Genomic DNA, 72,089 nt, shown 5'->3' with positions numbered 1-72,089 from the left:
GTATATTCTGAAGCAATCTGGCTCAGTAATTACTGGTCACGTCTCTTTCCAATTCATACTTCTTTGCGCAGAACAAACCATTACACTTAGAGCATTAATACGACCATCCTTGGCTCCTTGACTATTTCCCAGAGATGTTTCTTGAAAGAGCTTACTTTTGTTGGGGAAACTTCAGTCCATGAGCTAAAACTTCTTTAAAACTCCACCTGGTCTAATGGGAGGGTGCCACAGGTGAGCACTCCCTTCCTTTGGACTCTAGGCAGCAGGGGAAGGATGGGATGGTGTGTCCAGGGAGGGCTGCAGCTCTCAAGGATTGCACTGTGTCGCTGTGCTAAGGGGGATTTTATTTAAACATGATCTTATATCCTGTCTTGTGAAAACACCAGGTCATTCTCTTATTAATTATTAAATAATTAAACTCTGCTCTCGGTTTACTGGCCCCTTTGTAACAGGAGCCTCCTCTCTGCCCTTGGCCTTGGCGGAGCCCGACTTCTCATCTCTGAAGTCAGATGCCTCTGAGCCAGGCTGCGTCACGTGCAGTGTGCCCCTGCCAGGCTCGCCGGAGGGCTGGCAGTCCGTCATTTTCCTGCTCTTTGCTTTGCCAGGGTTCTTGGCATTTTCCCAGATGATGAAGACGTTTGAGGTAGACTGGGGACGGGTGGAAATGAGGAGCAGCAAAACACATGTCTAGGAAGGCCTCAAGTGCGAATCCACGGAGGCAACTGTTCCAGACAAAACTGCCTGAATGTCGCCAGGGAAAGCGAGACGGAGGCAGACGAGTAAACTGACCGCTAAACATGCCCTTCTTTAGACGGGTAGAATGTGCAATGAAGCCTCTTTCCAGTTAAATGCATTTGTTTTCCTAACGGAAGATATTTGACATTAGCACTGAATATGTACTTTTTAAGAACCTACGGTGTTGGTACCTGCTGCGCCTGCCGTGTCCTATCTGTTAAGCTTTGTGACACCACATTCGGGAGGAGACCGACGCCAGTGGCCACAGTGAGAGACGGATTCCCCGGCCTTCGCTGGCCCACCGCACCCATGACCGCCCCTGCTCATGCTCACGCAGCGAGGGCCTGAGATCCCAGAGTGAACGACACCCTCCTTCAAGTGGCTTTTCAACACACGTTGGATAATAACCACGTACAACACCTGAAAACAGAACAGAGCGCTTACTCCAAACAGAAACAGGACAGATGCTCAGCTCGTATCTTTTGAATCGCCCTTCAGTTACCTTTCTGGATCAACGTGCTTGTATTTGGGGGCTATTTTCTTATTTCTTTCGTTTCTTTCACTTGTGCCACCTTCTTTTTTTTCTTTTTCCATCTGAAATGTTTATGGTCTCAGAAGTAATTACTTCTTGAAGAGTCTTCACGGAGGCTAAACGCTACCTAATGGAAGCCATAAGCCGAGTCTGCTAGCGTTTAGAGCGGCAGGGTGCACGTGCCAGGCGCAGGCAAGGCGCAAGAGGGCTGCTCAGTCTGAGCTGGCAGGGTTGCTGGGGCGGATTCCTGTGCTCTCTGAATCCCTTGCGTGCTGTAAGCATCTTGATTACAAACACTGTGTTCGTGGTTTAGGTTTTGAATTAAAGGTGGTCAGCTGGGCCAACTCCCCTAACCTCTCTGGCCAAATTGGGTGATAGTTTTCTCATTTCAATACGCAGCGTGTGTTAGAGGGAGTGTTGGCAGTACTAGAAAATGGAAGAATCTCTCTGCTGCTGATGAATCGTAATTTTTTCCATTGTGAACCTAGTCCCTCCTCTCTGCAGTGCAGGGGCACCATGAACAGTGGAGCGAGTTTGTGCGCCTGGGGAACCTGGAGTGCTCTCGACCTGTCAGCTCCCTGGCACAGCAGGCTTTGTGCAGACACCAAAGAACAAAATGTGAAATTGGCACCACCAGCCTCCCCATTGCACAGGATGCCCCTGTTTAAATTTGACAACCAGAACATTGGACAACTTGAAATTCTTGTCATCTGGTTTTCTTTAGTTTCTTCTTTGGGAATGAAAGCTTTGAGAGGCTCGTTAAAAAATCTGGACTTCTGATGGTGAGACTGAACCAGATCTACGGAGTCATCAATCAGCAAATGTTGAGCCAAGCTTACCACTCCCCCAGGTGTGGTGCTACACATCACAGAGAGTGGCCCTGCTCATTCACTGTATTTATGTACTTTTTTTCCTAAATGTAAGCAGAGCTCAGGTAAAAACAAGACATGAATTTGAGTTTGCAGTAAACAAAGCTGATGGAGCTGATTCCTTCTCTTCCCAGAATTACTTTATCCCAAGTGAGAATTGTCCAGCCCCAATGGGACCATGTCCTGCCATCTTTCCATTCGTTTACTGTTTATTATGATAGTCCTTGCTCTTTGACTTCTAGTGAGGAAACTAGCATAAGACACTGGAACATGCCTGAGTTAAATGGGTATGTGCAGACAATGATATGAATACAATAGAAGATGAAGGCCAAAAAGTAGAAAAGGTAGTTCTGAAGAGATACAGGAGGGTAGAGGGTATTTGAAAAAAATCAGATGGAAAAGACCGAACCTGGTACAATCAGGCCTGGAGAGCTTTGGGGAATGTTCTGATAGGTGAGAGGTTGATTTTTTTTTTTTTAGAACATGTCCAGGAGTTGTGTACCAGGTAGAACTATAAGGGAAGCGACTGTATGCTTGAGGTCCAGTGAGAACACTAACTTTGGTGGACCGCTGATCATGTTTTGAGTGCACCCTCTATCGCACTAGAAATTAAGTTAGGAAAGAAAGAATAATCTGACTTAATTTTAAATGAAAGAGTCACAAAATAATTGGTTCTGGAAGGTGTCTTTAGTCACTTAGCCTACATTTGTTGAGCACCTACTGTGTGGCAAACACTGTGTTTATGGGCTAGAGATAAAAGAAAAATTAAAGCCCAGAGGGATTCAAAAGATAGTGTGAGAGACACATAAAGAACTCACTATAACTGAGCAGGGATATGCTAGTAAATAATCATAAAAATGTAACTTTACACAACAGACCTGGGAATGAATAACCCTGCTTGGGAATATTGAAGAGGTTGTCAACAATGAGGGGTCTCTGAATTGGGCTTTGAGTGTTAGGAATTTTCCAGGTGGGAAAATGTCAAGGGCATACAAGGCCGAAGGAACACCCTGGACGCGAGACAAAGACGGCATGTCTGAGGGATTGTAAAAGAGATTGTTTTGACTAGAGCATAGGATATAAGTTGCCAAGTGGTGGAAAATAAAGTGTAAAAGGTAGGTTGAAATAAAAGTATCAAGTGTCTTATATTTCCTATGAAAAAATATAGGCTTTTTCTTACAAAATGGCTTACTTATAATGTTTTAAAATAGAGACTGTTGTGTGAGGTTGAAAAACACAAAATCAGTGTTGTACTGAGTGGATGGCTGACTGGTGAAATTTTCTGATTTTTTCCCCCGTTTAGACACTGTTACAATTCTTTATTTTTTTCCTAAGTAAAGCCATCTGGTGAAAATGTGTGATCTACTTTATTCTCAATATTCTTGGCCTTCACTCTTTTTCTATTTAAAATGCAAAATCTAATCATTATGAACTTCGGACTCTTGAAGTACTTGCTTTGACATCATGGAGTTAATCAGAGTCTTGTCTAATTTTGAGAGCTAGAATGATTGCTCTCTCAGGTTGGTCATTCCCATCGATGGACCGACTTTAGGTTCATTGCACAAGAATCACCTGAGTGACTTGTTAAACTTAATCCTCACAGATTCTGATTCAGCAGGAATGATGAGATTCCCAAGAATATGAATATTAAATAGGACAGTCCAGCAATTCTGGTAAACAGCCAGAGGCAGAAGGCAGAGTTCATATTCTGCCAGGAACGCAGAGGGACCATGGATACCATTGATGGGGATTGGGAAGAGATTCCTGCTAAATCACATCCTATAAGTGGATAAAACTTTCTGGAATGCAAAGAGATTTCAGAGTTTCAATTAAAGTTATTTTCATTTATCCATCCATTCATTCAATGAATTATTCACCTCCCCATTTAATATTTCTGGAAAGTATAATATGTTTCAGACATAGTACTAAATTGTGATGACGGAGAAATAATTAAGACATTACCCCTGCCATTAGAGTTGACATCAAATATAAGTGAGAGGAAAGAAGAGAGTAATAATTGAGTGTGCTAAGTGCTGTGTAGAGATAAGCAATAGGAATTTGTAGTAAGCACAACATAGAGATCATTCCCAATCTTTCAGAAGATCTTATTTTCTCTCAAAGCATGGATTATTAGCTACATGCTATTACAAATCTATATCCAACTTTTTTCTTCTGCATTCTAGAGCCAAATATATAATTGCCTACTGAATACTTCCTTTTGGCCTCTCCCAGGTACCTCAAAAACAACATAAATCATAAATCAAGCTCATCACTTTCTCCCTCAAACCAATTATTTTCCCAGTGTTTCCTATTTTCATAAATGGCATCACTTTAACCCCAATTCACCAAACAAGAACCTGAGAGTTAATCTTCACTCTTCTCTTCTCCCTTAAACTCTGCATGCAGCCACGCCGAGGACCTGCCATAATTGTATCGTAGATGTATGTGTTTACTCTGCGTCCACTGTCATGCCGTCTACATTTCTTACTCAGATGGAAGGGCCCTGTTCACTTTGTCCTTGGCTCCAGCATTGTTTCTCTCTTATTCATTCTCTGCACTGCAACCTGAACCTCACTTTTCTACTTAGAGCTCTTGGATAGTTTCTCTCTAACTTGGGAAACAAGCCCTCGAGTACCCTGTTCTTGGCTACCGCTCCATGCTCACTTGGTTCCTCTAGCATAAGCATCTTCTGGGAGCTTTCCTTGTGTTGTAGCGAGGCCAAGGCAGTGCTCAAGGGTGGTGTCTCCCTGCTTACCTTCCTTGGAGGGAGCACCCCCACCGTCTCTAGCTGTGTGGGAAACCTGAAGCCTGGCCCTCAGGCTGACGCTCCAGGATAAGTAAATAGGTTGCTTTTTTTTTTTTTAATAGGAAGACTAGGACTGTGTTTCAGTTTGCTCTTTGTGCAGTGCCCCGAGGGTGGCATTCTGTCAATACCTGTCTTTGCAATTGTAAGAGCCCCGTGATGCCCAGCACAGACGCACACTCCCCAGTTTCAGCATCACAGTGGTACGGTGCCACAAGGGAGCAGGGGGAGACTCCTGCGAGCTCACCCACCTGTGCCTGCAGGGCATGCAGTGAGTGTAAAAAATGGCCCTTGCCAGAGCTTCCCTCTCTGAAGAGAATCCCAGCTGTCTTCTGCCCCTCCAGCAGATGCTTTCAGATTAACACCTGAATCTCCTTCATAGATAAGCTGTCCCAAGGCAGATGAGACCACACATGAGCCCTTTGAAAGGAAAATCTTAGTTCCCTAGAGCCTTTGGACCCCTTGGATGACAGCTCCATGGGTTTTCTCTCTTTTTTTAAAATATGTTTTTCTTGAGGAAGAGGGAGGAAGGGAGACCGAGAGAGAGAAACATCGATGAGAGAGAGAAAAATCCATTGGCTGCCTCCTGCACGCCTCTTACTGGATGGAGATTGAACAGGCAACCTGGGCCTGTGTGCTGACTAGGGAATCAAACCGCCAACCTCTGGGTGTGTGGGAAGATGCTCCACCAAGGAGCCCCACCAGGGCCGCCCGTGGGTCTCCTGAGCCAGCTGTCTCAGGGGCTTGTCCCTCCAGTGCAGATCCCAAGGGTTCGGGTGCTTGATGTGGGGCACAGACCCCTCACTCCTCTGGGAAGAGCAGTGACTAGTGTGATTCCTCCGTAGTGTGAGCTGCCCTGCAGGGGCGGGGCCCTGGGAGGTGGTCTTACTGTTTCTGTCGTGGTGGTTTTGTTTTTCCGGGTGTGACTTGCAGCTCCTACCGGCCTCCGTGTGATCCTGCTATCTTGTGTGTGGAGGAGCAGCTCGTGTGGTCTTCAGATCTTTTCCAGAGGAAAACTTCATAGGTAGCTGTAGTTTGGGAGGGGGCAGGGGCTCAGGGGCTCCTCAGGCTGCGTCCTGCACCCCTCCCTCTTCTCCCTTGACTTTGTAAAAACCGTGCTTCTATTTTGCTTCAATTTTTTGTACCAGAAAAGAGTCTCAGAATTACAGAAGGGCTTCGGTCTCTTACATTCCTAATAGTATGCACAAAGTGACTGGATAATTGGCACCAGTATTTCCACGTTCGGTTCACCTTGGATGATAATTAAAGAAACTCAACATTTTGGGGAACTTTATAGACTTATGCCACACTTGGCGGCCTAATCGGATCATCACACGTTCAATCGCACTTTATTCTGGGGAGAGAGCCTTTCCTTAAAGAAGCCTTCTTTCCTCAAAAGAAAGGGTTCTCTTTGCTGAGTATTTTTCCTACCAGAGGGCTTGGTGCCTGAGGGCTGAACCACCAAAGGTTCTCATTGTTAACATCTGTGCTCTGTCTACTGGGCTGGGTCTCCTTTCAGAGTTAGCAGGGGTGTCGTGCCGCTTTCATGTAGTTTCTCCCTTTTCCTCTCCATTTTAAGATCATCCTGCTCTGGGCTTTGCTTTCCCCGGCCTCCCTCCACCACGGGCTGCGCCCGGTAGGTCTGCACCGTGGAGCTGACGACACGGTAAAAGGTAGGGTACTTGTGGCAGCTGCGTCCTTTAGGGAATTTCTCTTTCCAAGTCAATACTCTTCTCCTTTGGAAAATATTCCTTCTTCCCTCTTTAGATCTTAAGAAGATATCCATAAGCCTGTCATTTAAACCTGCTCTTGGGACAGATTACAAACTACAAAAGCACTAGGAAGAAAATTTGAAATACAATGAAATGTGTAGAAGGACACAAAGCAAGTGACAGAAAAACTAACTCCAAGAGGTTGAACGCTCAGCGAAACACCCCGGAGATGGCCTCTTTTTAGCATGTCTCTTGATCTGAAAAGTCAAACTGTATCTCTCCCCTAATAACACATTTTGAAAAGAAACGACTGGTTTGGGCTAAGGTAGGAGTAGCCGTGGGAATGGGCCCCACCACAGTTTCCTCGTGAATTTGCTCCTGTATGAGACCCAGAAGGGGAGACAAAGCCGCAGCGGCACCCTCTGCACACTCAGGAGGCATGAGACCTGTTGCCAGCAAAGGCGCTGCAGGCTGCCATTTATGCTTGTATTTGAGGAAACTGTAAAAGTAATGTCCCTTTTCAGTGTTTTCCACCTCTGTTGTCTTTAGTAACTTTTAAAAGTGAAAAAGACAACTGAAGTTGAACAGAATAGAAAAAAAAATCTACATATTTTCAGAAGCAAAACAAAACAAACCTTTAGCATGAAAAACTATTGTTCAAGTGTCCTTTTGACTGTGGCCCAGGCTGAGATGCACAGTAGTTTGTGGCCTGGGATAATGAGAGGGCATCATAGGCTTTAGAAATGGAGAGATTTGGGTTGAATTTCTGGTTTAGCTATCACAGTTTTATATTCTAAATCTCCATTTCTTCATCTGAAAAGTGGGGATAATTGTAATATAGAACTCATGAAAATTACAGAAAATGATATACACAGTCTGGCTAATAAAGGAATAGATTATTATTTTTTTATTTACTGATTTTAGAGAGAGATAGGGAGGGACACACATGCACAGAGAGAGAGAGACAGAGAGAGAAACATCGATTTGTTCCATTGATTTATGCATTCATTGGTTGCTTCTTGTGTGTGCCCTGACTGGGGATCGAACCTGCAACCTTGGCCTGTGGGGGCCTATTCTAACCAACTGAGCTACCCGGCCAGGGCAGGCAATAGTTTCTTCAATATTTTTGAGGGCTATTATTATCTGGGAAATGTGGCAATGTTGCGTTATTAAAATCAGAAGTTAACTTTGGAATTTCAGAACAGTAGTCCTCTATACATGCAAAAAATGTTTTCCTAAGCAGAGGCAAGTCAGCACCTGTTAGAATATTTTAATTTTCTCTGGAAGAACGGGAAAAAGAATTACCACAAAAGGAGAGGTGAAGTCTCTTTTTAAATTTTTAATTATTTATCTTATTAACACCTTCTTATAGTTCAAGGTGTGGTTAAGGAGCTCGATTGGGAGGCCAACGGGAGGAGGAATACAACTGCAGGATGTAGGAAATGTTGTGACGTGCTACAGTGATGCTGCTGGTATTCTGAGCACTGAAAGGAATCCTTACATCTTTTAAGGCAAAAAGCAGCTAATTTAAAATTAGTTAGAAACGTGTGAATATATATGATTAATAAGTGGTTTGTGTGAAATGTGAAAACTGTGTTCATATTTTTAAGGAAATTATACTTTCAGTGATGAGGTTAGAACTGGCCCAAAGAATATTACTGAACTGGGAAAATTATTACCAAAGGAAAATAAGAAGTCCCAGTAAGAGTTAAAGTAATTTAAACCCTTATGATTTTTAAAAAAACCACACCAAATGAGACAAACTGTTTAAACATCAGAATAGTTAGCTTATATGGAGTCATATAAATGATATACAGGTTAAGTGTATTTCTCAGGATAACACAGAATGGATCCGCTTCAATGACAAAAACAAAATAAGCAACTGAAGTTACATGACTTTTAAACATAACAAGGAAAGGCACTATATATAGGGCAATTTGTAACTGAAAATGGCATAATATTCTTGAAGATAAAACTATGTAGATATATGTTATGTTTGGTGTGTGACTAGATTATGCAAATAACTTTCATAGCATTTTCTATTTGCTTAAAAGTTCACGAGGTAGGATATAAAATGACTGACTGCAGATTGAGAAGCAATCTCTTTTATACTTGTTCACCTGCAAAAAAATCTAGTGTGTGTTGGGTGTTGTGCAGAATTAGGGTTCCCAAAAGTTAGATTCTGTGCTTAACTAGCTACCCCTTTCAAAGGACAAAGCAGCACCAAGGGAGATCGGTACTCATGTATGAGTATGGCTCTGAAGGGAGCAAAATACAAATATGCCTCTTTGGCATGGTGATTATTTTGAGCTGGTTGTTATTATTTTTTAAAATATGTTTTTATTGATTTTTTTAGAGAGAGAGGAAAGGAGAGGGAGAGAGAAGGAGAAACATCGATGTGAGAGAGAAGCATTGATCAGCTGCGTCCCATACACACCCTGACAGGGGATCGGATTCTCAACTTGGCCATGTGCCCCGACCAGGAATTGAACTGGAGACCTTTTGGCGCATGGGGTGACGTTTAGCCAACTGAGACACACCAGCCAGGGCTCAGGTGGTTATTTTTAAGACATAGTAGACACAGGTAGTGCTCTGAAAACTGAGTGGAAGCTCCCCTTTTATCAGAATCATTTACATTTGTAGGGAAGTGTCCCTTGGTGTTTCCCTCTCTGTGCCAGAAAGAGAAGGTTGTCTCTGAATCTCTGGAAACTTAGGTCAGTGTAGAAAGCAACAACTTAAATCTTTGTAACAACCTTACTCCCTTTACTATGCTTTTCCTGGGAACCTCCCATAACTGGGTTCCTCCCCCAACCCCAGCATCTTTTGTCTTTAGCTGGAGATGTTATTGAAGGTGGTGACTTGATTTTCCCAGTTTTCCTGGGTGTTTCTCATGTATGCATGAGGTGTATAAGTTATCGAACTTCTGTTTGTTTATCTCCTGTTAATATGTTCTTTTATTATAGGGCTATCTCAGCCAAGAACCCAGACAGGTAGAGGGAAAATCACTTTTCTTCTCCCACAGATCAAAGTCCTAGGAAAGAATGACAGTTTTATGATTGTTTTGAAATTTCCTGTAGAAAGCGCTCGCCTTCTCGCCTGCATCCGTGGTGAGCTGCTCCCACGGACCACTCCCTCCCTTGCTGTGTCTCCATCCTGGGGAGTGTGCCCTGACTGTTCCCTTGATCTAAAAGTTGCTTTCTTCTGAGTCTCAGGTGGTTGTGTCCTCACTTCTGTCAGGAGTTTACTCAGATGTCACTTTCTCCTTAAGGCCTCTCTGACTACTGTGTTTAAAATTCCAGTCTTACTTCCATTCTCAGCGTGACTGAATAGAAAGGATTTCAAATTCAGAATAAAATGTTTTGTAAATATTTATGTTTTTTCTTTTAAGATTCAATTTAATTTTAAACTATTGCCCAATTTTATATTCACTTCTGAGAAATCATAAAAGACAATATTTTTCATAAAACATTTGTGTTAAATACAAATGGCTATTGGTTTAATTGCTTACATCTTTAAATACAAGGTAACCTTTAACTTTAGAAATAAAGCTGAAATGAGAATATCTGAGGACTAAAGTGTGCTCAAAGATTTTCGATGCCACTATCTATATTGAAGTACCCAGAATGTATTGACAATAATACTTATAAAGGTAAAGTTGATTTGGTTACCATAGACTAGAAATTTTCTATACTTTGTTATAATAATCCAGTGTGATTGGTATTACTATGTCTGTCTTACAAATGTAAAAAGTGAGACCAGAGTAGTTAAGTCATTTGGCCAAGGTCACCCAGCTGGTAATTGGCTGTCAGGGTTTTTGTTTAGGTTCATTGCCAGCAAAAGCCCTACTCGTCCTTAGAGCTCTATGCATTCCCTCTTGGAAGCAAACAGGCCATGAGACCAAATGGTGTGTGGCTATTAATTATGGTGTATAATATTATTATGGAATAAATGAGAACATATCTATATTCAGTTTAAGGTTAAAAAATGCAAAATCTTTTGTTCATAGATTTGGGACTAGCAGTGCAGGGGTCCATAAACCACAGTCTATTTATTGATGACATGACCTACAAATGTTAGCCGTTTGACAGGTAGAAATACAGCTCGCGATCCAATGTAAATGCAATAAATTTCAGTGCTATTAAAGATTACTTTGGTAACTGCAAACCAAAGGTGCAGTCATTTGCATGAAACATATAAATAAGGCTTGTGACTTGCATGTGGTCGCAGGCATAAATTTGGTTTACTTTTTCTAAAAGGCAGAACTTGGCTATGAGCATTAAAGATGACTCGTATGACCATGTTAATCTTTCTACCTCGTATTTCAATTTTTATGGGAACTTTATTACTAAATAATATATCTCTGTGCTCTCCTTTTGGAGCCCTGCTGCCCATTACTTGCCTAAACTACACTCTGTCATTACTTATATGCCTCATATACTGCACAGTCCATGATGGCTGTCTTCCTAATAAATTCTTCATCACTTTCCATATAATCATTTGCATTGCAGCTTCATTAATATCCTTTCATTCAAAGATCCAGGTAGGCAGCATCCTGCTGAGTAAAAGGCTTTAAAAAAATTAATTAGGCCACAGGAAACTGCTTCTGGGCTTTAGTCAATGTCACGAAATAATGCAGTTACTAATATAATACTGGTGGCTTTTGAATAACAGATTAATTAGGGACATCCTTATATGGAGGAATAAATGGAGTATTCATGACATGATTTTCACTGCAACAATAAAATGCAAAAGCTCGGTACTCAATCAAGTTTAAACCTGGCTCTGTTGCCTCGATGTGTGTAGGTTTCTGAGACTCAGAAACATTCACGTAGCGTGGTCCCCATCACATTCACGCCAGAACCTTTCCACTGAAAGTGAGCTCACCTCCCACAGCCCTATCTACTATAATAATTTAAGGTAATGCTTTCAAGAGTTTTGCCTTATATCCCAGATACCCTGCTCTCCTGTGGTCTTTGTTTGGGGCAGAATCCCTCCTATTCTAAATTGTGTTTGAGCTGACGGTCAACATTGCCTTTTCCTTTTCTTTCAGAGACTATCTTTATGTTGTTTGGAGAGGACGCCTAGGCTACTGTAATCTAGGGGGGAATATTCTGAATTTATAGACTATCCCATAGGTGGGAAGGGTGAGTGTATCTTCAGCTATAAATTAGAAAATGCATTGAGGAAAAGAGTTTCACAGGAAAGAAAAAATGTGAGTGGCAGACTAAATGTGATAACGTTTGAGGGTTAACTCAGATGGACTGAATGATAAAGGAAATTTTTCATTGAAAAAGTTGATGCATTTGATAGACACATACTGAACTGTAATGTCTAAGTTGTGACTAGGTAAGAAAAATTCCATTTAGATTTTTTAAGGCTTAACTAAGATTTAAATAAGCATTACATATGAATTTTACCCAATTAGGCTATTATGCTGTAATTTTAAAATGTGAATGTAACACAGAAGTCATTTTTGTAAGCAAATTGTGATGTAGTTTAGGGTTTCAGGTGTCTTAAGTCACACTGGTGGTCTGTTATCTTGCCTCGCTGCAAAGCAGAGGCAGTTGTCCTGGTTCAAGTTCCTGTTTCTTGGAGGGTTCAGACTGTGTGGGTCCACATCTGATGACCCAAGACTGTCCTTTGGGCTTTTTATGTCCAATTCCTTTGGTTTCAGAAACCAACAGTTCTGTTCCCGGGAAACACATAGTTAGGATTTCAGTCTGACATTTTGGTTTCTATTCTCTCTTCATTTTATATCCCCAAGAGGTTGACCTTATTTTTATTCCACTTTAGCAATACCTACTTACTTTTTTTATTTTTATTTTTCATTTAAATACTTTTATTATAAATGGAAGGTTATCTTTTTTTATTTGTAACATAAGAAAAATAATTCATTTAAAGGATGTTTGCTCCATTTCATTTTTGTTATAAAGAGGTCTTCTGACACATTTAGCTTGCTATATTAGAAAAAACACAATTATTGTGAAAATTTAAAAAACCCCAGAAACTTCACGTAACATGGAGTGGGGAGGCTGGAAGACAAGTCACACACCTGTCACTCCACTGACCTGACACACTACTGACCCCCAGGAAGTGAGGCCCGTGCAGTGGGCCGAAGGGAAGCCTCTTAGTGCCCAGCAGCGGCTCAGCCAGCGGGCAGCACTGCACCTCCAGCTTTGTTCAGGAGAAGAGCTCCTCCCAAACCCCGACAAGTGTCCCCTCCTTTGTTTCTCTGGACTTGCAGTGTTTCGCCCTTAGACCACATGTCCCAAATTGCAGTTCTTTGTTGTTCCCAAATAAACCCATTTTGCTGGAGAAATATCTGGCTGTCTGTTTTTTACAGGGTGACATCATACACATTATTTTAGGTGCTCAAGAGAGATCAAAAATATAATAAACACATTTTAAACATAAAAATTAAAGTAGAAAATAAAACCCAAAATACTTGGCATATAAAGGGCAAAACGGAAAATGAAGACTAAAGATATGTTTTTATTTGTGAATCCAAGGAAATGAAATATTTGTATCAATTCAAACAAAATGAAATATCAGAAGGATAAGAAGAAATATGCAATAACATATGGAATTAAATTTTACGTATTAGAACTTTGAAAAATACTCAATACCTTTCTAGTATAGAAAAGGCAACATTGTTACAAGATAGTTATATTAAAATAATTTTATCTCTAATGTACCTAACAATTCCTTCTAAATTTACAGTTTAAAGTGAGAATGCTGGGGTTACACTGCCTGAGTTTAAATACCTGCTCTATCATGTTTCTACCTGTGTGAACTTCAAAAAATACTTCATTATTCTGTGGCTCAGTCTCCTCATAGGAAAAATAATAATTGTAGTATCAACATCCTAATTTATTTAGGAACATGAATGAGAGACTATGTAGAAAGGAAACAGCCTAATTTGTGGCACATAGTTAATGCTGGCTTTTGGTTTTGTTATCAACTTAGAAAACGAGAAAGCAGTTAATACTGGCAGCAGCGTCCGGGCTTCACACTGCTGTGTGGAGTTAGACACACTTGTGGCAGGTCTGAGACAGGAGCCGATAACCAGCGGCCGGCTTTCTGCTCTAATCTCCCAGTTGAGCAGGTCCTGCTGGCAGATCCCGAGGGTAAGCAGAGGGGACGGGCGGCCCAATGGGAAGCTTCCGTGGTATCATCCGATCTTATCTTTAAATTCTGACAGGCCTGAAAGGCTTGAGAATGTTATAAAATCCTTTGTTCCTGTGTTTCCAGGCCTCGGTTGATCTTGTTTACTTCTCTGGAACAAAGCCAGTGGGATAAGGGGCATTTGCGGTTCTTCCTTGTGTTGAAATACTTGTTTACTCGAAGGAAAACTTCAGATATTCTTTGGCAAAGTATTCGAAAGGCACCCACTTTGCAATGACCTCTAGTTGAACTAATGCTACTCCTTGATGGGTCAGCTGCATTCGTTGGTTCCTCCATTCATTACCTAGGATAAGCAGTAAGCATTTCTGTGGTCATGCAAATGTGATGATAAACCCTAATTATTTTTCTTACGTTACAAATAAAAAAAGATATGTGCCTACAATTTAAGTGGCTCTTTCTTTCCAGTTAGTTATGCAAGTGAACATTGTGTCTTTGTTCTTTCTTCAGGTCTTAATTTAATACAGTCATTGATTCTCCCATTACTATCTCTTACCTTGTAGATTTCTAGCATTATTTGAAGATAGCCTTTGACCTCTGGTGGAGTTCTATTTTGCCCCACAAGCAATGATTTATTCTAGCTTACATTTCCACAGAATAGCAAGTTGACCCAATGAACAATGCTGTCAAAAAGAAAAAGGAAAAACACAACCAAAATAATAAGTCCATCTCTTTTAAGTTCACTTTATAATTTTCTTTCTGGTACCCCATGCTAATCTATGTGTTTAAATGCCGCTGCCACCCGCTGAGGAAACCTTTTCTCAATATAACTGTTAATGGAATAACCATTAAGAAATAAAATGGAATAACCATTAATAAGAAATAAAAGCAAAACTTTATTAAGAAATATAACATCATTATGAACTCAACGTCAACAATCTAGGCTCACAAAACTTTAAAATACACTAAGATGGAAAAACTAAAATTGCCTAAGCTACTCTGATTATAATACTAATTGTACATGAACCGCTTCAGTTTAAAATGGAGTCTATAAAGTATATTTTCAGGGAATATATATTTTAAAATAATATTCCTGTGAGAATTTGCTACAATGTAATTGTTAGTAGAGCTACTGAAAATGCAAATTCGATGCTTTTTATACACTGGGAGTTTCTCATTAAAAACATCGTCCTCTCGTTTCTCCCCGCAAAACACCCTCCTTTTTTCTCCCCGGCTGTCTCCCTAGATAGTCCTTGTTTTTCCCAATGAAGTGTATTAACAAGGTTGGCTAGCCTGTGGTTTTTCATTTGTTTCCTCAATTTCCACTTCTTGCTTTAACTCCTATCTGGTTTCTTTTCCTGTTAGTCCAGCAAAAGAGCTCTTGCTGAGATCACCACTGACCTCCAGATCACTGATTCCTTGGGCCATTTTTGCAGGTCTGATCTCAGCAGCACTCAACATTGTTGACCACCCCCTTCTTGAGAGACTGGCTTCCATGACCCCAAACTCCCTAGATTTTTCTCCTCTCTGATCATTCCCTTTGTCCCTATCTCATTTACAGATAGATGCACCTTCTAAGCCAGAAATGTGTGGAGTTCCATTGGTAGATGACTTTCCATTTGTCTTCTCAGCCCAGATCTCTTCTGGCCCACATTCCTTTTAGTGACAAAAGTTCAAAAACAAGAATTCATCTGTAACACCTTCCTCTCTCTCACACCCTTTCTTTAATCTATTTGCAAGTTCTTTTGATTTTACTTTGTAACAAACTCTCCAATCTGGTAACTTTTCTCCATCACAACCAATACCTCACTCATCCAAGCTGCCATCATTCTTTCTTAAATGGATACTGGTGCATCTGGAGAAGTGCCTCCCTTAAATGTCTCCAATTCCATATTTACTCAGAAGCGAAAACAAATTTTAAAAATGTAAATTTTATCGTAACAGCCCCTTATGTACCAAGTGGCAGTCCTTCAATAACTCCTCATTAATCTTGGTGCAAAGTTTTATAAAGTGTGGCCAAGGAGTACCTCCATCCTCTGGCTGAGTGATTCTTCTAGCCTCATCTTCCATTCGTTCCTCCAGGAACTCTCTCCGACTTCATACTCACAATCAAAACAAGACACTACTCAGTAGGAGAGACAAACAAAAAGCATAGTTTATTCTTTGCCAAGCAAGGGAGAGTTGTAATTTCAAAACATAGTGTCTCAACACAGAAAATGCTGATCTGATACAGGAAGCAAGGAGTTCTGCAAGTGGAGAGCTTTCAAAACAAGAATGTTCAGGGATTGGCTGACTGTGGGCTCCAAAGCATAGTTTCCCACTGGGGCTGCAGCTGATTGGCCTTCAGAAGTGTAGGCTGTTGCCAATTGGCTTGCAGAATAGAAACCCTGTAGCTGATTGGTTGGCATTCAGAGGCATTGTTACTGAAACAAAGGCATGGTCCCAGTTGGCCTGGGATAGATTTAAAGCAAATTCTGGTGGTTAATAGTTCACAGCTTGGTGTAATGTTCTGAGACAGTCCATCTTTTTTTGAATGCAGAGATTAGGAAGTTTTATTTTTATCACTGATCTGACTCACATCCATTGCACATGCTAATGTTTCCAGGTGGAATAGTCTTCCTACTTACCCTTCATTTCTCATCATATACAAACTTTCTGAGAAATAGGAAGGTTTTTCCTATATGGTTATAGAATTGCAATCCCTTCCACCCCATTGTTTCTCTCCCAAACCGTAGTAATGACAGGGACAAGACAGAACCAGAAGAGTTCTACTTACATCCCTGTGTGCTGAACCGCGCACATGGCTTATTCTCTCGGTGAAGGAAAAGCTGGTGATTTGAATTGTTGGCTTTTACATTCTCTGTAATGGAGGTAGACAAGGGAGAGGGGCTGGAAATGGAAGTCGATCAGCTAAACTACAGTGGCTGCCACACGAGGTAAAGCAGGTAATAGAACAACAGAGAGTTTTCCACAGGAAGCTGAAGGACAATAAATCTTGTCCTTATAACTGCAACTGTATGTCTGTTGAGAAGGTGGCTGTTGGTGTGTGCGTGTGTGTGTGTGTGTGTGTGTGTGTGTGTATGGGAGGGGAGAGAGAGAGAGAGAGAGGCTGATGACATATTTTTTTTTTGACATGAAGTAATCACAGACAGAATTAATTTGTATCTTAGCTACTGTAGGTGAATCTGAGCAATACTTCCTATGCTGGGATTAAACAAACACAGACTTAACCAAGAATCTCAAACACTCAAAAATAACTTGTTATTCTGCGTCGGGAGGATCTCGGAAACAAGACGTGAGAATTGACACATGAGAGTTCACAGTCTAGGATGCAACTCTTAAAGTTTTATAAGTATTTAACCTTTTAAATCCTCAAAACCAGCCTATGTGGTATGTACCTTTGTTAATCCCTTATAAAGATAAACAAACTCAGGTACAGAGAGGCTAGATACTCTGCCAAAGTCAGCATGAAGTAATTGTGAAGCCAGAATTTGAACCCAGTCTTGTAGACAGAGAGACCCAGATAAATAAGAATGAAGCAAAAAAGTGTGTAATGTGTGTTAAGCAGCAAATGACCAGAGACAGTTCTATAGAATTTCCCACAGAGCAGTGTGGCCTGTAAGCTTCAGAAAGTGTGCTGTGTAGCTGTAAATGCCAACACAGCATTGGTTTAGTGGACAGATACCTGAGGCATGGATGCAAACACAGACACCTTAGAGGAAAACTTACAGATCTCTCCCTCTCTCTTTCTCCCCATCTTTTTTCTTTATCTAATGCTTCTGCTCTAATACCTTGATAGTCTTTCCTCTAGAATATTGATGTAACAGATATAACAGAAATAGCGGAAAGAGGGAATACTGAAAAGTCTAACATAAAGCTTTTAATACTTAAATGTTTTCTAATAATTGATGTTTTCCTATTTATAATGAAATTTATCAAAATTAAGTAAAATAAAAAATTTATTCAGTGGTCCTAGCCAAATTTCAAGTTTTTAGTAGCCACATGTGGTTAGTGGGTTCTACATTAGTCAGCATTTCCCTCATGCAGAGTGACTCCTGATCACCCGCTAGTATTTATTACATTATTTTGTTAGCTTATCTCTGATCTTTTGTTCATAATTTTCTCTCAGAGTATGACAATTTTCTCAATTCCTAATCTTGCCAATTTTTCTCTCTTTTTATTTTCAAATAGAAAAGTTTTTTCTGTTTCTTTATCAGGTAGAAATATGTATTTAAAAAATTGGGCTGAGCGTGGTGGTCCTTCCTCTTCACGAAGACAACCTGCACTCCAAATGAATAAACTGACACTGATGGAGATATGTAATTTGCACAGGTTTCAATAATAAAACATGGTATGCAAGAGGGACTATTTATGTTCATTTATATGTTTTTTCTGTTGGAATTGTTACTGGTGAAAGTGGGGTTCTTATACCACTGGAATAAGAATTTCCAGAGGCCCCAGCTTTATTTTTGTGGAATGAAATCCCTAAGTTTCCAAGGTCCCATTTCCCCTTGTCCCACCAAGGAAGAAGTGTAGTTGTGACTTTAATAGGGCTAGAATTAGAGTCAGTGTCCAGAGTTTTCCTTCCATATTGGAGCAGTGTCTAATCCAGCATCAGGCTAGCTTAGCTTGTGTTCTCTGCTGCAGTCCATAGGTCTATTGCATGTGGGGTCCGCAGAGCCACATGGCTATGGAGGATACATGGGGAATTCAGGGAAACAGGAATGAGAGAGCCCCACAAGCCAAGAGCCAAGAGAGAATTCCTTTGGTTAGGGGATTATGTATTCACAAATTTTCTCAGGCTTGCAATGGCCACACCTATTCTGGCCAATGATCTCTGTTCCCAGATGTGACTGACAGGCACCTTCTCTAATCACCCCAACTTCTCTGCACATGTGTCTACCTCCCCTTTGTTGGACGCTTTCCCCAGTGTTTTGCAGGGAACAGGCTGGTGGTTTCCTGGGGAGTGTGAAATTGCAGCTTCCTGGTGAAGCTGCCCAAATGACATGCCTATTATGTCTGGCTTTGCCTTTGTTCCTTTTCTGTTATTAATAACTAGTTAATTAAAATGGTATCAGAATAAATCTTGTTTTGAATATATTGTGTAGTAAAATTATTTTGTAATTAGTACTAAACATAAAAGAACAAAAAATAATTTCACTTATATAGTATCCTAAAAATACTTGAGTGATTCTTGGTTGTAGACTTACTTTTTTTTTCACTCTGTAAATTTAAGGTGATTGCGGTAAAAAGGTATGATTATATATACATAGTGTCGATGGGCTTACAGGTATAAAGTAATTGCTAATTAATCATCAGTGGTAATTAGTAACTCTTGCTGACACTTCTCTTAAGTCACTAGTTCTTATAATGTTTGGCACATGGCCCACATTTAGTAAATTTTGATGAATGTAATCATATTAATGCAGTTGATAACATTCAAAAACATTTTCCAATAAATAATAAACATCCTAGAAATTGATGTTTTACTGCTAAAGCTTTTGGCAATGTCAAAATTGGAATTTTGGCATTAAAAACCTCATTAGAAGTTGAAAAAATCATTCAAAGATGTTATTTGGCTTAAGCTACATTTAAAAGCACACGTTTTTAAAAATTATAATTATTGTTTATAGACAAAGTATTTTACATGTCACCTAGTTTTGCAAAAACAGCAAGTTAATAATTGATCAGTAAGATGATAAAAGATCTAATAAAATTTCTCTCTTTAAATAATTTTAAATGAATGTTACAAAAGTTTGTGGAAATCATACCCAATTTTACTGAAACATATGCTTCCAAAAATAGGGTGTCCATGTTAAGTGAATTTCAAAACATGAGGCATTCTAGTTTTTGTTTTTAACAAGAATTTTTATTAAGATTGCATTCCATTTCTCCATTTAAGAATTTTATTTCTGTTGTTTCATTTTGGACTGTTTTGACTATTTTGTAAACTCCACTTAATTTCAGCTCCATTTGAAAATAGTCAAAATAATGTACCTCTTTTGGGCTAAAAGGAAACTTCATCCTAATCTTTTACCTTCCTCTACCCATCCACTTTCCTCACCGATCACTTTAGGTTTAACTCAATAATTAGGCAATCCCATCTTTAGAGCCCTCCACAGAGGAATTTTCTGTCGTATTTGATAAGACTTTCTGATATTAAACTGGTCTCAAGGTCAAATTTTGGCAAAAAGGTAAATTTACAAACAGAAGACATAGATTATGGACCAACATTGACCTTTGTTACTTGTAGAGTCACATGTCACAAAATAAGCACAATACCACTGCCTTGCATTTCCCACAGGATTGATATGCAAATGCTTTGCAAATTCTATATCAAGATTTTATTATTTTATAACATTTCCCAGTTTTAAAGAGGATTGCATTATAATTATCATAGCAAATTACTTATGTAATTTAAATTCCTTTAAAATTATCCAAGAAAATCTTTCTAGATATGAACCATTTTAATGACTCACTTTCATTAGGCAGGCTAAATCTATATTTAAGAATGGAAGTTTATTGTTCTTTAAATGAATCAGTAATAAGCATATCCAAGGAACAAGAATGAATAAAATCCCTTCGATTCCCAGTCAAGTACAAAAGCAGAAGCTAGTCTCCTTCCTGCTGTCTTTGAGAGGCTCACATTTTTGTAAGGAAAGTTTCACCAGGGTGATTGTCTTAATTATTTTTACTTGAGTAACAGTACCTAATAAAGCCCTCGGGATTGTTGCCTAGCTCAGTAGGAGAGGAAATAATAGGGTATCTTCGCATTTTCCGCCTGGAAATCATGCCCTCGGTTACTTTGGTTCTTCCTCTTTCATGTGGTGTGAAGAGTGGAAAGGAAGCCTCACCGAGAGGTAGCCTGGCTTCACCTGCCTCTCAGGACTCTGCATTTGAAAAAGCACATTTTTCAGTTAAAGGAAAAAAACATATATGGTAATTTAGTGTGGATTTAGATTCCCTTTGATCCCCAGACTTTGAGGAGAACCTGATGTGACAGAGCTCATGTGGCCGACTCAAGTGCCCAAGATGCCATCCTTCTGGTGTGATGCTTCAGAGAGACTCCTTTGTGCAGTCAGCAGGGAAAGAGGTCCTTTTAATCCAAAACAACAACAATACGCTCTCCCTTTATGGGCAGCATATTATGAAATGTTAAGCTCATTAGGAAAAATGCAACAGCATAGTGAAGTCTGTTTTTTTGTTTTTACTTTTCGTCTGTACTAGCTTTTGATTATTAGGAAATTGAAAGGAGTCCACGTGCCTTTGAACCACAGCGAGGGGCGTGGCAGGGAGAGAATATTTTGAGAGCTTGCATTATTACTCTGTTCTTTTAGAAAGGGCCAATGTGCTGGGCTAAGTTGTTCATTTTCAAACTTGAAAGATTTGTTCTCCTAAACAATTCATTTCTGGAAAGGAACTTGCAAGCCAGGGTCATGGAGAAAGTTCTTTTCCTAAGATTTCAAAAGACATGTGTGTGGATTTTTCTGAGTTAAAAATATAGCATTCCCCAAGATATATGATTTCCAAAGTGTCTCTTCATTATCGTTCAGTGCCCATTATAGCATTTTCTTAGACTGCATCAGTGTGATAACCAGGGATTCAATCCATCTGTCTGAACTAGGGGTTTTAGCATTTCCCTTTTGTTCTTGAAATAGTTTATTTTGAAACTTTATAAATGTATTTTTCTGCTATGTTGTGCACAGCTTTCATTGCCTGGCAACTGCTTCACTATCTTTATGGGTAACACAGAGAAAAAAATAATGCTCTGTAGCAGATAAAAAAAATTAAGGAAAGGTTGGAATTTAAAAATAATTAAATATATTTTAGAAGGATAATTTATATGAGTGGGAAGAGATGGAAAAACGGAAATAAGGCAACCAATGAAAAAGTGTACATTCTCCCATTTAAAGTAACAATATAACAGTAGCCCATCAATGTAACAGTATTTAAAGTATATTTGTCCATAGTGACAGTTGATAAAATTGAAAATACATATATACGCATTTCACATTTCTCTTCAAATATATATACTATATATACATTTCTCTTGAAATATAAATATATACTATGTATATACTATAGAGTACATATGAAGAGAGTGTGTGCAACTGTATTATTGGTTATTTTAATTCAAGAAATTATTTACTGCCTTTTACTCAATCATTTTTCTCACAGAGTTTATGGCTTGCTTTACTGATTGACTTCCAAAAGAAATTAAATCTGGCTTTTGTTAATGTTCTATTAGTTAAGCAAGTTTTTATTTTCCTGATTAGTTGGACAAAGGAATATTTTAGCTAGAATTGACGTCAGCAGTTCATAGTGACAGGGGTGGAGAGTAGGATTAAATGTCATCTCTCATTTGAACTGGAATTAGAGACTCTAGTACTACAGTTCAAAATACATCTTTTCCATCCCCCACTGACCCTGTCCTCAAATATTTGCAAAAACCTCAAGAAAATCAGAAGTGATCAGTCCCATTAATTCTTAGTAAGATGGGGATTTTGATTTTCTTTTTAAAAATATAGTTACATGCAATATTGTTAAGTTTCAAGGGTACAGCGTAGTGACTTGATTTCTATAGACCTTCTGAAGTGATCACCATGACAATTCTGGTAACCTTTTGACACCGTACAATGTTACTACAACATTATTGACTTTATTACCTACGCTGCACACTAAATCTCCATGACTTATTTATTTTATTACTGGAAATTTATACCTTTTGATTCCCTTCACTTTTTCCCCCCACCCATCTCCTACCCCCTTATGCTAATTATAGTGATTAATGCTTGGTGCTGTATTTCTATTTTTGACATGGGTTTATAAGTACTACCTATATTAGTGCTGGGAAGAGTGGTAGTTTCTTAGTCTCTTAAGTTGTCATGGAATCAGTTTATTAGGAATCCAAAATGTATTTCTGTGCTCTAATACATGGAAGACTTCGGGCTGTTTGCTGTTTAAGGGTACTTAAGCCGTTCCTCCTGGGGACAGGTGTTGGATTAACATGGTGATAATTTACAGTTGCTTCAGGGGTGCTTTTTTAGTTTTGGGAATTTACTAAGTAGGACTTGGAATGCGTTTATGTATCTTTTGTTAACCTCTCTTTTTAGTCCACTCCTTGCACATGGCTCTTTCTTTAACCCATTCCGTTCAACGTGTAATGGACTCGGGTAGAGAGAAGAAAGAGCACAGACCTGGGTCCCACTTCATTTTCTGGTGTTGCCTCAATACCCAGCAGTGAAGGTGGAAAGAAAACCTTCATTTCCCTCCCCTCGTTCCCATGGGGGTGGGATGTTGGCTAGACTAGCACAGGTGGACCTTTCTACCAGCCTCCGTTCCTGCATGAGAAGGGAAGAGGGAGCCGGTGTGGTGGTGAGCCTGGGAGGAGAAGTGGGCGAGCACCGCTCTGTTCCCCGAGGCCTCGCTGCTCTGAGCCAGGATGCAGAGGGAACACTTTCTGTCCCGCACTCCTGTGTGCAGCCGGCCTCGTGATGTTCCGACGTCGTCTGTGGGAGTTGTGTGTTGGTGGAAAAGGTCTGATGTTCTAGGCAAAAACCTCAGTATCCTTAGTCATCATGTGTTAAGCTATAAACTTATTCATAGTAAACATTTATTGAATGATGATTATTTGCCAGCTTTTACATTATATAATGGAGCTTTAAAGTAAAAATGATATAATCGAGTTATACTCTACTAAGAGATACAGAGAAGTAGGTAACCCAGCCATCTATCTCTGAAGGAGGGCTCGGACAGAGACCACAAAACAGACTGTTAGTGCGTCTGTTTATGTTCTAAATTTTGCCACAATCTCAATCATTGAATAATTCCAGTTATCATTTTACTTTGAGTTTGTATTTGCTGACAGAACTTAATCAAGGCCTTATATCATGTAGCATATTCAACATGGTGTCTCACTACCAGACGGCCAGAAAAACGCCCTGCCTCCTCATGGCTTGCCATTTGTCCTCACCTGCACAGTCCTCCCGATCCCTGTTCCTTCCTCACCGTCGCTGTCCAGGGCCTCAGGGTCACCGGAGGGGTACAAATTAATTTATGCGCTTATATATATGCTTCTTTGGTCCATACTCCTTTTCTCTTTGGCCTGTCCTTGCTTTTAAGACTAGCCTCTCAGTATTAAGAACTCAGTTGTGTACATAGCTTCATATTAATTGTTAGAGACTTAAACAATGATTTTATATAACCTATATAATGTAATATATGATGAACTAAAATTAATTTATAGATTAGATCTTCCTCTGCCAATGGGTCATTGAGCACTGGATCTAGTGTGTTGTGTGTGTGTGTGTCTGTGTGTGCGTCTGTGTGTGATTAGACCCAGTGTTTTCTGTGTGATTGGATCCAGTGTGGTGTGTGCGTGTGTGTGTTTGCAATGTGTTGAGCATCTTCAGAAATCTCCATATTGACTGTCATTATGGTAATTGTTAGCCTGAGTGGCCGTATTATATAATGTACTCTAAAAATCTGGGTTTCCTCTTTGTTTTTCCTTTTGCAGGATTAGCACATTTCCTTTGAAAGCAGGATGTTGAGTTATTTCATGGCTAGTTCCAGGATACCATTATTTTGTCCATGGGTTATCTCAGGTCAGGGACCCACTGTCACTAAGGTGTGACTCACTCACCTTGAACGTGTTGGCACTTGGTTATTTCTCATTCGATTATTCACTGAGTTGAAATCTTTAAATAATTGAGCTTTACAACAATTCTTACTATCTGCTCTTTATTATTTTACAGACCAGAATGTGGGTTTTTTATTTTTTTATTTTTTATGACATCAAATTGTATCCATTTTTAACTTACTTTGCCCATTTTCACAGCCTTCTTTCATTTCAGGAAAGCAGCTACTTTTAATAGTAGAATAGTTTCAGTTTCTATCACCATGGATTTCCAGATTTCTATATGTAGATTTAAACTTTTTCAACAAGGGTGGCAATGACATTTTATTTTCCTCTGTAATCTACAACCTTATGATTCTTGAGCTTTTATGAGTGGAATGGTTACTATAAATTTCTTAGAAATAAGCTCTGTTCTAAAATGAGGGGAGTGTTCTTAAATCAATAATGTATATGGCAAACCTTAAATATCTAAATTGCACTAGATTGTTATAACAATATCATGGAAATAATGGACTTTTAAGCTTGTAACACATTGTAAATGCTCAATATATATTGATAATGGGAGGCAGTTTGTGCAGTGGTTGACTGTCTGAGTAGTTTTTGAAACCCAGCTCTGACTCTAGCCACGTAGTGGGCAAATGATTTAACCTCTGTGCAACTGAAGTCGTTCAACTCTTCTAAAGTGTTGAGAACAAAAGTCTCAAGAGATAATTATCTGAGTAGTTGAATAACTTATCTAATTAGTTGGATGAATTAGCTGGATAATTTAATGTACTCAAGGTACTTAGCATTCAGTTTGACGTGAATATTTGGGATTGCACGGCAAATGTTCGATGGTATTGATGAGGATGAGGGGGAATGATAAGGAAGGTGATTTTGATCAAAGCAGAAAGGAATACATTGGAGGTGTTGATAAGCTCGGCTTCAGCTCTGACTGCAGTTACCCTCCTTTCCCCCACACCAGGAGTTCGGGAGGCTTGCCCATCTATTGAGGTTTCATTTCTGCTTCGATGGAAAAGTTTCTCCCCCATGGCTCTAGATATATGGCAAATCCAGAGTAGAGAGCAGAGATAAAAAGTGGATTAGAGGTAGAGATTCTAGGATTATTCTAGAGTCAAATGATGAGGAAGGGTCTGTGGGGCAGGCAGATTGGAAACAGGTATCAAAGTTACCAAGCTAAGCAAAGAATATGAGTGTAACAGAGACAAAGTGCTAAGTGTCAGAATGCTGTCCTCAGATTTCTACTTTTACTCAAATGTGAGTGTGCAATGTACTTTCAGTTAAAAATTGAGGGTTCCAGCTCAATGGAGATACTGCATTTTAAAAACTACATCTTGAAGACATGCCTTCTACAATGCCCATTACATAGTGATCCGTAGAAAATCTTTAATATATATTTGCTGATTAAGTATTATTTGAGTACCAAAAAAAATTGAAAGTAGAAAATACGGTGCAAAGAAGAATGGCAACTGTGCTTACAACAGGAAGGACAAAAATCATTACCTATGTGTTCTAATACTGTCACTTGTAGTTTCGTTTTCAATTTTTACTTTTATTTTTTGTTTTATTTTATTTTTAATTGACTTCACCTTTGAATTCTTGACTTATTTATACTTCATTGAATATCATTTTGTTATTTGAATATCATTTCTCTCATGGAGAAACTATGAATAATAAAGATGAAGTTAAAAGGAATTTTTAGCTTCATTCAGATTGTTACGGGGTGAATCTCTCAGACCCAGTTGCCATTTGTGACAGACAGACCCTAAGGTGACCCCACCCCCTTTGACCCTGCCTTCTGATATTCATGCTCCTATGTAATCCCATCTCCTTGAATGTGGATGGGACCTGTGACTTCCTTCTAACCAACTGAATCCTGAGGACCTGATGACACATCACTCCCGTGCTTTCGCTACTGCATGTGAGACTTGGTCTTGCTAGTGAACTTTTTACTCTTCTGCTGGACTCAAGGAAATAAATTGCCATGTTGTGAAATGCCCTTGGCAAAATCATGTGGTGGGAACTGTGAGTGGTCTGTGCAACCCGGAGTGGCCTCCCTCTGAAATCAGTGAAGAAGCTGGGACACTGTCACAGCTCCAGGGAACACAGCTCAGCATCGGCTACAGCCTGGGAGGCCCTGAGCCAAGGGCTCTAAGCCATGCTTGGAATCTTGTCCCGCAGAAAGTGTGAGACAGTAACTGTGTTGTCTTAAGCTGTTAAATTTATGCTAATTTATTATGTAGCATAGAAACTAATAGGACCCCTTCATTATTTAGACTTACTTCTCATTACACTTACAGAAAATTTTCTTGGATTATAGTTCAAAAATATTATTTGTCTTCCATGGTTTTGCTTATCTTCTTCAATATCTTCAGTTGTGGGAACATTGATCTTTTTGGTCACCATTTATTTCAACCATTTTCTCTTTGACCACTTTTCTTTAATTTTATTCTCTTGTTTGATTATTTGTATTCTCTTCTCTTTAGTAAGTTTGCTTTCGAATCTGTTGGTTTCAGGTACCTTAGAATTCAGTATTTCTGTCATCTTTTTCTTCCCCAGCTTCAATGATCTCTTATTTCATTACTTCTTTTCATCTTATTTATTTGTATTACTAGTTCTTGAATTTCTATTTTGGTGCTTTAGAATATTCCCAAATGTTTCTTTGATGAAATGTAACTCAATGTACACAAAAATTTAGAAGGGCTTGAATTTAAAACATAACAGAATTGTTTGGGTATAATTCGGTTCCTTGTGGCTCCTGAAGAAACTGATTTCTCACTGCTGGACAGCGTTGCTTGTCTGGTGTGCAGTCAAGATGACTGATAAATTCTCACGCACTGCTCCTATCCGTGTGAAGACTTGCTCTGAGACGCATCTTTGTGTACCGAAAATGGGGTCTCTTGGCCAAAGTTAATGGTTGTCTAGTAGAACGATTCATAAAACAACTAACAATAAGAACTAGGAGCCATTGAATCGGGAAATTCCTCTATTGACCATTTACTTGAGTTGAAAAGTGTGCAGGGGGCAGGGGCTCAATGGAAACTTTCTTTGTCAAGCAGATATTCCTCGCCTAATTCAAACGTTAGCTTTCTTAGACAGCTTTGCCTTCCTAGAGAATCTGATTCTAGTAAAAGGTTCTTGTTTTAAAGCCAGGAGAATGAGTGAACATTTTATCTAAAATAGTAAATAGACGGTAATTTCAAAGGTGTGTTAACTGGAACCGCATGCTGGTGTGTGTGTGTGTGTGAGTGTGTGTGTGAGTGTGTCCTTAGGCATTACCTGAGATTACTTCTCATTAAACTTAACACTAAAATTGCTTTTGCCTTGTTTAAGCATAATGGCATTGAAGTGAGTTACAGAGAAGTTAAAGATTTTATTGTTTTCCTATTGGAACTTTAAACAACGTTTATAGAGGAGAAAAATGGATAACTTTTTGTAACTATAATTACATTGGAAACCTGTGTTTAGTTTATTTACTATTAACAAATTTGTCATCTTTTCTAAACCATATAAACTCACTTCATGAAATTTGGTGTTTTTATTATTTTTAGTGTTAAGGGAAAATGTTGGTAAAAGGAAAATTTTCACTGCCTTATCTTTGGACATGTTTAATTCCTAGATTTCTTCATAGTTTTGACATATTTTTGACAATAGGCGCAAACTCTTCAACTTCCCTTCTCTTCTTTGAAGCTTTTCCTTTTTGGTGTCCCCTCTGACTTTTCCAACTTCAGCTCCTGTTGGAGAGCTTTTGGAAATGACTCTGAAATATTGAAGACATTTAGTGCTTTTATAAATTACAAAGTTTAGAACAATATGTAAAATTCAAACTTGCATAATTGGTTTGGTACAAATATATATGTGTACTTTTCCAAATTAATAGGCAGTGTCAGAGCTTTTCTGTGAAATTCTGCTTAAGGGCTTGACCGTCTGGGTAATTCCCATCTTTGTTGGGTTGTGCAGTCCTCCACTGCTTAGAATGCTGTAGGTTAGTTTTAGTGGTGAAGTGTGTAAAGCAAATTTGTTTGCTTTCTTCCTGAGCTTTTATTTCCTGGAAGAACTGAGTTAAGGATATTTTTCTTTTCCTTTTTTCTGAAGTAAAAATTATCCTATAACTAGAGTCCATTTTCATGGGCTATCCATTTTATTTTCTGGAGTGTATTGTAAGGGAATATGCATCTCAGGAACTGTTGAAAGAAAAAAGAGAAAAAGAGGGAAAGGGGCATTGTGGTAATTTATTAGTAAACTACTTTACAGAAAAAAATAACTTTTTTAAAAATACGTTTTTATTGATTTTAGAGAGAGGGAAAGGGAGAGGGATAGAAACATCGATGAGCAAGAAACATCAGTCGGCTGCCTCCTGCACACCCCCTAATGGGAATCAAACCTGTGACCTCTTGGTTCATGGGTCGACGCTCAACCACTGAGCCACCCCAGCCAGGTTATGTAACTATTTTTTGTTGAAGCCCTTATGACCATTATGGAACTTCACTGAACCACAACCTGCTACTTCAAATAATATATCTAAACAGCATGCAGCTCGAGCTTGTCGTTTTTAATTTCTATACTTGGGCATCTATATCTTAGCAAAGTCTCGGCTCACTAGCACACTGAGCTTGTAGTGGATATAATCTGAATCAAAGCACAATTGCAAAAATGTCAAACATGATGAGAAAGAGAGAATCACTACAAAGGAGAATTCGCCACGGTATCTCTCTTGCAGTTCCCAACACAGAGGCCTAGTAGCCTCATCAAAGATACAAGAGATGGAAAAGGCCTATTAGGTCATCAAACCTATCCCCCCACCAAAGAAAGAGAGTGAATTCAAGCAACCCTATCTGCTGGCTTCAAACCACATTCAGGAGAGAAAGGCCCTGCTGCTGCTCTTGATACATTATTTTATGACACTGGATGTCATTTGTACAAAAAATCTGAAGTGAATTGTCTGCCCCCAGCATCCTAGAATCACAGAAAAGGCTTTCAGAGCTGGAAGGTACCTGAGCCCAGCCTCCTCATTTTCGAGCAGAGCACTCTGAGGCCTGAGAGGTTAAATGGCTAGCTCACATCCACAAAGCCACTCACAGCTGGACTGGTGTTAAAACCAGAATTTCCAGAGCTGCTAAACTGCTGCTTCTAGCAAATCATTCTGTTTGTTAAGAGAAAAGTCTTGATAAAAACCTATTCTATACATCATACTTAACACATTTGCATTTAACTTATTTCTCTCAATGACCTCATTTTTAAAATTCAAACTTTGAAGTGCCAAATCTAGGTCTTCACTGTGAAAACAGGAATTCCCACATTTACTCTAACTCCGGTCAGAGACTTTCTGTTGAACACCAATTCCCTCTTCTCTGCTAGGCTCAAAGCGATCTAAAGAGGGAGAATAGCTTCACTGGTTGACTGTGTATGTGATGGGAATGAAAGCGCAGAGGTTTGAAAATTTATCTACACCTCATTCCCCCCTTACCCAAATAGCCATTGGGGTTCTATTGTGAAAGATTTTCCTGTTTCACCAGTGGAGATACGGGAAAGCTGGATGACCTGGGAAGAGATGTGGCTTTGACTGAGGATTTTTGTGCTAGGCTCATTTTAGGATGAAGGACCAGGTCAGATACCTGCAGTGCCCAGGTAAGATGAGTGTAGTCAGCTGAGCTGGAGGCAGTCAAACTCAAAACCACAAAGAGCAGCTGCTATGAAGTCCTACTGGCTTAGTTCCAGTAGTATTAGACCTCACAGCTTTTCAAGAGAAGCTGGCGTTTCTTATTTTCCTGAGAAAATTTTTGATTTCAAAACATTGTTCAGGTTAACTAAAGCACTTGCAGATATGGTCAACAGACGTGGTGGTGTCATGGGCACGTGTACATTACATCATACCATTCTAAGAGCCACGTTAAATATTTTCATGAAGACCAAGAAAACGCAGGTTCTGTGTTTAATAAGTAATTAATTAAAATTAGTAAGAGGGAAATCTGGGGAATAAGAATTATTTAAACCAATTTATATAGCACATCATATTCCATGCAGGCTCTTAAAGTAGAAAGAAATAGTATTTGATTCACACCTTTAATGTCTTATTTCTTCATAATTTAATTAGTTCTTCCCTTTTTTCTTGAATTTTTTTTCTGCATGATGTTAATGTTTTCAAACTACAACTAGAGGTTTTGGTTAATAACTGGATTTTTTAAAGAATCTTAAAAACATATGATATTAACAAGGATTCAGGTTTAGATCTGAGTTATTTTGAACAATATATTATTCAGTTGATAAGAAACCTTTATTTTCAGTAGTTTAGAATTCCTCAATCTCTCCCTAGGGAGGAACACATCTGGAGTCTAGGGTTTATTAGCTCAGTAGTTCTGGAAACTTTGTGCACGTCAGAATCACATGGGAGGCTTTTTAAAGGGGGCCTCTACACTTGACGTTTCTGATTCAGTAGGACCTGGGTGGGACTCGATGACTGGCATGTGTAAGAAGCTTCCAAGTAATGCTGATACTTCTGGTCAGGGGATAACACCTTTAAATCCACAGTTTCAGAGAACTGCCATATTTCAAGGTATAAAATACTTAAGAGTCAATTAGACTCTTCTTGTGTTGTTAATAAGCTGCAGAAAGGGAACATGATGGGAGATACTGGCTCAGAAAGCACTTTGGTCTGTGTCTGTGTTCAACTAATTAATCAAGATAAACTATTTTTAATAATTCTAATAATCGCTAAACTTTCTATAATGCTTTTATTGTGCCAGATTGTGCTCTCAGTTCCCAAGTTATTAATTTAATCTTTATAAAAATCCTATTTCCAGCCACCCCCATTTTACAGATAAGGAAATGGGACACAGAAGAGTAAGTTATGCTGGCAAGCAGGAAGCAGTGGTGCTGGGATTGAAGCTCAGGTAACCTGAGGCCTGAGCCCAGGCCCTTGCCCGCTGCACACACTACCTCCCACGAGAGTGACTGCTCTCCGTCAATTATCCCATTCCCTGAGCCCAACCTGCCTCGGTGGAGGGAGCATACTGTGAACTAATATTTGCAGATGTCTTTATTAGGCAGTCTGTTGTTTAGCACATTTACTCAAGTCAAAGTTATTTTTCTGATAATAGATGCTGAAAGCCAATTGACTACAAATAAATGCCATCAGTACTTACTTCTTCACTGAATTGTATTTTGCGAGTGAAAAACGATCAGTTTAGGTTACAGTCAGCACAACCGTGGAGTGGTTTACTTTCCAAAAAGCATTTTTGGAAAACAGGGTTCATCATCGCATCGTTTCCCATGTAACATTCCTTCAGTGCCCGTTTATAAAACTGCTGCTGCCTTCTCTCTCAACCGAGGTTTCTGCAGTGCGTGTGTTACATGTGTATGGTCTTGCTTTTATCTTGAAGTCTCCCTTCATTGCAGACTTTCTCATTTTCCCCCCCCTCCTTAATTTTTCCATAAATGTTACTGGAACACTGTATGTACAAGAATTAGACAAAAAATACTACTTGGGACCATTAGTCTACTTACTCTGTCACGTGACTGTTTTAGTGTGTGTGAAGCGCTATTTTGGAGTCAGACATAATCACATCCTAGGGTTCCTCACCTTATTAACTGACAGAACACTATTCCTATTAGACAATTGATCCTGGGCAGATGAAGCCATTAAAAACAGGACTAATTAGCTGAAGAGGGGAGACGGTAATGCAGGCTGCCTCACTTCCTTTTATGCTTAGGGAGGTTGAAGTTCCAGACAATAATTGATATGCAGTCTGCCTTAATTGTGGTTGTTAACAGCAGTATTATAATGACAGGCTGACAATTTCCGTCTAGCCTATTGTATGTTTATTTCAGAACCCAAGAACCACTGGGTATTCTTTTTGGTTAACCTGAATCTCAGAGAATGCATTTTATAATGTCCTAGAAATCAACATTTGACAGCAAAACCCAGCTTATGAGTTATTTGGTAGATGTCTGCAGCATCAGACGTTTGTCTGGGATGAGCATGGTGCCCCAAACTAGGTGGATTTATAGGATGGTGTGTTTGGATAAGAAAGGGTGGGGTTGGAGAAGAGTAACTCTCCTCTCCTTTTATTTCCAAGTAACCACTTAGATACGGATGCTAATTTGACTATCCGTTGTAGCACAATGCTGTATTTAGATGCTGTATGAAGCATCTAAAGTAGTAAAAGCTCTTTGATCCCTTTCACTCGTGATCATAACAAATATATCTGTTTATAAACTGAAAGTTGTCTTGATTTGGGGATATGTTTAGTAAATACCTGATAAAATTTCAGTATCAGTGTCAGTTTTAACATTGTATATTCCAAGCAATACTCAGGTCTTCTATTAAGTGATAAAATATTAATTTAATTGTCTCAAGAGTAGATGTGGACAGCTGTTTGTCCGTGTGAAACCATTAACAGAACCATACTAGGGCTAAAAACCAACTGTCTTCTCCCAAATACTGTTCTTCCCTGAAGGCCTCCCCTTTCATCCTTTCTACAAACGACATACATAGGAAATTATGGCACTTGTGTCTCCATGGGGACAAAGAAGAGAATGCTTGACAGGAGGGTGACTTGCTTGGGAGTTCTGGTTCTGTTTGAGACCCCAAGAGTTGAGGGGCCTGGCATCTTGTCATCTGAGCCCCTCTGCAGCCTTTTCTGCTGACGCTACTGGTGGGGACAGAGTGTGTTGTTGGAATCAGTGGAGTTGAGAGGATCACGAAAGTAACCTCCCCTACTTCACCCAAACAAATGATCAAACACACTTTTCCTCCAAACCCATATCAAATTAAATAAGTCTACCAAACTAAAAAGCTTCTGCATGTCAGAGGAAACACTCAACAGGGTGAAAAGACAACCTACAGAATGGGAGAAACTGTTTGCAAACCATATGTCTGCTACAGGGTCAATCATCAAGATATAGAAGGAACTTGTATAATCCAATAACAGAAAAATTAATAACCCTATTAAAATGGGCTAAGGACTTGAATAGACATTTTTCAAAGACAGTATATGAATGACAATAGGCATATGAAAAACTGCTCCCCATGACTAATCATCAGGAAAATGCAAAGCAAATCCACGAAGAAATATCATATCACACCTGTTAGAATACTACTAAAATACCGTGGGTTTATTTTAATAAGCATCCCTGTATTGAAAATGTACCAACTGTTAACCATGGAATTGGTCACTCTCTTCTCTCTGTTCTTAGTGCTTTGGCATTATCTCACTAGAGGTTTTGTTCCCTTAATTCATTTATTCACCAGGTATTTAGACCAACTGCGTGTCAGGCACTGTGGCAGGCGCGGGATGCACAGCATTGAAGGACATTCACACAGTCCTTGCCCTCTGCCAGCTTACGGTCTTAGATCCTGCTCGTTTGTCCTTACTTTGAAGGTAGCCACAGGATTGAATTCTTGCTGTTCCTGGTCTAACAGTGACGGGTGCATCGTATACGCTAAATACATGCATTACATATTCAGTGAGTGAAAGCACAAATGAAATTATACAAGTAAAAATATCTACAGAGCATTTTAACTAGCCAAACATATTTTATGATCACATTAGAAACAAAATGAATTAGATTATTTTTCCATACACTTTTTTCCTGAATTCAAATTTGCCTTTGGCAATTGGTAATTTATTATTAAAGAACAGGCAAATTTCATGTAAGATTTAATCTTTGTAAGATTAATCTTTTAATCTTTCTTTGATTTTCCCCCCCTGTAGGTTTATTAAAAATACTGAGATCTAGTTTTGCTTTTTTTTTTTTTTTGATGGGAGTGCCCATACATTATTGTTTGTTTCATCAACAACAAAAAAACTTATGGGGTTATCATTAATAAAGAGTGTGTTAATTCAGTCTAATGTTCTTAGTGATACTGGAAATTTTTTTTGAGCAAGAAATCGTAACAGGTAATGCTGAAGTAAATAAAGCAGAATATTAACAGGAATTGTGTAGAAATATGCAGGATTTCTACACATTATGGAGGAACAAGTGAAGAAAGAAAAATAGCAAGAAAGAAGTTGAGAGAAATCAGAAGTTCATATAAACACTTAGAAGAAATGAAAAGATCAGATAAGATTCATGCAAAATGTTTAGTGCTAAAGTGATTATTTCATACACTTTGGCTTGAAAGAGAACATACACCCTGAAGCAAAATAGGAAGGAATTAGCCTAAATCCCTACGCCTTTAGCAAATCTTCAGGTCGGGTCAGATTGTTTTGTGCCTCTCATTAAAGTAAGCATGTGTGTGCTTGTGGTGTGTGTGTGTGCCTATGTGTGCATGTGTGCGTGCATGCGTGTGTGCGTGTGTGTGTGTTTAGCCAACGTGGAACATCTCTTTTCCAAGAGTAGCTCTTACTCCTGCTCTGGTTAATTTTGGAAGACCTTTCTTCTTTCTTCTCATGATTATACCATGAAAGCTTCTCCTGCCCTGAAATTGCACAAATAAACATAGTAAAATGTAATAATGAACAAGTATTTTTGAGCCAAAAGTAATTAACTGCTTGATCCTGGGGGTAAAATACTATATTCTCTGCTTCTGTTCAGAGGAAAACATAAATTATTCACTAAAGAATTAAAAATCCTTTTATTGTTGGCAGCCTCTAATTTATTTCCCTTTGATTGCTCGTGGATATTCAGTTAAGGTTGGAGAATTCTGAGCATTTGTGGATAATACAAGGAGTGATTTTGTAAGAGTAGGAGTGTTACAAAGTATAATGTCGAGTTTAATGAATAAATTTTAAGAACCCTTTAGTTTTTCTTTTAAAATACAAAGCAAGTGAAGAGAAAGCATAGAATACACAATTATTTTCCTTCCAATATTGTAAGTAACATTTTAATAATTAAAAATATTTATTTGGTTGTTTCCTATATTTAGAATAAATAAGTAAGGCCCTTTGTAGGTGTTTCTGTGAATTATTTACAGATGTCTGTACTGAAAATTTAAAATGCCAGTGTGCCCAGTAAAACATTCACTCATTCATTCATCAAACTTTTATTGCATCCTTGTTATGTATCAAACACTGTGTTCATAGCTAAGGGATAAAATTTAGAAAAGAAATTGCTTGTGTTGTCAAGGGATTATATTTAGTGGCAGAATCAAAATATGTACATGAATAACTGTGAAATAAAGCAAGACTATTTCTGACAGGCATATCAAAATAATGCTCTGCCTTCAACTCATTAACAAGTTTTTGAAATTATGAAATATTTAAAACATGCAGAGAATATTTCAATGAATAATAAACGTTTGTGTTTCCATCATCTGGATTTAACAAATGTTGACATTTTGACTTATTTACCACAGATCCTTTTACTTTTATTATTTAAGAAATACAATGCTACCTACACCTGCATTTCGTTCCCTGACCCATTCACCAGCACTCTCAGAGCTCACTGCTAACCTGAGATTGGCATCACCAACACTCTGATATATTAATTATATCTGCATGATCCAACGCAATATAGAGTTTTATATATTTAAAAGTTTAAAAGGAATGCTTTCTTTTATGTATTTGATAGTTTTTTTCTGGAATATTGTTTCTTCAAGCTAGTTTTCCATTTCCCCCTCCAAAATATTTTATTCTACTCCACATACTTTTGGTTAACTATACACTTTATATTTGTCAAGACTTCATTCCCTGGTTTTTACCTAAAGTCCTCCCCTACAGTGAAATAATTGGCACCTTTTATTGAGCTGTCTTCTTGTGCCAAGTGCTGTTCCTTCTCGTCTTTTGCATGTGCTAACCCATTCAGTTCTCCCAATAAAAATGTAACTTCCATGGTGTTATCCCCCCCGTTTGGGTGAAGAGGACCCTGCAAAACGGAAACTTGCCTGGAGATACACAACAAGTAGGTGGTGAGCATCCTTGGAGCTGAGGAATCTGGTTTCAGACCCAGGCTCCTCAGTCTCCTGATTCTAATCGGTTAAGAGGCTTTACCAGGCTTCAAGCCTGCTCTTGTGTGATCCGCCAAGTCACGTCTATTGCCATTTTACTTTATTGGTATATTTGTATTTTTCTCATTTATTTGCAAGAGGTTCTTCCTATGGAGACTAATTCTCTGTTAATTATTGTCATTAAAATATATTTTCCCTGAAAAAGAATCATCTTTTAATTTTGTTTGTGATTTTTATTATACAGAATACTTTTAAAATTTATCTTTATTATTGAAAGTATTCCAGATGTGCCCCCTTTTTGCCCTATTGATCCCCTCCTATATATATATATATACATATATATATATATTTTAAAATACATCTTTATTGATTTCAAAGAGAGGAAAGGAGAGGTAGAGAGAGAGGCAGAAACCTCAATGATGAGAGAGTCATTGATCGGTTGGTTGCCTCCTGCACGCCCCCGACTGGGGATCGAGCCCGCAACCCGGGCATGTGCCCTGACCAGGAATCGAACCCCGATCACCTGGATCCTAGGTTGACGCTCAACTGCTGGGCACTCCAATATTTTTTTAAGTGAAAGATGTCATTTATTTTGTGTGTGTTTGTCTTACCCTACGCTCTCTATACAATTGCATGAAATCTTTCCCTATTCTTTCCTGTGCAAACACACAAAAGTGTCCTATTATATTTTCTCTATAACTTTTGGCTTCCTTTCCCTGTTTTTATATCATACTGTGAAGAGTGTAATTGAGGCCTTCCTCTGCACTAACTTAAACAAACACAAGCTTCTATCCCCCTTGCCTCCCCTTTCCGCCTGGAACCCTTCAGTGCCGAGCTGCTCGTTTGCAGGAGGCAAGGTTGGCACCCGAGCCTGGAGCAGCGGGACGGACCTGGTGGGTCGGGTGGGCTTCTGGGGGGGAGGGGGGCTAACCTCCAGGGCTGTCAGAGCCTAACGTGGAGGGGGGCCTTGCTGTCAGTGTGGGGGTGTGGGCATGGGGTGCGGAGCGAGTTAAAATCTGAGAAATGGGAACAGGATGTTCTTGAAGAGACAAACTTGGGCATCAGAGCGCCGGGAGGGTGGGAAGAGGTGCCCACCCTAGGGTGCAGGAGACACCCTAGGCTGGCTTTCAGAGGTGGGCGGGGTGAGGCAGACGTCACGGGAGAGCTGCCCCGCCAGGGCTCTTGGAGCCTGAGCTGTGGCCGCCAGGTGTTCAGTAGGTGCTGGGCCTGGTGTGGTGACAGGGCGAGAGCACAGCCGCTCGGGCGCTGGTGCCTCCGGGGAGCGTGGTGACCCAGCCGGCGCTCACGTCCCTCGGGGGCTGAGTGAGGAATGGCGGTGGCAGTGGGAGACTGGTTAAATATAGCTGGTTAATTATAAGATATGTCAAAGGTAATTAAGAGGAAAAGGAAATTAGAATTAGCTTTATAACTGGACTGGATTTGAAGGTGGCGGTGTCCATGTGGCAGCAAATATAAATAGATTCTGAAATACTCCCCGGCCCTGTCTACGGACAGAGCCTGTGAGCGATGACACTCCCACAGCAATAAGCACCCAATTCTCCTTAAGTCAGGGTTGAAGCAGGAAGATGGTAAGGTTAACCCGGACTATTTTATTGTCTCAGAAAGCGTGGGATAATGGGGACGAACGGAGTCCACAGGAGCCAGCACGAGGGGGTGTCCAGCGGGTCAAAACTGGGTCAACCTGAGCACCAAAGTAAGTAATGGTAGCAGTGGCTTGTGACCCATTGGATACGATAGGAGAGGAACCTCGACTGTCTAGCGATAAAAATCAAGAAAGAAAGAAAACCTTGAAGAGGAATGGATATTTCCATAACCCCATCTCCTCAGAAAATGCATATACTGCAATTACAAAGAGAAGAGAAAAGTAACCTTATAGTTGAGCAGCCTCACAAATATCACCTTAATCAGATAAACAAAATGAAATTGTCAGCAATGAGCCAAATATAAACTGCATGTCGCCTGAGAGGTTGCAAGAAGAGGAATGAACACCTTTTCACTCCGGTGATGTCCTGATAATAGTGACCTGACTCTAAACGTGGGGCACATCAGACAAACCCAAACCAGAAGCCACCCTTCACAGTGGAGCTGGGATATTCAGGAGGGTCAAGGTCACTGAAGATCAGCAAAGACCGAGGCACTGTCCCAGAGTGAAGGGGACAGACGAGGCTCGACAACAAGGCAACGTACAATCATGAACACTTTGGGGGCACGCGTGAAACTTGGGTGGGGCCTGAGGATTAGTTGGTAGGGAAGGCATCAATGCTAGTTTCCCGCTCCTGTAGTGGAGATGTATGAGACTGTCCCTGTCGGTAGAAAATAGACACTAAAATATTAGGAAGTGATGGTGTATCCGGCTGGCAACCTATTCTCAGAATGGTGTAGGAAAAAAATTCCACGTAGGATTGCAGTTATTCTGGGAAGCACAGAAATGCATGAACTGAGGACCAGCTTGAGCCCGCGCGGCTCACTTCATACATTCTCGCCGCAGGGTAGACGCAGCCCCTCGCACGTGGCCGCGCCCAGCAGAGGTTGTGGCAATGCCAGCCCCTAAGAGCCCCATTTGGTCCTGTCCTTTACGCAGTACATAAACCATGTGACCATACATGCCAGCTGTGCAGGAAAAGAATATTTTATGTGAAATACTTTATGCAGAAACAGAGATGTATAGTAACTTTAAAAATAAGAGAATCTAATTTTAAAAGCGACTTGAAATTTTCCTCTCTATCGTGAATTAACATTTGAGTAAGTCATTTACCTATAAGACTGGTTTATTTAAGCAAGATTCTGAATTGTTAAAGCAGAGAATAATTATGCTTGAGTCATTTATCTTCAAAGGATATATGTAGGAAAGAAAAGTGCCTATTAGAAATATTAGCAGTGTTCTGTTTGCCATGCCTTTGATTTGTTCAAATACATTTCGTTATAAATATAAATTATATGTACAGTTTAGAAACAAAGTGTTTAATAATTTAAGGATTAACTGAGAGTCAAAATAATTTGTTTAGCCTAGTAATAATGATTTAATTGCAACTTCTTTGAAGTGTACATACACAATAAATATTATATGTTGGATGAGACAGAGAGTATCAAAGAATTTAACAGTTTGGCAAACACTTGTGCATTAAAAGCTTTTTGTGATTTCCTTAGGCATGGAATCAACTTGAGATAAAATAATTGAAACCTAACACAAACTCTATTTCTGAGTTTACGGGGGTTTAAATGTTAGCTCTGTGATGATTTTTGTCATGAAACTAAGCGTGAATTGGAAAAGCTCAGAGCTGCTTATTCTCCCTCGCGCATCCAGTAGACAGCTAATTCTTAGAAGGAAAACCTCATGCATTAAGGGCTAATCAAGCCTGTCAAGTCCATAAAGTTAAATCTCTTCGCCAGACATTGTTTCCACTGTCCCTGTAATGCATGGTCTTCTGACCTCATTGACCTTTTATTGTGATTAGATTTCAAAAAGCCTAAAACTGCCCCCGAAAGGGAAATCGTCAGCATTCATCCTGAGAAACTGCCCTTTTCAGATTCCCTCGGAACATCCTGCTATCCTCAGGTTGTGTCTTCTTCCAGGTACTTTCACGTGGAACATTTCTGAGTCCAGCTCGGTCACAGTCTCGGTGAGGTTTAGCCATTAACGGAGACTTGCCCGCCATTATTGATATTGAAATGATAACTAGGAATCGTCTCTTCATATCTCCAAAGCAAATATAGAAATCACAAGTTTCCCACAGTGCATCTCTGCTTTTGCGCCATTGGGTAAAGTTTTGAATATGTTTTTATTTGGGGGGATAATTTACTGGAAGAGTAAATGCTGTATCAGAGCATTTGGATTAAGACCATTACGAAATTGCCATCTGAAAAATTATACCAATTACATTTTCATCAGTAAAGAATCAGAGAGGCTATTACTCCATAAACTTGCCACATATGATGTTATCATTTTTAAACTTTTCCATTTTAATAGGTGAAGAAAAGTATCTGCTAACAGGTTAATTTCGGTGTCTTTTTAACTAACATAGTTGACCTTTTTATTTATTTATATTTTGAATATGGTTGTCAGAGATTTAAATTTCTTCTTTTCATTAATTTCTGTTCATACTGTGTCTTTTTTCTATGAAAATGTTTGGCTTCATGTATATTTATAAGAATCTTTTATATTAAGAAATATAAACAGAGAAACATAATAAAACCATTTTCTCATTGTGACATTTATCTTTTAATTATATTATTATCAGAGATTTCCTGATGTGCATTTTTAAAACTTTTTATTTTTAATAGTCAAAAACATCTGCCCCATTAACTTCCAGTGTTAGTCAGATCCACTCATACTTCACTTATTAATTCTGTTTTCTTCCTAACCTTTCAAAATGATAGCCAGTGTAATCTCTAAAAAGTGTATGCCCCCTAAATTAATGGGTTGAAACCCTAACTCCTAATGTAATGGTAGGAGAAGGTGGGGCCTCTGGTAGATAATTGGAAGGTGAGAGTGGAGCCCTCATAAGTGGGGTTGGTGCCCTGATAAGGAGACTGTAGAGAGCCCCCTCACTCTCTCTCTGCTGAGTGAGGACATGGAGAAGTCATCAGTCTACAGCCTTGAAGGGAGACCTCGCCTGAACCTGACTATGCTGGCTCCCCAATCTCTGACTCTCTGCTCCCAGAAACTGTGTGGAATAAACTTCTGTTGTTTATAAGCAACCCGGTCTCTGGTGCTTTGTTAGAGCAGCCGGAAGTGACTAAGAAAATTATGCAAGTCCACACACATGTGTGTACAAATACACTCATTAAAGTATCGTTTGTAGCAGAGAAAACTTGGACTCAGTCTAAATACCTTCCAATAATGAACTTCTCAGATGACTGTGTTGCGTATCTTCATACAGGGGAGTATTATAATAAAAATGTAAATATGGGCTTGTATGTGTGCTTGCATATCGATGCCCTGTACTGTTAGCATTGTGGGAAGGTTAGCAATGATTACTGGGGTATATTCCAGAAACCTTATAATAACATAGGGCCTTTTCATGTGGTATATATATTAATTTCATAATTATAAAACTGACATTGTGTTTCAAGAGTGAGCAAACAAACAAGTTGGAGTGGAGTTCTGTAGGTGGGTCTCAGAGCACAAGAGACTAAGGCCCAAAGGAGAAAATACATGTTCTCTTCCCCACATGTGTGGTTTTCGCTGCCGCCTTGACCTGCGGACCCTGACTGATGATCCCAGCAGAGCAGGAGAGGCATAGTCACATGAGAAAAGTCTCAGTGAGGATAAAGCTGCAAGGAGGCAGGGTCCAGAGGGGTTGGGAATGTGAAGAAACGTTGGCTATGGTGATTCAGGAAATTGTAAATTTATTTCTAATATGTAAGAGGATTTACAGGAAATGCAAGTAGAGGATCTATAATATAGTCAAAGAATCCACAAAAATAGTCAAGGCGCACAAGAAATCCTTATAATCCTAAATGTGGGAAGGTGACAGTTGTTCCCATTAAGTAATTCATGCCTGTGCTTTATAAATGTGTAAATCTTCTCTAAGCAGTTGTGCTAATCTGTGATCCCAGAGTAGCTATGCTTTATAAATGTTTGACTTCACTCTAGTTCTTTTACACCTTTGGTTGCTGGGTATTTACGCATTTATCAATCACTTAGAAATGAATAGAAATATGTCTGTTCTGTATTCGAGTGAAGATGAATATAGCTGCAGATTTTCCAAACTTGCTCATATAAGAATTAATGGCTGTGGCTCAGAAGTTAGGAAGACCCGAGTTTGAGTCCACTAACACTGTAACTGTGGGGAAATTAAATCTGATCCTTCAATTTCTCATGATTTTTAAATGGATAATATAAAGGTGATTATTATTTAGGATGTTATTTTGGGGATTAAATTAGCTATGATGTATGTTATTGTCAGCATAGTGCCTTGCACAGAATAGGTCCCGAGTTGAATTGTCACTATCGTTTTCACCTCTTTTGAACTCTCTCAGTGCTTTGACTCCCTCTACGACACTGCTAGGACAGGTGGAAATAGATTTGACGCCCTTCTTTCTCTTGTTACAAGGCACATTGTTGTTTAATCCTGACCTATTTCTCTGACTTTAACCCCACCACTTTATACAGACATGTTCCAGCTGTACTGGAAATGCATGATATTTACTAAATCTTATTTCTATTTTTTGCACACATTTATTTCTGTACTTGAAGTCCTTTCCCCCCTTCTTATCCCCCCTCCCTCCACACACTCACCCCATAACTCATCCTGTCCTTCAAGACTCAGTTACTCCCTGGGTCATGTTCTGCTCATGAGCCCCCATAGTCTCTCTGCTCCTCTGGATAGCTTTGTCACCCACCACGCAGTATTTCTTTGTGTCTCTACAGCTTAAAATTGAGCACTTAGCGGGGCTGTCACAAAGAAGGCATTCGATTAATGAATGACTTTGAAAAAAGATAAAGAAGAATGGAAGAAAAATAAGGAAGGAAGGAAGGAGGGAGGGAGGGAGGGAGGGAGGGAGGGAGGGAGGGAGGGAGGGAGGGAGGGAGGGAGGGAAACAGGAAAGAGAAAGAGAAAGAAAAAAGCTGTTCTTAGGTCCCAGCCTCTTACAATTCAAGTTATTATCAGGAGATGGAGTTGCTAGAGGGAATCTGAGACTGTTCTCGTGGAAGACTTTAGTCTGAGGTCAAAAGTTAATGATGAAAATGTTCAACCAAGTCTCCTCCAGGGCATCAGCATCCTTTCGTCCAAACCTACCTTATCTTTAATTCCTGACCATCCTCCTACTCTGTTCCTCAAAGACATTCAAGATTAACACTGTACACTTGGCCCTGATCAGTGTAGCCATCCCTCCCGCCCTGCCCTCTGCTGCACCCCGATGGCCTAGTACCCATCCCTGTCCGCAGCTCCTACCTGTGCCGACTCCCCGTGCTGTGGCAGAGGGATTCGCGACACCAAGTTCATCCGATTCAGTAAGGACATCCAGACTCTTTAGTTTGATAGTGACATCTGCTCACAACGTACACCTTTCCTGTGTCATGGGATAAAAAAAGCACGTATTTCCTCTGTCTGCGAATGCTGTTTTGGCTGTAAGATATTTCACTTTTGAACTGCTTTTTCTGGACAGGCTTTTAAAACAAGAATGTTACTAATTTTTAAACAAAAAAGCTCCTCCTCAAGTCCCCCCATATAATTGAGGATGAATTTAATGCCAGAAATCATAATGCCTACCCTCTTTTGTAGTTTTAACAATAAGTTAATAAACAATACAAACATATATTATACATGTACGTAAATAATATACTGAAACATTTATGCCTTAAATAATAATATACATTTTTTATAACTTAGTTTTCAAAGTAGGTTCTCATATATTTGATTCTCACAAAAGCTAATGAATTAGGCATGAGAGTTATTGCTATTTCCATTTCACTGATATAAACTTGAGGATCAAAGACATTTACATATAACTTTCTGTAAACATCCCCTGTTGTAAAATGGTAGACTTATTTTCAGAGTTTACTGCTTTTATTCAATGCCATGTTGATTTCCAGGCCTACAGCTCAATGAGCAGTTTAACAAATGAGAGTGCCAAATAGCTTTCTTTTCTCTTTTTTAAATAGCAGACTTCAGTTTTTAGAGCAATTTTAGGTTTACAGGAAAATTCAGCAGAAAGTACAGAGAATTTCCATATTACCCTTCTCCCTCCAAGTTTCCCCCATTATTAACATCTTGTATTGGTGTGGCACATATAATTGATGGACCCGTATAGATGCATTATTACTATTATTATTATTATTATTATTAACTAAAGGTTATAGTTCACATTAGGGTTCACGCTTGGTATTGTACAATTGTATGGGATTTGCCAAATGCAAATGTCATGTATGTAACATTCCACTGTCATACAGAATAGTTTCATTTCCCTAAAAATTCCCTGTGCTCTGCCTATTCACCCACCCCTGCCTTTCCCCAAACTCTGGGTAATCACCACTGATCTTTTTACTGTCTCCCTAGTTCTGTCTTTTCCAGAATGTCTTATAGTTGGAATCCTACAATATGCAGCCTTTTTCGATTGGCTTCTTTCACTTAGCAATATGCATTTAAGGCCCTTCATGTCTTTCTATGGCTTAATAGCTTATTTCTTCTTATTGCTGTATAATATGTTATTGAATGGATGCACCACAGGGTGTTTATCCATTCGTCTATTCTTGAAAGTCATCGTGGTTGCTTGCATGTTTTGGCAATTATGGATAAAGTCCCTATTAATATCCCTGTGCAGTTTTTGTATAGACCTATGTTTTCATTTGGTAAATGCCAAGGTCTGTAATTGCTTGATTGCATGGAAAAACATGCAATGGAGAACCTACTTTGAAAGATAGTGCCGAAGTCTTTCCAAAGTGGCTGCACCGTGTTGCATTCTCACCAGCCCTGAACGAGGGTGCCTGGTGCTCTACTTCCTTGCCAGCATTTGATGTTGTCAGTGTTTTAGATATTGAGGTGTTTGTTTGCATCTTATGTCCACTATTTAATTGGGCTGTTTGTTTTCTTATTGTTGAGCTTTAACACTTTTTGTACACTGTTCTTTATCAGGTAAGAGTTTTGCAAAGATTTTCTCCCAGTCTGTGCCTGGTGTTTTAATTCTTTCAAGAGTGTCTTTTGTAGAGCAGAAATATTTAATTTTAATAAAGTCCAATATATCAGTTCTCCCTTTGGTAGATTGTGCTTTTGGTGTTGTATCTAAAAAAGTCATTGCCAAATCCAGGACCAATATTTTCTTGCATATTATCTTCTAGAAATTTTACAGTTTTGTGTTTGGTCTGTGGTTTTAAGCATAATATATTATCTTGACTAATTTAGATCACCGATGTAAATGTCCTTAGGGTAGTTGTTAAAAAGAATGTTTGGAGTCAGTCTTTCTGGGCTCAAAGCTCTTGGGGGCACCCTCTTACTTGGTGAGACCTTTGAAAACTTAAACTCTCTGTTTTCATTAACCATAAAACAGAACTAGTGATATAGTCTACAATATAACATAGGACTCTATGAGGTAATACACTTGAAGTGTTTTAGAATACGTAACAAACAGGACAAATAGTGATTAATAATACTAAATTTGTTGTGCAGTAGCACAGTGATGCCCTTGGCTACTACAGAGGTTCAGGAGACTTCTGTCCCCATTCTATGTTGCCTGTGTCTCTGTTGGGTCCTACTCTGTTATACCTTCTTATTGCGCTGGTCCTGACTGCAGCAGCAATAACCGAACTCAAATACCAGTTCTGCTCTGAGTTTGGAAAGGTCCATTGCAATTGTGTCTAAAAGAGAAATAAATTAGAAGTAGGTAAGTCATGAGGTCATTTTCTTTTAATATACAACATAGTGTAAAACTGTGCAACATGTATTCTTCCTCTCAACTGGTTTCTGTCTTCTAAGGTTGTGCTCACTATGTAGTAGCTAATGCTAAGTAAAATAGAACGATGAATTTGAATGTATATGTTAACCCCTTTGTTATAATTAGTAGTGCATCACATAATTACGCAGAAATAACCAATATTCTGGAAAATATAAACATCATGAGTAGCTCTTCAGTGAAACTATAATTACATTATTTTATCATATTGTAGAACTGTATGTGTTAGCTCTTGACAAAGGCCCATTATGGAGGGCTGCCTGGTACATGTCAGAACACCACAGCTGCTCCCTCATTCAGAATGGGCTATGGATTCATTATTTTATATGTTACCATCCCCGTGACCCCAGCCAAGCACAAACAGATAAACCTGGGAAGATATCTATAATTAGGAAGCATAAAAAATGGTTATTCAGGGGGGTATGGGATGTCTCTATATATTCCTCTCAATGTAGCTGTGAACCTAAAACTGCTCTAAAAGATAAAAATCTATTTTAAATATTGGTTATTCTCTCCAAATAGCTGAGTATGTAATATATAAACCAAGGAGCCATTTTTTCTCACACTGATTGGGCAGCAGACAAAGTTGATCTTCAAAACAGATAAAAGAACAGAACAGAGACACCTGAAGTGGAGCTCCTGTGACCACTGCTGGCCTGTCTACCTAATTCCACCAACTTCCAAAGGCCAAACCTCCCTGGATTCCAGGCTTCCATTAGACATCCCAATTAATCAAACCTTCCTTTTTGCTTAATGGTTTTTCTTCATTGCAACAACATATGAAAAGCCCTGACTATAAATAAGTTGAATAACTAAATTAGGGGTGGTGGTAGATTGATGGGAAGGGGAGGCTGTATCACCTGTGCAACCTGTCTGACTCCCCAGTGTTGCCCCACTCAGATCTCAGCTGGGGAGAGTCCTCCTGAATGGTTTCTTACCAGTTTTTGTTCCTATTGACTGTGATACTGTGGAAGGGGTTCTTTTTATGTTTTCACTAATTGTAAATTTGAAGAATTCTAAGCCTGCGGTTCATCTAGATCAGCAATATGCAACTTGATTATGGGCCAGAATTTCTTGTGTTATTGTTTTCACCATGAAAGTGCTCAGTTTCTACCCCAGTAACCCTGATTTGCTAGGTCTGTGGGAAACTCTGGGAATTGATACTGTTATGATGCTGGAGAGCTAATTCGAATATTAGGTTTGAGAAGTGCTGTTCTAAACCAAATAACTTTAGTTCAAAGAACTTTTTTTAGTCTTGAAATCTCACTGTGATCAAACCCTGTTGCAACTTTCCTGTTCATTGAATCTTACCCACTGTTTTTTTAAATAATGAAGCATATTTCCATAGTCACATTTTAATGATCTCAGAACATTTTCCCAGTTCCAATTTCATTCTTCTCCTTAGTTTAGACATCATAATTTGTAATTTCACTGCTAAACAAAGTATCTACATATCACTATCTAACTGAAAATCACCATCCATTCTTTGGGCTCTTTCTCATTTTGGGTCTTCAACATCTAGAACTGGTAATTTCTGCCTGTCCCATGCATTGCTTTGACTTTAGCTTTGATGAGGAAGGCCGTGAAACTCTATTGATTGGGACCAAAATCACATTACTTAATTGATGCTGAGCCCTTGGTGTTTCTTGGCAATTTTAGATGCCTCATTTCCCTCCTTGCTGCATCTCTACCGTAACCATCTCAAACCTCCACTCCCTCAGTATTCCAAGTGGCACGTGGCCCCGCAGATGACTTCAGCACCTTCTTTACTGAGATAAAAATCAATCAGATGTGAGATTCTTACTTTGCCTTCTCTCTCTGCCTCAAAGTCTCTCTGTATCTTTAGCTTACATTCCCCTCTTAGTTGTTATCTCTTAGAAAGACCTGCTCCCTTTCTTTCCTGAGACTAACCCATAGACTTGTGCTCTAGATCTCACCTTCCCGTCTCAGACTCCTATTGCCTCAGTTTTCCTCCGTGCCAGCATCAATCTTTTGTTCTCACTGGATTCCTCCCCTCTGCCTTCAGACCTGTTTTGGTCTCCCCATCCTTTCACAAAAGAGGTTGCTCCATGAATATTTAATGAAGTAATATTGAATTGAATTGAGCTTAATTCTTCAAGCTCACAGAGTTACTTGACAGAGTCAAAAAATTAAAATCCAGGATTCCTGATTTTAGTTCAGTATTCTTTCCAAAGATACAAACATTCCCTGAGGGTATATTTTAGAACTAAATGTCTTCCAAAATCCAAATCTGGAGGCTATATTTGTTGAAGTGTAAATGTTTAATCCACTAAAATATAATATTATTTATCTACTCATCAGTAAATAGTATTGATCGTAAGACAATATGATGTTTGGTCATTAAAATCTCATATTATGCATTATACATGTAAAAATTAGTTACAGAATTGGAAACATATTAGTCATGTATGATGGATAAACTAATTTGAAGGGCTTATTTTATTATATTATTTAAATGCTGTTATAGGTTAATCTAATACCAAATACTTTTTATTTATTACCAATTTTATTACTTAATTGCTTATCATGTTTACCTCTTGAAGAAGATGTTTGAGAACCAGTCACTATTAATTTAAAATCAATTATAGTAGTTGAATAAAGAACCATTATCTTTTTTTCTATCTAGAAAATAAACTCTTAGGACCAAAGCGATGCATCACTTTTTAGAATTAAAATCTATTCTGAGAAAAATGATGCCAGTCACACACATGCAGAAGAAACCTCTGACCAGACATAATTCTATTATATTAATTTATTGGTTAACTCATCTTGGACTGCTGTAAACGTAACAGGAGCCAGACTATGAATTGCAAAATATATTCACATGACATAACCAGATGCCCAGAATTTCAATGTTATGTAAAGGAGCATGCTCTTGAACGTGAATCCCAACTTCTAGCTTGTTGTTTACATAGAGTCACAATGCTTTCTTTTTGAAATAATTTAATATAATGACATGATAACAAATTTTAAGTGAAATAATTTATATGCGGCAGATGTGACTGTAGCCTCTCAAGCTAAAGCTATGGATTCTAAATTTCGCTAGCTGTTTAGATCATCAGATATCTAGAAATAGCAAGTACTCTTTAGATTTTCTCAAAGAATTTCATTAATTTGACTACCTTTTAGTTTTGCACATTCAAAATTGGATAAAAAAATAGTTGTAGGCCAGATTTCTCAACATTGGTGTACCTGATTTCCTCAGCACCTGGTAACTTTCTTTCTAGTTGATTATCAAGTTATAGTTTTCACATTTATGTAAACAAACACTATGTCCTTTCTAATTCTGAGCTTCTATCAAACAGAATTTAGAGCAACCTTATAAGAATTAAAAAAAAATTCCAAGATGGATAAGAACTGAACTTGTATGTGTCTCAATATTGCACCTAATACCTGTCCACCTGGCCGTAGCATTGGTATTGATGCTTTTACTGTTGCACCAGAGTAGAGACTGGGTAACATGTATGTTGCACATGATTTTGATATTAGAAGTGGACTATGAGCCAGTGGCTTGTAGAAGACCACAACGGGTCTTAAGTAAACTTAGCTAGAATCATTATATGTTCTAGCAAGTCAATTCTAATATTTCCATTTTGTCATGAGGACAAGAAAGGTTTGTATAGGAAATCCATTAATAACAGTATTTCAGTCTTTGCAAAATGTATTAATAAAATGTGTATTAATTTTATTCTCTTGTCAATAAAATCATGATCCTGGATAATGTAACCAAGCACATAATAAAACAGGATACATGCTTTGGTTTTATGGGAACATTCATTTCCTCCATCATCCGTGCCACCCTGCTAATGTTTACATCCTGCTTAGAGGGAAGGAAGGGACAGGAATGCCTCCTTACCTTTGTTTGGCCTGTGGAATCAATTGCTTACAGGACTAGCATCTTCAATCCCCCCTAATCAGCACCTTCCAATCACATGGAGAGAGAGAATGGCAGTTGGTGGTAGGGGGAAACAATAGATCCTCAGAGAATCTGGGAGGTTTTCCTATAGGTTATATTATTGTTTGAAGTTTTTTAACTCAAAAATCCTTTTAAATACATTGAGAATTCTCATTCCTTCCTCTTTAGCCTGTCCTAGTCTATATCACAAAAAGTCTTAAATGCTTTATTGTTCTAATAGAACTTTTAGATTACACACTTTATTTTAGAATAGAAATGTTTTAAATTTTAAGAGGTCTTAAACCTCTTAAAACACATTATATGTGTATCCTTTGCTCTATCAACACATTATATGTGTATCCTTTGATTGTTCAGATTGCACCATTTTGTGCATTACAAATTAAAAAGAGGAGAAATAATCTCATCGCTCTACGCCTTGTTTCCCATGCTTTAGTACTAACACTGGCCCCATTTAAAAAAATTTATCTTTATTGTTGAAAGTATTACAGATTCCCCTTCTCCCCCCCCACTAATCCCCTCCACTGCACCCCCCCAATGCCCCCGGCCTTTGCCACACTATCATGGCTTTTGTACTTGTTTTCTTTGAAGAACCATGGTTCTTTCACTGACCCTTTCTGGTTATCTGGTTTTTGCTCAAATTTCTCCCTCTCAACAAGTAATTATCTGATCTTTCTGAGGTTGCCTTCCTCGCGCACTCTATCTTTGTGACACTTATCAATACCTGACATTATTTTTAATTATTTGCTGATTGCCCTTCATTTTACACTACAATGTGAGATCCTTGAGATAAAGACATGGTCTCTTGTTTACTGCTCTATTTTCATTGCCAAGAATATCTGTGGCTGGTACATTTTTGATATTAAATTTTTGTTCGACTTAATAAATAAATGGATGGGTGAATGAATAAATGAATTAATACACAGTGTCATATCTCAAGTAACTCGCTGTCTAATGAGCCTGTCAATTACTATTATCTAAATATATTGTGACTATCACATGTATTTATTAAAGCCACCATCTCAATCTGCCGAAAATGATTACGAGCTCCAATTGCTTCCACTGAAGCTGGAATAAGGCAATAACATTATCTGTCTAAATGAACATCAGAGTTTTCTCATCTTACAAACACTAATAAATATTAAGAGAAAAAAATATGTTAGAAGGAAAGGCAGTTTGTTGAATTTTTATTGGTTGATATTCCTTAATCCGATTCTTTGATTTCTGTTCTGCTTTTATGTATAAATGTGCAGTCATTCACATGGCTGCATGGAGAAGGCAAGCAAATGACAAAGAGGCCACTTTGGAGTTGAAAAATTCATTTAAAAATTTCTCTTTAACGTCATTGATCGTGACTATCAAAGGAGATAGAATATTGGTATTTGTGCAATTGCCTTAAGTATCCCAAAATTCAAATTTAAAAATAAGTTGTAAAATTTTGTGTGTGTAGGATACTTTCTTTCACATAGTAGGAGCTTAATATATGTTTTTAAAGAGAACACAATAGCTTCTTAAAACTGTGGACTCACGGAAATCTAAGGGAATTATTATTGGCTTTGTTAATTAACCAGAGCAACGTTGCCCAGTAGAACTTTCTGTGATGTTGGAAATGTTCAGTGATCTGTATGGTAGCCACCAGCCATGTGCAGCTCTTCAGTAATTGAAATGGGGCTAGTATGACTGAGGAACTGATTTTTAAATTTTATTTTATTTGTTTATTTTATTTTTACTTTTTAACCCTCACCCAGGGATATTTTTTCCATTGCTTTTCAGAGAGAGTAGAAGGGAGAGGGAGAGAGAGAGAGAAACATCAATGTGAGAGAAACACATCGATTGGTTGCCTCCCACATGCCCTCCGGCCTGGGCCGGGGATTGAGCCTGTAGCCCAGGTACATGCCCTTGACCTAGAAATGAACCTGAGACCCTTCAGTCCTCGGGCTGATGCTCTAACCACTGAGCAAAACTGGCCAGGGCAAATTTTATTTTATTTTTATTAACTTTAATTTAAATATAAATCATGGCACGTGGCTAGTTGCTGCCATTTTGAACATTGCCATGCTGATTGTAAAAAATAAAATTTCTCACAAATTAAGTGGTATTAGCTTACAAAGCTCTGTTGTCACAGTGTTCTGAATGTGAACATCCTTGATTTTAGTCTAAATCTTTCAGCTTTTTACGCGTCTAAGGCCACAGTATACTTGTTTTCCACATAGAGTTCCACTGTTGCACATTTCTCACAAAGGTTGGATGTGATACCCAACAAAGTTCCCTCCAAGTATAATTCTGTGATATTTTAAATAGTAACGTGAATCATCAACCATTTAATAGGTAATTCTTATTAGTTCTTTTGTGTTGATTTAGGAGAAGATGTTGGATGATAGGAGGAAAACTAGTTTGTAAATACAAAAGGTATGTAACTGTTATATAGAAGCCTAAGTAACTCCTGGTTTCATCAGTGGTTTTCTTATGTAAGAGCTGTTATCCAAGTCACTGAAAAAATCTGAATAGCAAAGGATAATTGCAATACAATGAAGCGGAAGCATTTTATAATAAAATAATGTCATTCTACAGTGTTATAAAATATGTGTATAGAAGTAATGTTCCATCTCATATAAAAATGTAGTAACACAGTCAGTAACCAATTGGGTTGAAGTAAGCATTATATTCTTGGTTTGTTTAATTCAAGCTCGGGCTATAGAGTCAAACACTACACGTCAGTCCTTTTTTCAAGTTGCTTGTTTAATTTCCTGTGTGTTGGTAAGAATTATACCCACCTTGCAGAGCTACCTTGGAAAATATATAAAATTGTATAGCATGGTGTCTGGCATGTAGTAGGCATGCAGTAAGTGTTGTTTTCCATTTTCTTATTTTCCCAGAAGCCTCTATAGTTACCAGCAGGAGATCAAAGCCTGAGAGAGTGTTAAACATTTTCCCCCTGTGATTTGAGGAAACTTCCTTGCAAAATCAATGCACAGAAATACTTACTTGCCAAAGACAAGAGAACAAAGTATCTGCCATTTAAACGTAACAAGGATCCCGCTTACTAACTCTACTGAGATGTCAATTCTTTTAATAGACGCATTTGCTGAGTAAACTGTGATTTTGATGAAAAAGTCACATTTTAAATGCAAACTATGATTAACATTATAAAAATACACAAAATAAGACATTTTAACTTCCAAATTTCCACATGTAAAAGATTACAGGTTGATGTAAGCTCCAAAAGTCTCCCCAGCCCCCAATAAAATGTTAGGAGGAAAATGATAGAGCCGTGGAAAGAGTAGGAAACTAAAGGATGTTGGAATTTTGGTCTGTGTCACTTTTACCTTAACATATTTTTCTGCATGTTCATTTCCTTTGTGTGCTTTTCTTTCTTAAAGAATAAAAGAAAAATCTGCCTCATGAAAATGCAGGAGAGTCATCCCACATAAAGACCATCTTTAAAATGCGCATTATTTATTTGACAGACTGTAATGGCTGTTTCAAGGATATTATGGGCTGTCACGTGAATATGTATTTTAGAATGAATACTGCAGTACGAATACTGTGCTTGCACAATGCCCATCAAAAATATAACCTAATGAAATCTCTTTTGAAGATTAGACCATATATAACAATATCTTGGAAATGGAAAACTCGGTTGAGTTAAAATAGGAAAGGACCTTACAGCCCTAAATGATGCATGGGTCAACTTCTTTGGGAGATGAGGGAGTAGGAAAGGAAACAAAGCAAAATGTAACTTAACCTTGAATGATAATTATACTTTCAGCCCTTGATTCTGACATCAAGTGAACTAGAGCTTTTTGGAACTGTATATTTGGTTGATATTGATAAATCCTGAGTGTTTTAGAATTATATTGTGTTTGTAAGATTTCAGTTCCAGGTATCACACTCAGGATTATTAGTAAGATTTAATGAAGGAAAATTATTTTAGGTTAGAATAAAATGACTCATGACTCATCTAACACATTTTTGTGAATATCTCTAACTCCTATGGTTCTGTATGAAGTTCAGTAGCAGATACAGGATGGAAAAAATACCAGTCCTTACCTGAAAGAAGCTAAAGTCAAGAGGGAAGCTATAACATTATAAAACTTACTATGCACCGGGCTAAAGACAGTAAGAGGCATAACATGCATATAGATAAGGTGCTCTGGCAGCCTTCAGGAAATAATAAATAAAAATAACAACGTGGCATATCTACTGTAAGTAGATACTGAGTAGCATTCCATCAGTAATTGTGACCAATTAAGAGTCACGTTTACCCATGTATACTTGTGTTTTTACCCAGTGTTACATATCTTATTAAATGTTTATGAAGTTGTTTTTTGGTGGTGGTTGTCTTTTTTTTTTTTTTTTTAGAACATGTAAGGATATACTTTATAAGTGTTATATTTCAAATTATTTCAGTGATTACTAGGGTTTTCTAATTCACATTATTCTAATAAACCTACAAAATAACTATGATGCACAAACTTCATGTAAGTCATCGATTTTATCTTTTAGTAAATACCCTTATTTCTTAACTTTTGTCCCTTCATTTCCAAAAAATTGTCAAAGTAGAGTTATTTTGCTGAGACTCAGATGATTCTGCCCATCGCAGTTCCTTTGAGTCTAAACATTTTCAACAGAACAGGATTTCTCCTTAGTGTGTCTTCATTGGTCTTCAGAGGAATTCCCAGAACTCTGAATAAGGACATGAAATTAAAAAAAAAAATCTGACATAACTGCCAAAGTGTTGATATTAAACTATTTTAAGCACTTAATATGTACCATACATTCATTTAGATTGGCATTGTCCCTTAGAACTATAATGTGGTCCATGTATATACTTTTATGATTCTTTATTGAGATAAAATTGGTATATAACATATTAGCTTCAGGTGTGCAACACAATACTTCAATATTTTTTATTTATTTTTAAAAAATGTATCTATTGATTTCAGAGAGAGGAAGGGGTGGGAGAGAGAGAGAGAGAGAAACCTCAATGATGAGAGAGTCATTGATCGGCCGCCTCCCGCACGCCCCCAACTGGGGATCGAGCCTGCAACCCGGGCATGTGCCCTGACAGGGTATCGAACCTCGATCTCTGGGATCCTAGGTTGATGCTCAAACGCGGAGCCACGCCTGGCCGGGCTAATTCAGTGTTTTTATACAGTACAAATTGATCACCGTAATAAGTCTAGTTATCATCTGTCACCATACAAGTGACTCCCTTTACCCATTTTGGTCACCTTTCACCTCCTTCCCTTCTGATAATCACCAATCTTTTCTTTGTATCTATGAGCTTTGGGTTTTTCGGTATTTATTTGTTCTGTTTTTTAGATTCCACATGTAAGTTAAATCCAACAGTAGCTGTATGACTTATTTCACTTAGCACAATGCCCTCAGGGTCCATTCATGTTTTGCAAATGGTAAGATTCTTACTCTTTTTTATGGCTGAGTAGTATTCCATTGTGTGTGTATAAACATATAAATATCTATCTATCTATCTTTATTCAGTCATAAATAGACACCTCGGTTATTTTTACCTAGTGGCTATTATAAATAATGCTGCAGTGAACACAGGGGTGAATATATCTTTTTCAAATCAGTGTTTTCATTTTCTTCAAATAAATACTCAGCAGTAAAATAGCTAAATCATATGATAGTTCTATTTTTAATTATTTGAGGAACTTTCACACTGTTTTCCATAGGGACTGCACCAATTTGCATTTCTACCCGAAGTGTGTGAGGGTTCCTTTTTCTCCACAGCTTTTTCAATATTTGCTATTCTTAATTTTTTTAATAATAGCCATTCTAACAGGTATGAGGTGATATCTCCTTGTGGTTTTGATGTGCATTTCCCTGACAATGAGTGATGCTGAATATCTTTTCATGTGCCTGTTGGCATCTGTATTTTTTGGGGGGCAAATGTCTGTTTAGATCCTCTGCCCATTTTTAAAATCGATTTTCTTATTTTGCTATTGAGTTGTTTGAGTTCTTTATATAGTCTGAATATTTACCCCATTTAAGATAAATAATTTGAAAATAATTTCTCCAATTCAGTAGTCTGCATTTTCATTTTGTTGATTTTCTTTGCTTTGCAGAAGGTTTTTAGTTGATGTAGTTCCTCTTGTTTATTTTTTCTTTGTTGCCTTTGCTTTTGGAGACAGATCTAAAAATTCAAGACCAAGACCAATGTCATGGAACTTACTGCCTCTCTTTTCTTCTAGAACTTTTATGGTTTCAGGTCTTACATTCAAGTCTTTAATCCAAATTAGTCTTTAGTCTAATTTTTGTGTATGATAAGATCATGGTCTGGTTTATTTAGCATGTGGCTGTGTCGTTTCCCCAACACCATCTATAGAAGAGACTGCCCTTTTCCACAGTGATCCAGAGGCCTGTCTTCCTGTGTTTCAGTTCTGAGTCCCGCATTCTTTTCCTGGCCTCTTCACGGTTGCTGTTCCTATTCATTATTCATTCAGGAACTGTTTCAGGCAAATCGGAAGAAAATGGTGGAGGTTCTTACATGTCTGTCGGACTTTACCTGGAAACCTTTCTGCTGCCAGAAGCCAGGTGGGTGGGGTGCATGCAGTTGAGCCGCCTTCCAGAGTTCAAGTCTCATCTCATAGATGTACATTTATTCTTGCCTTTTTGTTTGGTTAGTGTTTTTATTTTTATTTTCTCCTATCAGACCGTGCTTCATTTCCATTTCTTTGTCAGTTTGGTTTCTTCTTATTGGAACTACCTCTTCTCATTCGATTTCAGTCTCTAAGTAGGGTCACCTCAAGGAAAGCTCAAGGAATACAAAGCAGGTTAATTGGAGGCTTCCTTCTTGGAACTTAACCCTTGGCCAGAGAGTCAGAAACTGAAATGGGTGGAGTTCGACTCCTTCCAAGTAATGCCATAGGATTTGTGCTGTTCCATCCGGGAGACAACTGCGTCAGTTCCTGCTTCCAAGTCTTTTTGCACCTGGGCTGGAAGTTTTAGTCAGTTATGGGAGTACCTGATTTCTATATCCAAATCACCTCTTGCTTAATTTAGTCAGAGACAGTATCTAGTACTTTCAATCCAAAGAAACTTAACTGATACACTAATCAAGTTAATAGATACGAGTTGAAATTCTTGCCTTGAGTCCTGGGAAGGTTATTTAACTTTTTAAAAAAACTATGTTTTTATTGATTTCAGAGAGAGGAAGGGAGAGGGAGAGAGAGAAACATCAATGATGAGAGAGTCATTGATCAGCTGCCTCCTGCATGCCTCTTACTGGGGGTTGAGCCTGAAACCTGGGCAAGTGCCCTGACCAGAAATGAAACCCTCACCTCCTGGTTCACAGGTGGGAACTCAGTCACTGAGCCACACCAGCCAGGCTACTTAACTTTTTGAAATTGAATTTATTGGGGTACAGGTTTTAAGTGCATCACTATTAACACCTACTTGGAAGTTGGGACTGTCAAATGCATAGTACTGGGGAATAGTACGTGGACCTTTTCCATGCCCTGCTGAACAAAGTAGTGTTTTCTGGGATTATGTTGGTCATATACATATGAATGACATGATAAGTTTTTTGGGAAAATTCTCTCTCCTTCACTGTATTTCTAAAAACTGATTATCTAGCTTGGTTAGAAAGTTTAGCTGAAGCTAGCAGTAAAAAAATATTGAAATTTTAACATCAAGTCAGAAATGCTTAGTTTTAGTCAGAATAACAAAGAAACAGCAATAATCAATTAATCAATCAATGCTGTTCCATCAGTTGCTCCCGAAACATCTGTTTGCCAACTCTGGTTATATTTAAAGGAAACTATGAGTATTCCAAAAAACAGAACAAAACAACAAAAAAGCCGCATGAGGCTATAAAGTGCATAAACTTGAAGGAAAGAACAACATTTACAGTTCATTTGCATTTACCATTCATGCTCTACAGTGTCACTTGCTAGATTCTACCAAACCCTAGGCTCATGGATGCCGTATTTCTTTTGTCTATATGTCCAGCCTGTAGAGCATGACTCTTAGCACTAACTGTTGTCATAGTCTGCAAATTCTACATTTCTTTTCTGGTATTTAATAGAAAGTAATATAGAGCATTCAAACAGCAGTGTTTTAAGTAATAAGAATTTTAACAAAACCCTGAAAAGAGTGTACTAATCAAATTTTCCATTAAGGAATATTCTTTGGAGAAAAACTAGAAATGCTAAATCTCACAGGAATATTACATATTGCAATCTGTAGGGAGAGATTACAAATGTCTAGACTTTCTAAGACTATCAAGAAGGAAATAAAACAAAAATGTCTTTGATATACTGGATATAATGATTTACCTTAGCGATCACACACACACGTACACATAAACACACTCACAGCAATTTAAATATTTAGTCCTGTTTGATGTATGTCATTTAAAAAATATTTTTTACAAACTATGTTTTGCTCAAAAAATTTGTGTGATTAATGCGTTGTTTAACTTCCCAATGTAGACTGCTGCTAGGCAGATTCTGATATTATTTATTTTTATTAGTTTATAATATGTCAATTTTTCTTGCTTATCTGTCAACTCCCAGAAAAATACATAAATCAAAAATGTAGCAATGTGGACACTAACAAGGCATAATTATTGTAGGGTCTGTCCTGCTTTAAAGAAAAAATACAATTACCTACCAGATTGCTGCTGGGATTAGGTCAGAATTTGCATAATACTGACTCATATTTTCTTAACAATTTTAACATCAGACAATAGCTTTTGCAAATCTATAATCCCTTATTATTTTCTAGCTTTAGTTTTTAGACTCTAATAAGGAGTTCAGTCAAAATAAGATAATTATTAGAATCTAACCCATGGAAAACTTTAATTACTCAGTGGAATGATTTAGGATTAGGTCAGGTTTTAAATTTTTATATAAAGTAACACAAGGCAATTAAGCTTGCCTAAATGTAATTTTTCAGTTAAATTTATTCATTTTTCTGCAGATAAATATTTAATAGAAAATACTTCTGTCATTGCATGAGCCTAAGGAAAAAATGTCTTCTTCAGCATCATCACTAAACAGCAGTTCTAAGACGGGCATTATTAAGCAGTTACAGGGCTAAGAGTCAAGACATGATGAAAATTTAGAAAATGTTAACTGTGATAAAATAATAGCTGCTAATGTGGAGGATTATGAAACACCCAGTAGCAGAGTCAGGAACAAATAGGCCCTTTCTGAAGTCCTGGAGGCTGGGGGTGGGATCTGGGGTTAAGTAACCGTGATATATTTATAGAGGGCAAGGGATCACCATAAAATAAAGCAGCAAATAGTAAAGAAGTCAATGTAAAAGAGAGGCCGGGGATTTAGGGTATAGAGATCATAAATTTCCATCGATATAAACAGCCTGTGTACCTCAGGAGTTGAGGTTGAGCTATAATTTCAGGTCTGACCTATGGGCCTTTTGTGTTCACAGTGCACGCACGATCAAGATGCCATCGAAGGGGGTGTAAAAAAAAAGTAAAGAAAGAAGGGAGAAAAAATGTTTCAGATCTGTGTGATTTACTCATTTAATCATCCCCAAATCCACCCCTAACACAGCAGCACAGTAGTTGAGAAGATTTTATTGTCTCACTAAATTACATTTAATTCTCAGCCTCGCACATCCCATAAACAAGGAGACTGAATGGTGTCTCCTCCACCGTGTTCTTCCAAAGGAAAAATTGTCGAATTTTTATGCACGACTTCTCAGAAGGTCATTTCCCTTTCTCTATATTGTTCAAGTTTCCACATTTCCATGTTTTAATTCTAAATATGTATTTTAAAAGCCACTTATAACTTAGTGGGCTTTAAAAAACTTAGTGATAAAATGGCTTGTTTAATGGTTTAACAGAAGCAATAAAAACAGGCAAATCAACACAAAAGAACTATTAAGTATTCAGCTTTTAGGAATTATCCTGAAATGGAATACTGAGTGGTTTAAGAAAACAAGTAAGCTTCACGACGACCCACCTTTTCATTTAGGAACATTGATTGTAACATAGGTAGGCACTCAAATAAGCATCTATTCTAAATTGTCACTTAATTAACAAGCTATAGTATTGTTTGTATATGTGTGACATATATGCCTATATATGTAATGCCTATTTATCTCTCTCTCTACACACACACATATATATATATTTGTTGATGTGTGTGTTTAGAACACACACACATACACACTCACACAGTTGCCACTAGACTAGAACAGGCAGTGGTTAACAAGAAGGTGGGTGAGTAAATGATATATGAATTGTGCTTATTTTTTATTGTGAACAGTTTATTCAGTATATTTAAATTAAGCTCTCAGAAAGTATACCTCCAAAACAGTCCTTTGAGTAGTCAGCTTTTAACCTTAAAAAAAAAAAAGATATGTTAAAAAGTAGTTGATGGGATCAGCCGTATTTCCATCTTAACACCCGAAATGAGGGGATTTGTTTTTTCTTTTTACTGCTATAGATAATGAAACGCATCAGGCCAGTTTGGAATGGTCAAGCATAGAGCAAACTCTGCGGAGCCCTCATGGCCTGTCTGTCACCCTGAAGGACAGGGCTCTTTCCGTTATCCACTAGGGTGCACTGTTGTACAGAAAAACAGAGTGTGTGCCCTGTGGAAGAATAGCAGGATGCCAGGAGCTAAGTCATAAATACTGTTACACTGTTTTTACTAACTACAGAAAGAGAGACGCTCAAGGCAGAAAAGCTAGCATTTAAATGTGTTTTTCAGCCTCAAATTCAGGGCCACTGTCCTGGATTTGTGTGGATTTTCCTTGAAGACAGACAAAAGATACTAAATTTTTAATTTTTGGTAGTGAGAGAAAGGGGTGAATAGCGGCGCCTGGGAAAGGATGTTGGTCAGCAATTTTCAAATTAGCATATAAAGGCCTATTACATATTTCAGTTGTTGACCCTTCTAAGTAGTGACAAAACTATTTCTCGTAACCTCCTCTTGCAGCCAGGCATTGTTTAAATGTAAAATTCCATGAAGGTAAACTAAGGGCTTTCCCACTGCTGTCGCAGTGTGCCAGCTTGATTCTGCTTGAGTCAGTAATTACAACTGTATCTCTTATTCTTTTTTCTCCCATGGCATCATCCAAAATACTGACCTCTATGTGAGTGAATAAATGAACAAACAAACATAAATAGAAGCCGAGTTCCTTTGCCTTATTTGGTATTATCTAAAACATACTAAGAGAATATTTGTAGGCTTCCCTTGTATCTGCTAGCATATTTCCCCGTCTACATATGGGCTGTACTTTATCAAGAAAATTACTTACAGAGAATCCAGTAAGGGGGGGGAAGCTATTCCTTTAGTTCTGGTGTAAATCACTGGGAAATTTTTTGCTGCATGGATTAGCACCTCTTGTATCCCTCATCTCTTCAGGGCAGTAAGCTGAGACAACCATAATGAAGACCAGAGCTATTGGCTACCGCCATCACAAAACTTCAGGGGGAACAGGTCATCAAAAGGACCTGAGTCTGGAACTGCTTATTTCAGTTGGCTCGATAGAAGTCTCACATTTGATAAGTGCCCTACTTCAGGGTTGTTAATATTTCACTAAGAACATTTAGCCTACCTAATTAATTTCTCACTGTGTTATGAATGTGACACACATAGACTTTTGGTCCAAAGGACAGGAGGGAAAAACAAATCCCGTGAATTATGCAGATGCATATTATGTGTGTATTCACCCATACATGGCACACATCATAGAGAAGGAGTGATGTTTATAAGAAATCAGGAAACCCATTTATTGGAATAAAGGCCTTACGAGATTTTTGTGTCTAAATGTTCTCTAAGAGGCCACTTTCCCTAGGCTACTCCCTTCAGATTAGATTTTGCTTTGTAGAGCCATAGATTGTATTCAGTATTTAGCAGTTTCCAGGACATGAAACTTTATAGCTTTATTTCACTGTAAGCACTTCTCCTCATAGTCAAACTATAGTCTATCTACTGTAGTTGGTCTCTGCTTTCTTTCCAACTGTGATATCCAAAGAAATGGAAATTAATATTCTCTGTGTACCTAAAATTGTTATATTTCTTTTTAGCTTTTTTTCCCTTTTCAATATGACAATTTCCTCAGCTTCTCTTTGGAGGTGATGGTGTTCCACACTTAATAGTTTAGAAAGATGACCAGCAGAGTACCTGAAATACAGTGGCATTCAGTAAATAGCAAATGGAAAATGCATGTATTTATTGGGTAGCTACTATTTATTTAGCGCTTGCTATCTATCTCTCTGTTGCCCTGGTAAGTATTTTGCATTTATACGCATTATATCATATGATGCATATTATCAATGGAATGACATGGTATTATCACCAGTGTGACATATAAAAAAGGGAGGCTTACAATGGTTAAGCCATTTTCCGAATTAGTGAGAAATAGATTCAAGATTTGAACTCAATTCTATTGTGTCTGTTTTTACTATTCTGGCAAATTATTATTTCTCAATTAAACTTTTCTGTGAATCCAAGTTCAAGAAACCAATACACATATATTTATTGAGCAAGACCTCTACACCCAGATATAATGAGATTACAAAGCCTAGAAAGCAAATTTGCTAACCTTCAGACATACATGATGAAGTTGGGGAGAGAGACAAAATGTAGACAGAAGATCTTAAAGCAATAAGAAATTAGGTACTACATCATATGGTACATGCACAACTCCTCTTGATATTCATAGAAGAGGCAACCATTGTTGGACAATAATTTGTGAACAATGATTTCAGTATCCAACCCATTCATTCAGTGAGTATCTAGAATCCATCTGCCAAATACTGGTGAATTGTTAATGTAAAAAGCATGAAATTCATATACAAAGCATTCAAAGCAGTTAGAAATAAAAGGATTCTGGAGGGGATCAAAGAGAATAAAGAAGGGAAACACTGAACTGAGGTACAGCTCCTATGGAAGTGGTGATTCCACACTGAGGCATAAAAAACATAGTAAGCATAGTAGGTTTTGCTTGTTGAAGCCTTTGATGAAGGGCTTGGATTAAAAATTGAAATTTATCTGATCAGTAATTATGTCATTCTGAAATTTCTTAGGAAGTAGGTTTTTAGAGTACTTTTAGATATACCCATTGGGATGGATTCCTGAGGTTGAACGTGGCAGGAGTAAGGTCAATTGCTTCTTTAATGTTTTGAAAGCATAGAAAGCTTGCTGGGTACTCATAAATTGGTATTAATACATTTTTGAATCCTATCTCATTACATAGGATTATCCTTTAGTAAGACAGAATGCTGCTAACGACCATGATATCATTAGTACGTAGCACAGTGCCTGGAACATAATTCATGCTCACTAAACACTTGTGTAATTGAAGTTAATTTGGCCCTGGCTGGTGTGGCTCAGTTGGTTGTGTGCCATCCTGGCTACTGAGGGGTCGCCAGTTTGATTCCCAGTCAGGCACATGCCTGGATTGCAGGCTTGATCCCCAATGGGGGGCATGCAGGAGGCAGCCCATTGATGTGTTGCTCTCACATCAATGTTTGCTTCTCTCTCCGTTCCTCTCTCTAAAAATCAATAGAAAAAAAATCTTTAAAAAAGAAAATAATTTGGATTCCTTGTAGACCTATCCATACCTTACAATTGTCAAATGAGTCCAAATATGTCAATATGAAATAAATGTTTCCTGACCACTATATATTTTTGTATTTCAAGTATCACTTGTTTTGTGCTACTAATTTGGTCCATATTTCTCAATTGAGTGAAATTTTATTAAAACATATTTGCAAAAATATATATATGGTATCCTGAACTGATACTTATGTGCATTAATCTGTGAATTTTATTTTCTTTCAAAATAGAAGGGACACTATTTTTTCTGGAACCTGAAATAGAGATCTAATTAAAACATCTAAATGCACAATGTATATAAATATCAGCTATATGAAATGTGGTAGAAATATTAGATTCGGGGCTTTGGATAGAAGAGAATGGCATTTGAAAGTATGGATATGCAGTCTGTCCCAGTCTCATAAGATGGTGCATGGCAGGAAAACCAGTCCATTTACAAGTGCATGTGTAGGTGTGTTGGAAAATGTAAATCTATTAGAGTCTGTACACATTTCTGAAAATTGTTTATTATATAGCATCGATTTGAAATCACATCTATTTTTTTCCAATATAAAGTGGGAAAATAGCCCATATTAAATCACACACTCCATCCAAGGGAGGGATGAGTCAGCCTATCCAGTTTATCTAAAAGCAGAGTGGACATATTCAACCAACAGTATTTAGAGGAATATACAAACTGTTCTCTTCTTAAAGTTGGCTAATGATTTTACCTGGTGCATTAGACCATTGTTATTGATCTGATTGCTTTGGTAAATGCACAATGCAAAATTCATAAGAAAAAGTACTGATTTTAAATAAATGTGCAAGAGAAAGATGGTGATCAGGTAAGTTGAATTAGGCTTTACATAAGTCATTATTTTTTCATGTTCTTTTCTTTGCGTAGGGACATTGTTTTCACATTTTATCCTCATGTGGAGATAGCTGCTCCTTCTGAATCTGCATATTCTGTCTTCCCCAGTCAATATCACTAAGCTTGTTCTTATTCAGCAAATACTTTATTTGATTTTTTATTTGCTAATTTAAGGGCAGATTCTGTCAGTACATTCTTATTGCTAAGACCTGGTTTTAAACATTCGATGAACAAGATAAGCACACCAATGGAAGAATCCTTGGGCTTCTGTTCAGAGATGTTATGTGCTCTCCAGACAATCAATATAAAGTATAAAACAATGACTTTGGCAAATACAACTCACTTGTAAGTGCCTGCTCAATAGGCACACCGTGGAGTTGTGGCAGGTGAAGATACACAGTGAACCAGTCCCATAAGAATGATTCTCTGCTCTTCCCTATCAATTCAGTGTATATTCAAAGAAAAATTTTTTATTGAATTTATTGAGGTGACATTGGTTAATACAATTATGTAGGTTTCAAGTGTACAATTCTCTGATACGTGATCTGTATATTGCACTGTGTGTCACCACCCAAAGTCTTCTGTCACCATGTATTTGACCCCCTTTCCCCTTTACTACCCCCCACCCCCTTCCCTCTGGGAACCACCATGTTGTTGTCTGTGTCTGTGAGTTTTTGTTTATTTTTCTTGTTGGTTCATTTGTTGCTTTCAGTTTTATATCCCACATGTGAGTGAAATCATATGGTTCTTGACTTTTTCTGTCTGACTTATTTAAAAGGGAAACTTTCCTAATGAAGCACATAGTTACTGTTCATCTACTGATACTAAATCTGGGCACACACGCAGGTACATGCTCACACACACACACACACACACACACACACACACATACTTAAACACATATCTATTCGGCATATAAAGTCAAAATTAAGATATAAATCAAATTATCCTTTGGAAAGCAGCCTATGTTACTGTACCATGGAACACATTTACTGCAGTTATTGACGTGGGCGATGTTCCTTCTTCCTTCAGAATCCTGACCCTGCGTCTCTCTGCTCCCCCTTCCCCCTCACCATCCGTCTCCCCGCGTCTCCCCCTTGACCTTCCCTGTGGAATTTTCCCGTGGCTAGAGCTACTCTATATTTATTATAATAACACTCACTCTCACTCTCTTTCAGTCTCTTTTAGTAGGAACAGTAAGCTGACTGATGGCTAGGAAATTAGCTCAGGGAACTCTCTCTCTCTCTCTTTACACACACTCCCCTCCCCTCCTTGTCCTTGTTAGACTAGTGAGCAAATTGAACCTGCGCCTCTCTCACTGCTCATCATTAGGCCAAGCGCATTTCAGCCCCGTTTCTGCTCTAACCTGTCTGTAGCATGTGGCCAAGGTTTCTCATTAGATTTCCAGGGGGAAGAGTGAGTATATAAATTCTTGTGCATACTATGCATATAAACTTACTAGTAAAAATGTTTCTGTTACCTCTTTCTCTGTAACCCCTCCAGGCCATAAACGTGAAAACATGTAAGGTTACCTTTCCTGGGATTCTGAGAAAATTAAATCATTTCAACCTTTTCATTCTTGCGTTTTCTGAGTGGGGAAGGAACTGTGGCATCAACTAAATATGGCCCTTTTAATGAAGGAAATCACAGCTATATAATGATAAATATTAACAGTATTTACCAATGGGAGACAAGTGATGGCAACAAAATATGGAAATATAACTGTTAAGCATTAAATGCTCTATTGGTATTACACCAAGATTACAGGGAGATAAATCATGGGCAAAATGTTAAATAGCATGTTAAAAATACCATGCTCATTGTTTGTTAGTTAAATGCTGCAGTCTTCCAGATGACAAGCCATCTGGAGAATTCCATGATATTACTTAGTGCCGTTTGGAAGTTTAAAACATTATTCGGTTTCACATTTCAATCAGATATTTTAAATTGAATTTATTAAGGTGACATTGGTTAATAAGATCATATAGGTTTCAGATTTTTTAAATGGAGGTTCTCTACATTTCTAGGAAGGTTGGACACATTTGTTAAATGACAAGTTAATATAATTCATGTACTTACCAAACATCTTAAACTAATGTAAAAATTAAATATTCCTTAAAGATGAAAGAATGAAATCTAAGTAAGAACTATTTGTATACAATATAGCTTATTGTATACCATTATTTATAGCAGAGGAGACAATATTAGCATTGATGCATAATGTGCCCCAGGTAATGAACTGGAAACCATAGCAGGGCTCGGGAAGGGCCTCCCGTGGCTGCCAGGCAGACACCGCGCAGAACTGCCCGCCTCACTGGTGGCTCCTCCAGTGGCGGCCCAGGTCCATCTTGGTTCCTCCTTACACCTTCCTTCTCCAAGAGAAAGCCCAGGCAGACTTCGCAGGTGACATTTCTAACATCACCAGCCCTACTTTCAGCGAAATTAAACATGTTTTTAGAATTGAAAATTGGGTAGGTTTCAGAAGAACTTATATTTAAATTACGTTTTGTTGTTTTGTTTTTTGCAAAAATCAGTCCCAACCCTGAATATGCTGCCCTGGTAAAGAATAACCCGAAGCCCCAGCTATAACCTTGCAAACGGAGAGGTGAGACCTCAGTCTCAACCCAGAAGCAGCTTTTCATTGCTCTTCACAGTGTTGTCTTCAGCAGATTATTTAAAATATTGAAGTAGGTGCCAACATACAAAAATCAGAAGTTTTACCTGGAAAGTCAAATTTTCCGCTCCTTAAAAAAAGAAGCTCTCAGAACACAGAACCCACTTTCCCGCAGAGCAGCAGTCAGCTGGAAGTTAGAGATGTCTGCTCTGCCCAGAAAGCCGCCCGTCCAGGCGGCCACCGCTCACGCCCGGGCCCGCTGCCCCACCCTCAGGCTCGGTGCCAGCCGCTGCTTCTCTTCCCGTCCTCACCGCCGCCCTTCATTCTGTTATCTGCTGACTCCTGTGGGCATCTGAGTTTATAGCAGCTGGCTTGGAGCCGATGTGACCAACGCAGGAGGAGCAGGATAAACTGTCTAGACTTGTTATAGAAGACAAGCGGGAGACGCATGTCATAAACAGCGAAACTCACATGGAATCTCAGTTCTTGTGCTCCGACTCTACCTACCACCAAGCTATCTTTTCTGAAGTTTCATCTGATCCCTCTTGTTCATGGACTGTCCACAGCCTTTGAGTAACCAAATAATAAGTCAGATTTAAAATCATGATTTCAAGGTCTCAAGATCCTGTTTCCATACGCCTTGTACACCTCCAGGAAGCGGCCTAAGCGATATAGAGGACATGACATCTTCCTCTCCTCTCTCACTTTCTGGAATTAGCAAAAGCTTCTAGAAGTAGCTAGGAGTCATCCTCACTTAAAATGATATGGTGTTAGGGATACAGGATTCTCATGCTCAGCACTGCTCAGAGACCACGCAGTGAAATGTCTGGGAACTGCCTTATCTCCCCTAACACTTTGAATGTATCTCCAACAAAGTCTATCCGAGTAAACTTTTATTATCTACTTGCATGACTGTTTTCTTCTCTAAACCGGGGCTGTCCAAGAAAACTTTCTGCAGTGATGAAAATTTCTACAATCTGAATGACTGGAAATGACTAGACACTCGTGGCCGGTGAGCACTCAAAATGTGACTAGTGTGACTGAGGAAGTGAATTTTTAATACTGTTTAATTTTAAATAATTCAAATTTAAGTACCTATCTGTGGCTACTGTTGGAGAACTCCAGATAGTGAGCTCTTGGGCTGGGGCTCTGGGTTGTATATTTTCCTGTCTGTGGCACCTTGTGAAGTAGATAATAAGCGTATGTCTCATGAATGACTACAAACAACAAAGAAAGAAACTGGACATGTGGAATTTAAAAAATCAATCCATTGGAAGAGGACCAGTGGTTCCTCTATAAGAGAATTGAAATGTGGAAATTTGGAATGGCTTCCAATAGAAGAGTATACTAAGGGACAGTTAATGAAGGACAGTGGTAATCAATTCTCTGTGATTAACAGGACTTCAGAATTCAGTTGTTAACCAGCGGACAACTCTAAGACTGGGGTACAGTGGTCAGAGATGAGAAAGCTGCATTTATGACCTCCTTAGCTTCTGACATGTCTAATGTTAGAATCATGAAAATAGAGGGAGCTTTGCCTGCATCTCAAACAATTTCTAAACACAGGTTATTCTTATGAATCCTTTGCATTGCAATAAGTAATTGCACATTGAATAATTTTGTGGCATAACCAGTGATAGTCACTAAACTATAAAATATTCCTTCTTGCCCTTCTGCAGTTTAGCTTGAAAAGCAGAATTCCAGGTGCTAAAAATCCCTTCTAACCTTAAAACTGAATTATTTCAATCAGTCTAATATTCTAGGCAAATTTTTTAGGATATAAAAATGAGCCCTTCGAAAACAGAGCAATTGTTCAGGATATTTTAATGTGCAGAAAGTTTTATTATTCACCTCCATGCAAACTCCAGCTTCTAATCCATGGGCCTGAACTTTGCAATGAACAGCGAATGGGAATATTTTGGTTCCAGCAGAGCAGAGGGCAGTGCTGCACTATGGATTTACTTGTCAAAGGGCTTGAAAAGGGGTAATTGCTCAGTAGAGGAACTCTGTAATTAGTCTCAGAAATGATTCCTGATTTTTCATTTGTACTAATGTTGGACCCTATTTTTCAGATCCACTTGGAGAGAGTTTTTATTTTCTATTAACATCTGAAAATCTTCTAATTTCCTGGTCTTGCATATGTTGGGTTTCTCCTGTGGTAGATGTGCTTGTGTTTGCATGGGACAAATAAGTAATTAGGATATTTCAAAGTAGTGTACCTTATTAGTAAATGAGCAAAAGGCTCACTTCCAACTAGTCTCACCATTTTTAATAAAAAAATGTTGATTCAAACAAAGAGGTAAGAAAACTAAAGGCATATTAGATTTTAATGTAATGCAGATACAGCCTGGAGGCACTGTTTTAGAGGACACATGAAATTTCAGTACTTATCTTTGAGGTGCCATTTTGAATTCCTTTCCACTTTAAAGCATTTGAGGTCTGTTTCTGCTTAAAAATTTTAGGTCAAAATAATTGAGCAAAAAAGAAAAAAAAAAAAAGAGAGAACTCATGGACATGGACAACAGTGTGGTGATTGCAGGGGGGAGGGGGTTAGAAGGAGGTGGAAGAAGGTATGGGGGGATAAATGGTGATGGGAAAAAAATAAAGAAAAAATAATAATTTCACATGGAATTAATTTTCTCTACCCACGGGAGAGTCACAGCAGCCCCAACACAGTTAGAAATTAACAGAAACTTGTTTTTCTGGCTTTCGACTCACTACTGGTAGGAACAGCTTTAGTGAACTTGATAGGAAAGTCTACAGATTAAAATTTTGTTCTTCAAGACTTTTCTAGTAAGTGTGAAAATGTAACTGTATTGCAAGTTTTAGGGGAATGTGACTATAGTTTCAGAAATCAAAGCTGTCTCCAGCCCTATAATAATGCTCAGCTAGCTCTTGCTCCCCTCAGCGGACCGATCTGTTCTTTCCTAATAACTTGGTGATGATGCTAATGTTCCATTCTTCCAGTCTGACAGTAGAATTGACCCCAGGCTGTGATTCAAATTGTGGCAAACTCGTTTAGCTCCAAAATGAACCCTAAATTATGTTATCCTTGTAGAATGTTTTTTTGTTTGTTTGTTTTTAAAAATTTCTTTATTGATTTCAGAGAGAGAGAGACAGAAACATCAATGATGAGAGAGTCATGGATCGGCTGCCTCTTGCATGCCCCCAACTGGGGATTGAGCCCGCAACCCGGGCATGTGCCCTGACTGGGAATCAAACCGCAATCTCCTGGATCCTAAGTCGATGCTCAACCGCTGAGCCACACCAGCAAGGCATCCTTGTAGACTGTTTTTTTGGTCTTTGTTTATATGAGACATGTGCCCCACATACATCACTAACAGGAATCTCTGTACCTGAACACATTCGAAAGTTAATTTAAGCTGCAGAAATGAGAAAGAATAGGTCTCTACATAGTACAAGGTATCGGAAGCGGTGACTAATAATGACTCCTTCCACCATAAACTTATATAATCTCCATTTGCATTCCTGTATATGAACCTCAAACTGGAAAGTCTTTATGCCCTGTACAGTTGAAATATTGCCTATACACTATTATTTCTAATGACCTAAAATAATACCAACAAACTGTCAGTTGGGTGCCATGAGTTACTTCTGATTTCTTCTAGTCTCCTTTTTCTTTCTTTATTTAAAATTTATATTCTGAAATGGGGAGAGGTATTGGTCCATGCTGTATAATATTCATTTAGTAAATTGAAATTTTAGCAAGAGTATTTATTTCAAATTGAGTCTGTAACAAATCTTTCAAATTTGTTTTTATATATTAAGTTATAATATCAAGTCAAGAGCCAAAAATTGTCATGGTTTTGTGGTTATGATTATGATCACCATGGTTTTTTAAAACATGGCATTCATTTTATGGAAAAGAATGTGTTTGAAAGAAGTAACTTTGTATATACACATATATATTTCATTAAAGCCTTTTTTTTCTTTTCTTTTATATTTCTATGTTTTGATAGTGTCCAATCAGTAAATACTTCACAAATCTCAAAACACTTTCATTGCATTTGTCTTCCTTTCTTTAAAAAAAAATATGATTTTAGAGAGAGGAAGGGAGAGAGTGAGAGAGAGAAACATCTATGTGAGAGAGAAACATTGACTGGCTGCTTCCCACACGTGCCCTGACCCGGGATTGAACCTGCAACCTCGGTATGTGCCCTGAGTGGGAATCGAACCCCCACCCTCTGATGTATGGATGATGCTCCAACCAACTGAGTCACACCCTCCCAGGCTGTCTTTCTTTTAATTCCATGTTTTGGAGTTTTTTGAAAGTACAATAGAAAATATAATACATGCTAGATCAACTTGGCTTGGGAACCAAATAGTTAAATTCATATACGCTACCTGAAAATTAGCAGCTTTGTTCTCACCTACCGTGTGTGTTTGTGAAATGGCCACAGAAAATGATGGCACCCTTTGAAAATATATTCTGCTATTTCTCCTGTAGCTTTGCTTTGATAGATTGTCTTATAGCAGGTTTGAAATACATGTACATGCACACGCCCTAATAATGCAGATATTTGTTCTATAGGTTTAATCATGCACCATATTTAATAAAATCTGTCTTTCAAATGAAAGGTTTGGACATCTAAAGAATTTTAGGACCTTAAAGTGACATTTTCAGTTTTTCCAGTGCTCCAAATAGTGCTTGGCTTTCCTTCTTTGTTCCTTTAACAGGTACTTATCCAGCCTCATTTTCAATATCCGTTTGACAAATACTGATTGAATTTCTGAAATGCATGAGAACTCCCATATTCTGGGTACACAGCAGTGAGCAAACAGCTCTTCTCTGAGCGCCTAGAGCCCGCTCATCTCTCCTGTCCTCCTGTCCCTCAGATTCCAGTTCCTTAGATTCTAGCTGCCAGCGTTTGTGCAAGACCACCGTACATTTAAAATTCCATTTTTAGCCTTAGTGATTTGGTAGGTCCTTATTGCTTTCAACTTCACAACCAAAGGCATGCAGTACTTCCTTTTAGGATAATCTCTTCAAACCTTATTTTCTCAGAAGGAGATAATAATTTGCTCTCAGGGCCATGTAAAGATTGAATGATATCAAGTAGGTGAAAATTCCTGGCCTACCTCTGAATGAAAGTTCTTTTTGCCTCTTTAATTTGCTTGGTGGCTTTTACCTTTAATGACTATTCATTTGTCCTGGTCCTTCCGCCTGGAGTCATACAGAAAAAAGATACCCTTTTATCCATATATTAAATTATTCATATGTTATGAGTCTTCCCTTCTTCAGATTAAACTTTCCCAAGCCCTTCGAACCTCCCTTAAATGCTATAGGACAGCATGTCCTCACCAGTCACAGACACCTTGCCTCTGATGGGACTTCAGTTTGTCCATGTCGGTGTGGTGTCAGTCACTGAAGACAATATTCTAGAAGTGACCTGACGGA

This window comes from Miniopterus schreibersii, assembly GCF_964146895.1.
Source record: "Miniopterus schreibersii genome assembly, chromosome: 17".
NCBI lineage: Eukaryota > Metazoa > Chordata > Mammalia > Chiroptera > Miniopteridae > Miniopterus > Miniopterus schreibersii.
The sequence above is the reverse complement of the archived record's forward strand: the minus strand, read 5'-3'. Positions refer to the sequence as shown.